The 72,089-nt window shown below is 38.1% G+C and overlaps 1 protein-coding gene and 2 non-coding genes across 3 annotated transcripts; 1 reads left to right on the plus strand and 2 right to left on the minus strand.

The window, feature by feature from the left end:
- Positions 1-3,659: 3,659 nt before the first annotated feature.
- On the minus strand, positions 3,660-3,763 carry LOC130978649 (small nucleolar RNA R71). Its single transcript, XR_009086269.1, has one exon. It is a non-coding gene; the product is annotated as a small nucleolar RNA R71 (small nucleolar RNA).
- A 12,349-nt stretch (positions 3,764-16,112) lies between these two features.
- LOC130978132 (small nucleolar RNA R71) lies at positions 16,113-16,220 on the plus strand. Its single transcript, XR_009085792.1, has one exon. It is a non-coding gene; the product is annotated as a small nucleolar RNA R71 (small nucleolar RNA).
- Positions 16,221-33,290: 17,070 nt separating this feature from the next.
- LOC130974243 (phenylalanine ammonia-lyase 1) lies at positions 33,291-38,653 on the minus strand. Its single transcript, XM_057899041.1, has 2 exons — positions 38,054-38,653; positions 33,291-35,303 (listed from the first exon to the last, which is right to left on the minus strand). The coding sequence occupies exons 1-2, from the start codon at positions 38,491-38,493 to the stop codon at positions 33,554-33,556; spliced, it is 2,190 nt and encodes a 729-aa protein (XP_057755024.1). The 5' UTR covers positions 38,494-38,653; the 3' UTR covers positions 33,291-33,553.
- Between the last annotated feature and the right edge of the window lie 33,436 nt (positions 38,654-72,089).

Below are 72,089 nucleotides of genomic sequence, written 5' to 3' on the forward strand. Positions count from 1 at the left end.
CGCCATCAATTCTAGCTTATACCACGAATATTCTGATTAAGGAATCTAAGAGATAAACATTCAAGCCTTGTTTGCTTGTAGAACGGAAGTGGTTGTCAGGCACGCGTTCATAAGTGAGAATGATGATGAGTGTCACATAATCATCACATTCATCATGTTCTTGGGTGCGAATGAATATCTTAGAACAAGAATAAGCTGAATTGAATAGAAGAACAATAGTAATTGCATTAATACTCGAGGTACAGCAGAGCTCCACACCTTAATCTATGGTGTGTAGAAACTCCACCGTTGAAAATACATAAGAACAAGGTCTAGGCATGGCCGAGAGGCCAGCCCCCCAATGATCTAAGAACTAGACGTCCAAAGATGATCAAAGGATCTAAAGTGATCCAGAGATGCCAAATACAATAGCAAAAGGTCCTAATTGTAGAGAACTAGTAGCTTAGGGTTTACAAAGATGAGTAAAAGACTTAAAAATCCACTTCCGGGCCCACTTGGTGTGTGCTTGGGCTGAGCATTGAAGCTTTCATGTGTAGAGACTTTTCTTGGAGTTAAACGCCAGCTTTTGTGCCAATTTGGGCGTTTAACTCCCATTCTTATGCCAGTTCCGGCGTTAAACGCCAAAATTCTTGAGCTGACTTGGAACGCCTGTTTGGGCCATCAAATCTCGGGCAAATGATGCCAAGGCATCTTAGGCTAGTTTCACTAGCATTTTTCTGTTAGTTTTAGTTGTTTTATGCATTTTCTTGAGCTTAAAGTAACCAAGAATGGTTAAATGAATAACAAAGCAATGAACCATCCAAACAGTATGATTTTGATGCAAATTCCATGAGTTTTTAGTTATATTACTTGAATGCTATGAATGAAAGATTTCTCATGAAATTTTGCAAGACTTTGATGCAGTTGTTTGGATGATTTCAGGGAAGAAGAGGCTAGGCAAGGAAGCAACAAAATCAATAAAGGAAGCTTGAATATCACATGTGGAGTTTAAGTTCCAGTTTAAGCTTAAACTGGAACTTAAACTGCCAAGCCATATAATGCTGGGAACTATTAGTGGCGTTTAAGCTCCAGTTTAAGCTTAAACTGGAACTTAAACGCCAAAATCATAAAAGCTGAGGAAAAGCTGAAAGTGGCGTTTAACCTCCAGTTTAACCTTAAACTGGAAGTTAAACGCCAGAAATGAGAAATGCACCAGGGAGCCATTTCCACGTTTAAGCTCCAGTTTAACCTTAAACTGGAGCTTAAACGTGTTCGACCAAAATTCTCCTCCAGGGTTGCTTTCTTCATTTCCACGTTTAAGCTTCAGTTTAACCTTAAACTGAAGCTTAAACGTGTTCGACCAAAATTCTCCTCCAAGGGTTGCTTTCTTCATTTCCACGTTTAAGCTTCAGTTTAACCTTAAACTGAAGCTTAAACGTGTTCGACCATACCACCTCCAGGAGTGTCCAACGTTTAAGTTTCAGTTTAAGCTTAAACTGGAACTTAAACGTGCTTCCACAAAAGGCATCACTGGAAGTGTCTGGCGTTTAAGTTGCAGTTTAAGCTTAAACTGCAACTTAAACGCCAATATTTGAAAAGGTTTCTGGGCCAAAGATATTGCAGTTTTAAGTTAGCATTTGAGCACAAACATTAACTTAAACGTACTCTGGTATGAAACCCAATTGAATATCATGGTTTATGGGATTGGGCCTGAAGAATTGATGAGTCTGGAATTTCAATTTGTTGAGTCATGTGTCATTACTTGATTATCACTAAGTTGGCTCAATGAATGTTACAGAATTGGATCAGCAGCCTCATCAGGATTATGGATCATAAACCCAAAGCAAAAGGAAATCAGGGAAAGGCCTCAAAGCCCAAGAAACACAACAGAAGCTCAATTTAGAAAGTGTATAAATAGGATAGAATTTAAGTTAGTTAGGGGACTTTTGGGGATCATTTTTCTAGTTTTCATACTTTTGTAATTGAATTCAGAGCTATGACTCACTAAACCCCCTTTCATTGGGTTAGGGAGCTCTATTGTAATTCAATGAATCAATAATAGTTTTTATCTTCTTCTTCAATCTTTTCTCTTGAATTTTTGTTAGAAAGCTTCTCGATCTAATTCCATTGGTTAGTTGTCTTGGGAAAGAAACTATCCATAATTGGAATCCTTCGGAACCTTGGGAAAGGAATGGAGGATTCATGCTAGAGAAGCTTTCTCACAGTGAATTGGATTGGGGTTTGGATGGATATTGTGACATGTAATCCTACCAAATTGTGGTTCATGAAACTGTGTGGTATAATCAGTGATCGAGCGTCATCTCTTCTTATGAACATTTAAACCAAGGGATTGGGAATTTGTTTATTTTTAGAGAGAATTGGTGAGCCAAGGGATTGGGATCCAATCATATAAGATTGCCAAGCAAAATTCAATGAACGCATTGGTTGAGGAAGGGATAAAAATGTTTTGATTCGGAGATCTCAATATCTCCTGAAACCCAATGAATTCCCCATTTCTGATCTACCACTTTCTCTTTACATTCTGCAATTAAATTCATGCAATCACCCCGATCCCTTTTTAATTTCAGCAATTTAGCTTCTCGCTCTTTAATTTATGCAATTTTACATTCCGCAATTCTCATCTAAATCTTGATTCCGCTCAACTAGAACACACTTCTAATCCAAATTGCTCACTCAACCAATCCTTGTGGGATTCGACCTCACTCTATTGTGAGTTTTTACTTGACGATAACCGGTGCACTTGCCGGAAGGAATTTTTGCCGATCGTGCAATTTCCTAAAATCGAAGCATCAAGTTTATGGCGCCGTTGCCGGGGATTGGTTTTCGATTGACAATTCTCAAATTGGAAGTTAACTAGATTGAGCATTTTTCTTGTTTTGTTAATTCAGTTCAAGTTACTTGTTGAATTTTAATTTATGCACTCTGTTACTTGCTTTCTTTCTTTATGCCTTTAAATTCAAGCAACTAACTCACTGACTCACTAACTATTTGAATTAATTCCTCAACTGCTCTAACCATACTCTTCCATTAACCAAGAGTATTTCACTTGTTTGTTGCCTGTGCTGTGTTCTTGTATGACAGGTAGGAGAGGAGAGACATCAACTCATCCATATACCGAACCAGAGAGGACCCTTCATAAACTTAGAAGGGAAGCAAGAGGGAAGAGAGTACTGGGAGAAGAAGAATCTGAAGGAGAATCTGAGGACAATTTTGAGGAAGCTCTAGATCTCAACATGGATAGAGAAGTTCACAACCATGAGAGAGCTGATGGAAACAATGCCATTCCTGAGAGGAGGGTTCTTGGTTCATACATAAACCCAACCTCTGGGAATTGTGGTAGCAGCATTCAGAAACCACCCATTCAGGCCAACAATTTTGAACTCAAACCACAGCTAATATCACTGGTGGAGAATCATTGTTCATTTGGTGGGAGTGCTAATGAAGATCCAAACCAACATCTCACAAAATTCCTGAGAATTTGCGACACTGTGAAGTCCAATGGAGTCCAGGAAGATGCCTATAAACTGCTCTTGTTCCCATTTTCACTTAGGGACAAGGCAGCTAAGTGGCTGGAATCATTCCCAAGGGGGAGCCTAACAACCTGGGATGAGGTGGAAAGCAAGTTTCTGGCACGTTTTTACCCCCCACAAAAGGTTAATAGGCTTCGATCTGAGGTTCAGACTTTTAGACAACAAGATGGTGAAACTCTCTACGAGGCATGGGAGAGGTTCAAGGATTTGACAAGGAAATGCCCACCAGACATGTTCCATGACTGGGTGCAATTGCATATTTTCTATGATGGACTTTCTTATGAATCAAGGAAGGCTGTAGACCATTCATCAGGAGGTTCATTGAACAGGAAAAAGACTGTGGAAGAAGCCATTGAAGTGATTGAGACAGTGGCTGAGAATGAGTACTACTATGCTTCAGAGAGACACAACACTAAGGGAGTCATGGAGCTGAATCATGTTGATACAATTCTAGCCCAAAACAAGGTGTTTGCCAAGCAACTAGCAGAGCTCACCAGGAAATTAGAAACAAATCAAGTGGCTGCAATACACACACAAGATCAAGAGGAGGTAAGCACTGAAGGAGGTGATTGGGAAGAGGCCAACTATGTGGGAAATCAACAAAGGCAACCATATGATCCACATCCCAACACTTACAACCCAGGCTGGAAAAACCACCCAAACTTTGGGTGGGGAAACCAGCAAACCCAACCACAAAACCACAAACCTTACAACCCCAACCAACATAACAATTCCACATACCAAAACTCCAACCAAAGATCATACCAAGCCACACAAAACACTTACTCCCAACCACCATATCATGGCCAAAATAATCAACCTGCCCAACCTAATCCGAACCAACAATTTCAAGATCAATTAAACAGGATAGAAGGAATGCTTGCAAACATGGGTCAGGACATAAGTGAGTTGAAAAGCTTTAGGGATGATGTGAGATCTACCTTAAGGAACCATGGTGAAAAACTCAAGAGGATGGAGTCTCGAGTAGGAGAGCTATCTCAACAGGCCCCCAAGTCAACTGCAGTGTTCCCTAGTGACACAGAAAAGAATCCTAAAGGGGAACAAAAGGGAGTGAGATGGGAAGAATGCAAGGCCATCACCATATTGAAGGAAGTCTCAGAAGAAGAAGGAATCAGACCCTCAGAACAGGAGCCAGAAATCTTGAAGGAAGGTGTGGAAGAAGCTAAGCAGGAAAGTGAAACTGAGCAAGCCAAGGAACTGCAAAATAAAGGCATGCTGGAAACATACCAACCAAAAGCACCATTTCCTCAGAGGTTAGGAGGAGGTGAAAAAGGGAAAATATATTCAAGGTTTTTAGAGACATTTAAGTCTCTTCATATCAATATTCCCTTTCTTGAGATTCTCCAGCAGATGCCTACACATATCAAGTATTTGAAGGAGTTATTGAGCAAGAAAAGAGTTTTGAAGGGAGGACAAACTGTAATAATGAACAAAGAATGCAGTGCCCTCATCAAGAAGGACATAGTCTCTAAGAAAACAGACCCAGGAAGTTTTCATATCCCCTGCATCATAGGGGAAACAAAAATTGACAGAGGATTCTGTGATCTAGGAGCTAGCATAAATGTGATGCCTCTGACTCTTATGAAGAGGCTACAACTGAATGAGGTGAGATCCACTGATGTAATCATACAACTGGCTGACAAAACTCAGAAGCAAGCTGAAGGGGTAGTTGAGAATGTGCTGGTGAAAGTGGGAAATTATTTCTTCCCCACAGACTTTGTCATTTTGGACATGGAGGAAAGCTACCTACACCCTATCATTCTGGGAAGGCCATTTCTAGCCACTGCTAGAGCGCTCATAGATGTAGAACAAGGAGAGCTAATTTTGAGAATACATGATGAACAGCTCATTTTCCATGTTTTCAAACCTGCATCTGAGCCTGAACCAGAACCTGAAAAGCCTAAGGATGATAGTAGCCATCTGTGCTTGGAGGAAAGCAACCCAGCAGCTGAAACTCTGAAACAGTCCTTGGAAGGCAAACAAGAATTGCAAGAGTTAAAGCCACAAGAATCAATAGAAACAGCTCAGAAGGATCCTCCTGGCATAAGGGTCAATGAAGAAATCCTCAACAGAGAGGGAAGAATTATAAAGAAATTGCCAAGAGGGTGGAGAAACAAGAAAATTCCCACTGAAGGTTTCTCTCCGGGAGATAAAGTGATATCAAGTCATTATCTGCCAATCCCACCTGGCCTCAAAACCATTCCTTCCCAGCTCCCTCAAGTGTTCACAATCAGGAAAGTTCTTTCTATGGAACATTTGGAAATCATGAAGGAATCAAATGGGGACGTTTTCATAGTGAGAGGAGAGGACATCAAGCACTACAATCCACCCTAACAAGGGACAACCGTCAAGCTAGTGATGTTAAAGAAGCGCTTGTTGGGAGGCAACCCAACCTGAGGTAATACTCCTTTGCTGTTTCTTTTATTTGTTTCAATAAAAAGGTGAAGTAGTTTCTGTGCATTGCAAAGAATTAAGTTTGGTGTTTCACACCAAACAATGAATTCGTGGATCAATAATTCAAAGGGGAATGTGTGACTCTAAGTTTGGTGTTCCACCATACAGATCAACTGAACACAACAACCTTTGAATTATATGAAAGGAACAACCATTCTAAGCAATCACAGAAATGCTTAAAATCCTTAGCAGCAACTTCATTCCAAGGAGAATTCAAGGATTTAAAGAGCAGAGGAGTAAGTAAGAGACTAAGTTTGGTGTTCACACACCAACTTAAGACTCAGACACTTGCCCATACATAGTTGAGCTAACCACTCAAGTGCTTGAGAAGCAAGCAACTTCATCACTCTTTGCAGGAAAGGAAACAAGGATCTTAGAAAGAACATGAAGCAACAACTAGGAGAAGAAGGAGAAATCAAATTGTTTCCTGGCAACAAAGAGAAAACAAGAAATTTCACAAGGTGGTGTTGTTCCTTGACCATTCTTTAAAAGGCAAACAAAAGCATGCTTGTTCTGGTTTAAACTGTAATTGTTGAATCTTTCTGGAATGTGAAGTTTTAGTATGAGTGTTGGTTTACTGCTTTGAATAAAGTGAATGCCTAGATGTTTGGATATAACTTCACCTTCTTAAACAAATGCTTGCCATGCTTGTTCTGTTTCCAAAAATAAAAGAAAAGTTTGAACAAAAGTAACTTGGCTCAATTAGTGACAAATCAAGTAGAATTAAGTGGTGGTATGCATGCTGATTGTTTAGTCAAATCACTGGAAATTGAGTGTAGAATTATCATTTTTGTGTAGAAGTTTGAATACTGTCTATGGATCTTGATGAATAAATGTCTTTGGCCATGAAAAAAGAAAGAAAAAGAAGAAGAAAAGCCACTGAAAAAGGGCAACCAAAAAGCAAAAAAAAAAATTGAGAAAATAAGCTAGGCACCAATGGTTTGAACTTCTGAGACAAATGCCTGTGGTGTTTATGTATTAAGGATATGCTTGGATGAATAGGTTCTGAGGAGTGTTTCAACACTTGGTAACTTGGGTTAACTAACCCGGGATTATCAACCAAAAGTCCATTATCAAGAGCAACCTAAATACAAAACATTTAGTCACACAAAGAGGTGCTGGGCACCAATGTCTCAAGAAGAAATGTGAACTAAAATGCCTGTAGTGGATATGTGTAGTGCACTGATAAGAAAAAGAAAATGCCAAAGGCTTGTGCAACACATGACACTGAGCAAACAAGGAGCAAAGGAACTCTAAGAAAAAGAAAAACAAAGAAGGGAAAAGTGCCAAGGACATAAGAATAACAAGAGGCCATAGCAGTGTTTGATGGATGCAATGAAAAAGTGATAATCTTACCTGATAAGAATGAAAAAGTGATGCTGCAACTTTCTGCATAAAACCCTTCTGATGAACTTCAAATGTTTGCTAATATAGCCAATATAATTGCTTTCTGTTTCATACTTTCTTCTCAAATAACTCAGGACTTGCTTAGGGACAAGCAAGTATTAAGTTTGGTGTTGTGATGCCAAGGCATCTTAGGCTAGTTTCACTAGCATTTTTCTGTTAGTTTTAGTTGTTTTATGCATTTTCTTGAGCTTAAAGTAACCAAGAATGGTTAAATGAATAACAAAGCAATGAACCATCCAAACAGTATGATTTTGATGCAAATTCCATGAGTTTTTAGTTATATTACTTGAATGCTATGAATGAAAGATTTCTCATGAAATTTTGCAAGACTTTGATGCAGTTGTTTGGATGATTTCAGGGAAGAAGAGGCTAGGCAAGGAAGCAACAAAATCAATAAAGGAAGCTTGAATATCACATGTGGAGTTTAAGTTCCAGTTTAAGCTTAAACTGGAACTTAAACTGCCAAGCCATATAATGCTGGGAACTATTAGTGGCATTTAAGCTCCAGTTTAAGCTTAAACTGGAACTTAAACGCCAAAATCATAAAAGCTGAGGAAAAGCTGAAAGTGGCGTTTAACCTCCAATTTAACCTTAAACTGGAAGTTAAACGCCAGAAATGAGAAATGCACCAGGGAGCCATTTCCACGTTTAAGCTCCAGTTTAACCTTAAACTGGAGCTTAAACGTGTTCGACCAAAATTCTCCTCCAGGGTTGCTTTCTTCATTTCCACGTTTAAGCTTCAGTTTAACCTTAAACTGAAGCTTAAACGTGTTCGACCAAAATTCTCCTCCAAGGGTTGCTTTCTTCATTTCCACATTTAAGCTTCAGTTTAACCTTAAACTGAAGCTTAAACGTGTTCGACCATACCACCTCCATGAGTGTCCAACGTTTAAGTTCCAGTTTAAGCTTAAACTAGAACTTAAACGTGCTTCCACAAAAGGCATCACTGGAAGTGTCTGGCGTTTAAGTTGCAGTTTAAGCTTAAACTGCAACTTAAACGCCACTATTTGAAAAGGTTTCTGGGCCAAAGATATTGCAGTTTTAAGTTAGCATTTGAGCACAAACATTAACTTAAACGTACTCTGGTATGAAACCCAATTGAATATCATGGTTTATGGGATTGGGCCTGAAGAATTGATGAGTGTGGAATTTCAATTTGTTGAGTCATGTGTCATTACTTGATTATCACTAAGTTGGCTCAATGAATGTTACAGAATTGGATCAGCAGCCTCATCAGGATTATGGATCATAAACCCAAAGCAAAAGGAAATCAGGGAAAGGCCTCAAAGCCCAAGAAACACAACAGAAGCTCAATTTAGAAAGTGTATAAATAGGATAGAATTTAAGTTAGTTAGGGGACTTTTGGGGATCATTTTTCTAGTTTTCATACTTTTTGTAATTGAATTCAGAGCTATGACTCACTAAACCCCCTTTCATTGGGTTAGGGAGCTCTATTGTAATTCAATGAATCAATAATAGTTTTTATCTTCTTCTTCAATCTTTTCTCCTGAATTTTTGTTAGAAAGCTTCTCGATCTAATTCCATTGGTTAGTTGTCTTAGGAAAGAAACTATCCATAATTGGAATCCTTCGGAACCTTGGGAAAGGAATGGAGGATTCATGCTAGAGAAGCTTTCTCACAGTGAATTGGATTGGGGTTTGGATGGATATTGTGACATGTAATCCTACCAAATTGTGGTTCATGAAACTGTGTGGTATAATCAGTGATCGAGCGTCATCTCTTCTTATGAACATTTAAACCAAGGGATTGGGAATTTGTTTGTTTTTAGAGAGAATTGGTGAGTGATGAGCGGATAATTTATACGCTTTTTGGCATTTTTTTTATATAGTTTTTAGTAAGTTTGAGCTACTTTTAGGGATGTTTTCATTAGTTTTTATGTTAAATTCACATTTCTGGACTTTACTATGAGTTTGTGTGTTTTTCTGTGATTTCAGGTAAATTCTGACTGAAATTGAGGGATTTGAGCAAAACTCTGAAAAAGGCTGACAAAAAGACTGCTGATGCTGTTGGATTCTGACCTCCCTGCACTCGAAATGGATTTTCTGGAGCACCAGAACTCCAAATGGCGCGCTCTCAACGGCGTTGGAAAGTAGACATCCAGGGCTTTCCAGCAATATATAATAGTCCATACTTTATTCGAAGAATGACGACGCAACTTGGCGTTGAACGCAAAGTACACGCTCCTTTCTGGAGTTAAACGCCAGAAAAACGTCATAATCCGGAGTTGAACGCCCAAAGCACATCATAACTCGAAATTCAACTCCAAGAGAAGCCTCAGCTCGTGGATAGATCAAGCTCAGCCCAAGCATACACCAAGTGGGCCCCAGAAGTGGATTTATGCATCAATTACTTACTCATGTAAACCCTAGGAGCTAGTTTATTATAAATAGAACATTTAACTATTGTATTAGATGTCTTTTGACCACGTGGTGCACGAAATTGTGATCAATACTTTTCACATCTCAAATAATCCCTAGTAATGGCTCCAAAGACTTGGTGCTCAATACCATGGCATAAACACAACTTCGCACAACTAACCAGCAAGTGCACTGGGTCGTCCAAGTAATAAACCTTACGCGAGTAAGGGTCGATCCCACGGAGATTGTTGCTATGAAGCAATCTATGGTCACCTTGTAAATCTTAGTCAGGCAGACTCAAATGTATATGATGATGAACGAAAATAACATAGAAGATAAAGATAGTGATACTTATGTATATCATTGGTGTAAGAGCTTCAGACAAGCGTATGAAGATGCCTTCCCTTCCGTCTCTGCTTTCCTACTGCCTTCTTCCAATCCTTTCTTACTCCTTTCCATGGCAAGCTCGTGTAAGGTTTCACTGTTGTCAGCAGCTACCTCCCATCCGCGCAGTGAAAGCTAATGCACACACTCTGTCACAGTGCTGCCAATCACCGGTTTGGTTCCCTCCCCTACCGGAATAGAATAACTCTTTTGCGTCTGTCACTAACGCCCAGTAGGTTACAGGTTTGAAGCACGTCACAGTCATTCAATCATTGAATCCTACTCAGAATACCACAGACAAGGTTAGACCTTCCGGATTCTCTTGAATGCTGCCATCAGTTCTTGCCTATACCACGAAGACTCTGATCTCACGGAATGGCTGGCTCGTTTGTCTGGCGATCAACCATGCATCGTGCAATCAGGAATCCAAGAGATATTCACTAAGCCTCAGATGCTTGTAGAACAAGAATGGTTGTCAGTCACCTTGTTCATGGGTGAGAATGGTGATGGGCGTCAATCATCACCTTCATCATGTTGAAGAACAAGTGATATCTTGGATAAAGAACAAGCGGAATTGAATGGAAGAACAATAGTAATTGCATTAATACTCGAGGTACAGCAGAGCTCCACACCTTAATCTATGGTGTGTAGAAACTCCACCGTTGAAAATACATAAGCATAAGGTCTAGGCATGGCCGAATGGCCAGCCTCCCAATGATCTAAGATAGCATAAAACTCAAAGATAGCTACCAAGATGTGTTTTTAATACAATAGTAAAAGGTCCTACTTATAGAAAACTAGTACATAGATGAGTAAATGACATAAAAATCCACTTCCGGGCCCACTTGGTGTGTGCTTGGGCTGAGCAATGAAGAAATTTCGTGTAGAGACTCTCCTTGGAGTTAAACGCCAGCTTTAGTGCCAGTTTGGGCGTTTAACTCCCAATTAGGTGCCAGTTCCGGCGTTTAACGCTGGAATTTCTTGAGGTGACTTTGAACGCCGGTTTGGGCCATCAAATCTTGGGCAAAGTATGGACTATTATATATTGCTGGAAAGCCCAGGATGTCTACTTTCCAACGCCGTTAAGAGCGCGCCAATTGGGCTTCTGTAGCTCCAGAAAATCCGCTTCGAGTGCAGGGAGGTCAGAATCCAACAGCATCTGCAGTCCTTTTGAGTCTCTGGATCAGATTTTTGCTCAGGTCCCTCAATTTCAGCCAGAAAATACCTGAAATCACAGAAAAACACACAAACTCATAGTAAAGTCCAGAAAAGTGAATTTAACTAAAAACTAATAAAAATATACTAAAAACTAACTAGATCATATCAAAAACATACTAAAAACAATGCCAAAAAGTATACAAATCATCCGCTCATCACAACACCAAACTTAAATGTTGCTTGTCCCCAAGCAACTGAAATCAAATAAGATAAAAGGAAGAGAATATGCAATGAATTCCAAAAACATCTGTGAAGATCAGTATTAATTAGATGAGCGGGGCTTTTAACTTCTTGCCTCTGAACAGTTTTGGCATCTCAATCTATCCTTTGAAATTCAGAATGGTTGGCTTCTTTAGGAACTTAGAATCCAGATAGTGTTAATGATTCTCCTAGTAAAGTATGATGATTCTTGAACATAGCTATTTATTGAGTCTTGGCTGTGACCCAAAGCACTCTGTCTTTCCAGTATTACCACCGGATACATACATGCCACAGACACATAATTGGGTGAACCTTTTCAGATTGTGACTTAGCTTTGCTAAAGTCCCCAATTAGAGGTGTCCAGGGTTCTTAAGCACACTCTTATTTGCCTTGGATCACAACTCTTATTATTTTTTTTTCGTTTTCTTTTTTTCTCTTTTTTTTCGGTTTTTTTTTTTTTTTTTTGAATAGCAATGCTTTTTCTTGCTTCAAGAATCATTTTATTGATTTTTCAGATCCTCAATAACATGTCTCCTTTTTCATCATTCTTTCAAGAGCCAACATTCATGAACCACAAATTCAAGATACATATGCACTGTTTAAGCATACATTCAGAGAACAAAAATATTGCCACCACATCAAAATAATTAAACTATTATAAAATTCAAAATTCATGCAATTCTTCCTTTTTCAATTAAGCACATTTTATTCAAGAAAGGTGATGGATTCATAGGACATTCATAACTTTAAGGCATAGACACTAAGACACTAATGATCATAAGACACAAGCATGGATAACATAAAGCACTAAAATTCGAAAAACAAAGGAATAAAGAACAAGGAAATCAAGGAATGGGTCCACCTCAGTGATGGCGGCTCTTCCTTGCTTTTGAAGGTCCTATGGAGTGCTTGAGCTCCTCAATGTCTCTTCCTTGCCTTTGTTGCTCCTCTCTCATGATTCTTTGTTCTTCTCTAATTTCATGGAGGAGAATGGAGTGTTCTTGGTGCTCCACCCTTAGTTGTCCCATATTGGAACTCAACTCTCCTAGGGAGGTGTTTAGTTGCCCCAATAGTCTTGTGGAGGAAAATTCATCCCTTGAGGAATCTCAGGGATCTCATGATGAGTGGGATCTCTTGTGTACTCCATCCTTTTCTTAGTGATGGGCTTGTCCTCATCAATGGTGATGTCTCCTCTATGTCAACTCCCACTGAATAACAGAGGTGACAAATGAGGTGAGGAAAGGCTAACCTTGCCAAGGTAGAGGTCTTGTCCGCCACCCTATAGAATTCTTGGGCTATAACCTCATGAACCTCTATTTCTTCTCAATCATGATGCTATGGATCATGATAGCCCGGTCTATGGTAACTTCGGACCGGTTGCTAGTGGGGATGATTGAGCGTTGTATGAACTCTAACCATCCTCTAGCCACGGGTTTGAGGTCATGCCTTCTCAATTGGACGGCTTCCTCTTGAATCTTGCTTCCATTGTGTGCCCTCTTCACATATGACTGTGAGGACTTGGTCCAACCTTTGATCAAAGTTGACCCTTCTAGTGTAAGGATGCTCATCTCCTTGCATCATAGGCAAGTTGAACGCCACCCTCACACTTTCCGGACTAAAATCCAAGTATTTCCCCCGAACCATAGTAAGATAATTCTTTGGATCCGGGTTCACACTTTGGTCATGGTTCTTGGTGATCCATGCATTGGCATAGAACTCTTGAACCATCAAGATTCCGACTTGTTGAATGGGTTGGTAAGTACTTCCCAACCTCTTCTTCGGATCTCATGGCGGATCTCGGATATTCACCCTTTTTGAGTGAAAAGGGGACTTCGGGGATCACCTTCTTCAAGGCCACAACTTCATAGAAGTGGTCTTGATGCACCCTTGAGAGGAATCTATCCATCTCCCATGACTCGGAGGTGGAAGCCTTTGCCTTCCCTTTCCTCTTTCTAGAGGTTTCTCCGGCCTTGGATGCCATAAATGGTTATGAAAAGCAACGCTTTTACCACACCAAACTTAAAATGTTTGCTCGTCCTCGAGCAAAAGAAGAAAGAAGAGAGTAGAAGAAGAAGAAATGAGGAAGAGGGAGATGGTAGTGTGTTCGGCCAAGAAGGGAAGAAAGGGTGTTTAGGTTGTGGAAAATGAAGGGGTAAAGAGGGGTTTATATAGGAAAGAGGGGGATGAGGGTTCGGCCATTTGAGGGTGGGTTTGGGAGGGAAAGTGGTTTGAATTTGAGGGTGAGGTTGGTGGGGATTTTATGAAGGATGGATGTGAGTGTGAAGAGAAAGATGGGATTTGATAGGTGAGGGGTTTTTGGGGAAGAGGTGTTGAGGTGATTGGTGAATGGGGGAAGAAGAGAGAGAGTGATGGTAGGGTCCTGTGGGGTCCACAGATCCTGTAGTGTCAAGGAAAAGGCATCCTTGCACCAAATGGCATCAAAATCCACGTTTTGAGCCTTTTCTGGCGTTAAACGCCGGGCTGGTGCCCATTCCTGGCGTTTAACGCCAGGTTTTTACCCTTTACTGGCGTTTAACGCCAGTCTGGTGCCCCTTTCTGGCGTTAAACGCCCAGAATGGTGCCAGACTGGGCGTTAACGCCCAACAGCTAGCATTACTGGCGTTTGAACGCCAACTTCTTCTTCTCCAGGGTGTGCTGTTTTTCTTCCTGTTTTTCATTTTGTTTTTGCTTTTTTCATTGTTTTGTGACTTCTTATGATCATCAACCTACAAAAAAGATAAAATAACAAAAGAAAATAATTAATTATAAAACATTGGGTTGCCTCCCAACAAGCGCTTCTTTACTGTCATTAGCTTGACAGAGGACTCTCATGGAGCCTCAGAGTTGTTCAGAACCGTGTTGGGACCTCCCAACACCAAACTTAGAGTTTGAATGTGGGGGTTCAACACCAAACTTAGAGTTTGGTTGTGGCCTCCCAACACCAAACTTAGAGTTTGACTGTGGGGGCTCTGCTGGCTCTGTTTTGAGAGAAGCTCTTCATGCTTCTCCATGGTGACAGAGGGATATCCTTGGGCCTTAAACACCAAGGATTCTTCATTCACTTGAATGATCAACTCTCCTCTATCAACATCAATCACAGCCTTTGCTGTGGCTAGAAAGGGTCTGCCAAGGATGATGGATTCATCCATGCACTTCCCAGTCTCTAGGACTATGAAATCAGTAGGAATGTAATGGTCTTCAACCTTAACCAGAACATCCTCTATAAGTCCATAGGCTTGTTTTCTTGAATTGTCTGCCATCTCTAGTGAGATTTTTGCAGCTTGCACCTCAAAGATCCCTAATTTCTCCATTACAGAGAGGGGCATGAGGTTTACACTTGACCCCAAGTCACACAAGGCCTTCTTGAAGGTCATGGTGCCTATGGTACAAGGTATAGAAAACTTCCCAGGATCTTGCCTCTTTTGAGGCAGTTTCTGCCTAGACAAGTCATTCAGTTCTTTGGTGAGCAAGGGTGGTTCATCCTCCCAAGTCTCATTTCCAAATAACTTGTCATTCAGTTTCATGATTGCTCCAAGGTATTTAGCAACTTGCTCTTCAGTGACATACTCATCCTCTTCAGAGGAAGAATACTCATCAGAGCTCATGAATGGCAGAAGTAAGTCCAATGGAATCTCTATGGTCTCATTTTGAGCCTCAGATTCCCATTGTTCCTCATTGAGGAACTCAGAGGAGATTGGTACACGCCCACTGAGGTCTTCCTCAGTGGCGTCCTCCTCCTTTCTTTCCTCTCCATATTCGGCCATGTCTATGGCTTTGCACTCTCCTTTTGGATTTTCTTCTGTATTACTTGGGAGAGTGCTAGGAGGGAGTTCAGTAACTTTCTTGCTCAGCTGACCCACTTGTCCTTCCAAATTTCTGATGGAGGACCTTGTTTCATTCATGAAACTTTGAGTGGTCTTTATTAGATCAGAGACCATTGTTGCTAAGTCAGAAGTATTCTGCTTAGAACTCTCTGTCTGTTGCTGAGAAGATGATGGAAAAGGTTTACCATTGTTAAACCTGTTTCTTCCACCATTATTATTGAAACCTTGTTGAGGTTTCTCTTGATTCTTCCATGAGAGATTTGGGTGATTTCTCCATGAAGAATTATAGGTGTTTCCATAGGGTTCTCCTAGGTAATTCACCTCTTCCATGGAAGGGTTCTCAGGATCATAAGCTTCTTCTTCAGATGAAGCATCCTTAGTACTGTTGGTGCATTTTGCATTCCAGACAGACTTTGAGAAATCAAATTGACTTGTTGAGTCAATATCTTGTTCTGAGCCAATATGGCATTCAGAGTGTCAATCTCAAGAACTCCTTTCTTCTGACTAGTCCCATTGTTCACAGGATTCCTTTCAGAAGTGTACATGAATTGGTTATTTGCAACCATTTCAATCAATTCTTGAGCTTCTGCAGGCGTCTTCTTCAGATGAAGAGATCCTCCAGCAGAGCTATCCAAAGACATCTTGGATAGTTCAGAGAGACCATCATAGAAGATACCTATGATGCTCCATTCAGAAAGCATGTCTGAGGGACATCTTCTGATTAATTGTTTGTATCTTTCCCAAGCTTCATAGAGGGATTCTCCATCCTTCTGTCTGAAGGTTTGGACTTCCACTCTAAGCTTACTCCATCTTTGTGGTGGAAAGAACTTTGCCAAGAAGGCATTGACTAGCTTTTCCCAAGAGTCCAGGCTTTCTTTAGGTTGAGAATCCAACCATATTCTAGCTCTGTCTCTTACAGCAAAAGGGAATAGCATCAGTCTGTAGACCTCAGGGTTAACCCCATTAGTCTTGACTGTGTCACAGATTTGCAAGAACTCAGCTAAAAACTGATGAGGATCTTCCATTGGAAGTCCATGAAACTTGCAATTCTGTTGCATTAGAGAAACTAATTGAGGCTTAAGCTCAAAGTTGTTTGCTCCAATGGCAGGGATAGAGATGCTTCTCCCATAGAAATCAGGAGTAGGTGTAGTAAAGTCACCAAGCACCTTCCTTGCATTGTTTGCATTGTTGTTGTTTTCGGCTGCCATGTGTTCTTCTTCCCTGAAGAATTCGGTCAGGTCCTCTAAAGAGAGTTGTGCCTTGGCTTCTCTTAGCTTTCGCTTCAAGGTCCTCTCAGGTTCAGGGTCAGCTTCAACAAGAATGCCTTTGTCTCTGCTCCTGCTCATATGAAAGAGAAGAGAAACAGAAAGTGTGGAATCCTCTATGTCACAGTATAGAGATTCCTTGAAATGTCAGAGGAAAAGAGAAATAGAAAGAAGAAGGAGAAGAAGAATTCGAACTTTACTTAGAAGGTTCGAATTGTGCATTTAGAAGGAGTGGTACTCCATAAATAGAAGGATGTGGGAAGGAGGGAAGAGAATTTTCGAAAATTCATTAAAATATTTTGAAAACATTTTTGAAAAACATTAATTGATTTTCGAAAATCAAAGTGGAAAAGAAATCAAGTGATTTTTGAAAAAGATTTTGAAATTAGAAATTAAAAAGATTGATTGAAAACTAATTTGAAAAAGATGTGGTTAAAAAGATTTAATTGAAAAGTTATGGTTTTAAAAAGATGTGATTGAGAAGATATGATTTGAAAACAATTTTAAAAGATATGATTTGAAAACACTTTGAAAAGATATGATTTTAAAAATTAATGACTTGCCTAACAAGAAAAGATATGATTCAAACATAAAACCTTCCTCAACAGAAAAGGCAACAATTTTTGAGATGTTCAATCAAATCATTAATTGTTAGTAAGTATCTTTTAAAAAGGAAAGAAATTGATTTTGAAAACATTTGATTGAAAAGATTTGATTTGAAAAAGATTTGATTTTGAAAAACTAAGAAAATTGATTTGAAAACAAAATCTTCCCCCTAGCACCATCCTGGCGTTAAACGCCCAGAATGGTATACATTCTGGCGTTTAACGCCCAAAATGCTACCTCTTTGGGCGTTAAACGCCCAACCAGGTGCCCTGGCTGGCGTTTAAACGCCAGTCTGCCTTCTTCACTGGGCATTTTTGAATGCTCAGCTTTTTCTGTGTAATTCCTCTGCAGTATGTTCTGAATCTTCAATTCTTTGTATCATTGACTTGAAAAGACACAAATTAAAAAATATTTTTTGGATTTTTAATAATCAAAATGCAAAATGAATCAAATAACAATGCATGCAAGACACCAAACTTAGCAGTTTGTATACTACTGACACTAACAATATGAAAATGCATATGAGACACACAAAATACTTCAAGTCAATAGAATTCAAAGATCAAAACAAAGAAATATATGCATGGATTCGAAAATTATAACAAAAACATGCATTTGACACCAAACTTAGGATGAGACACTAAACTTATGCAAGAAACATCAAATTTTTTTGGTCTTTTTATGATTTTGTAATTTTTTTGTGTTTTTCGAAAATTAAGTAGGAAAAGGTATCAAAATTCTTAATGAGAATTCCAGGAATCAGTGCAGTGCTAGTCTAAGACTCCGGTCCAGGAATTAGACATGGCTTCACAGCCAGCCAAGCTTTCAAAGAAAGCTTCGGTCCAAAACACTAGACATGACCAAAGGTCAGCCAAATCTTAGCAGATCACTGCTCCAAGAGCAAAATTGATGAGAATCAACAAGCTCTTGTGGTGATAAGTTGAAACCTCGGTCCAATCAGATTAGACATGGCTTCTCAGCCAGCCAGATTTCAACAAATCATCATGAAACTCTAGAATTCATCTTCAAGAATTTCGAAAAAAAATTAATACCTAATCTAAGCAACAAGATGAACCGTCAGTTGTCCAGCCTAAACAATCCCGGGCAATAACACCAAGAACTTGATGTTGTTGCTGGATCTTGGCACTGATGTTACCAAAAGCTTGCTCAAAACTTGAACAATCCCCGGCAACGGCGCCAAAAACTTGGTGCACGAAATTGTGATCAATACTTTTCACATCTCAAATAATCCCTAGTAATGGCTCCAAAGACTTGGTGCTCAATACCATGGCATAAACACAACTTCGCACAACTAACCAGCAAGTGCACTGGGTCGTCCAAGTAATAAACCTTACGCGAGTAAGGGTCGATCCCACGGAGATTGTTGCTATGAAGCAAGCTATGGTCACCTTGTAAATCTTAGTCAGGCAGACTCAAATGTATATGATGATGAACGAAAATAACATAGAAGATAAAGATAGTGATACTTATGTATATCATTGGTGTAAGAGCTTCAGACAAGCGTATGAAGATGCCTTCCCTTCCGTCTCTCTGCTTTCCTACTGCCTTCTTCCAATCCTTTCTTACTCCTTTCCATGGCAAGCTCGTGTAAGGTTTCACTGTTGTCAGCAGCTACCTCCCATCCGCGCAGTGAAAGCTAATGCACACACTCTGTCACAGTGCTGCCAATCACCGGTTTGGTTCCCTCCCCTACCGGAATAGAATAACTCTTTTGCGTCTGTCACTAACGCCCAGTAGGTTACAGGTTTGAAGCACGTCACAGTCATTCAATCATTGAATCCTACTCAGAATACCACAGACAAGGTTAGACCTTCCGGATTCTCTTGAATGCTGCCATCAGTTCTTGCCTATACCACGAAGACTCTGATCTCACGGAATGGCTGGCTCGTTTGTCAGGCGATCAACCATGCATCGTGCAATCAGGAATCCAAGAGATATTCACTAAGCCTCAGATGCTTGTAGAACAAGAATGGTTGTCAGTCACCTTGTTCATGGGTGAGAATGGTGATGGGCGTCAATCATCACCTTCATCATGTTGAAGAACAAGTGATATCTTGGATAAAGAACAAGCGGAATTGAATGGAAGAACAATAGTAATTGCATTAATACTCGAGGTACAGCAGAGCTCCACACCTTAATCTATGGTGTGTAGAAACTCCACCGTTGAAAATACATAAGCATAAGGTCTAGGCATGGCCGAATGGCCAGCCTCCCAATGATCTAAGATAGCATAAACTCAAAGATAGCTACCAAGATGTGTTTTAATACAATAGTAAAAGGTCCTACTTATAGAAAACTAGTACATAGATGAGTAAATGACATAAAAATCCACTTCCGGGCCCACTTGGTGTGTGCTTAGGCTGAGCAATGAAGAAATTTCGTGTAGAGACTCTCCTTGGAGTTAAACGCCAGCTTTAGTGCCAGTTTGGGCGTTTAACTCCCAATTAGGTGCCAGTTCCGGCGTTTAACGCTGGAATTTCTTGAGGTGACTTTGAACGCCGGTTTGGGCCATCAAATCTTGGGCAAAGTATGGACTATTATATATTGCTGGAAAGCCCAGGATGTCTACTTTTCAACGCCGTTGAGAGCGCGCCAATTGGGCTTCTGTAGCTCCAGAAAAACCGCTTCGAGTGCAGGGAGGTCAGAATCCAACAGCATCTGCAGTCCTTTTGAGTCTCTGGATCAGATTTTTGCTCAGGTCCCTCAATTTCAGCCAGAAAATACCTGAAATCACAGAAAAACACACAAACTCATAGTAAAGTCCAGAAAAGTGAATTTTAACTAAAAACTAATAAAAATATACTAAAAACTAACTAGATCATATCAAAAACATACTAAAAACAATGCCAAAAAGTATACAAATCATCCGCTCATCACCACGTTACATCTTTGGTCTCAGTTTTGTTTTATTCTTCATCTTAGGAGATCATTGATCACGTTTAGGGGGGCTGGCCATTCGGCCATGCCTGGACCTCTTTCACTTATGTATTTTCAACGGTGGAGTTTCTGCACACCATAGATTAAGGGTGTGGAGCTCTGCTGTACCTCAAAGATTAATGAAGTTCTATTTTCTTTTATTCAATTCTCTATCTTATTCTTATTCCAAGATATTCATTCGTACTCAAGAACATGATGAATGATGATGAGTTAGATAACCCTCATTATTATTCTCGCTGATGAACGCGCGTGATTGACAACCACTTACGTTCTACATGCACCACAAGCTTGAATGTGTATCTCTTAGATTCCCCAACAGAATCTTCGTGGTATAAGCTAGATAGATGGCGGCATTTATCTGGATCCGGAAAGTCCAACCTTGTCTGTAGTGTTCCGAGTAGGATCCTGGGAATCCGGAAAGTCTCACCTTGTCTGTGGTATTCCGAGTAGGATTCCGTTCATGAATGACTGTGACGTGCTTCAAACCTGTAACCTGCTGGGCGTTAGTGACAAACGCAAAAGAGGGATTCTATTCCAGTAGGGGAGGGAACCAACCGGTGATTGGCCGTACTGTGACAGAGTGCGTGAGCATTAGCTTTCACTGCGAGGATGGGATGTAGCTATCAACCATGGGTGATGCCTCCAGACTGGTTAGCTGTGCGAGTGACAGCCGCATAGGATATTTCCCCGTGAGGATTGAAAGTAGCCACAGCTGATGATGAACCCCTATACAAAGCTTGCCATGGAAAGGAGTAAGAAGGATTGAGTAGAAGCAATGGGATAGCAGGCGTCCGAGAGCTCTACAGCATCTCCATTCCGCTTATCTGAAATTCCTACCAATGAATCTACATAAGTATCTCTATCCCTTTTTATTAACTTCTTTCTATTTTATTTAAACCCATAATCCTATTTTAATCTCCCTAACTGAGATTTGCAAGGTGACCATAGCTTGCTTCATACCAACAATCTCTGTGGATTCGACCCTTACTCACGTAAGGTTATTACTTGGACGACCCAGTACACTTGCTGGTTAGTTGAACGGAGTTGTGAAAATAAGCAGTGCCCTAAGAGTAAAAAGATACAAGACCAAAAAGTCAAATCAAATAATAGTGATCACAATTTCGTCCACCAAGTTTTTGGCGCCGTTGCCGGGGATTGTTCGAGTATGGACAACTGACGGTTCATCTTGTTGCTCAGATTAGGTAATTTTCTTTTCAAAAATCTTTTTCAAAATTTTTCTTTTTATTTCTCGTTTTTCTTCACATTATTTTCGAAAATAATTAATAAAAATCCAAAAAAAAATTAGAAAATCATAAAAATCAAAAATATTTTGTGTTTCTTGTTTGAGTCTTGAGTCAATTCTTAAGTTTGGTGTCAATTGCATGCTTTTAAAATTTTTCTTGCATTTTTTCGAAAATCTCATGCATTCATAGTGTTCTTCATGATCTTCAAGTTGTTCTTGATAAGTCTTCTTGTTTGATCTTGATGATTTCTTGTTTTGTGTCTTTTCTTGTTTTTCTTGTGCATTTTTGCATTCATATTTTTCATGCATCAAAAATTTCTAAGTTTGGTGTCTTGCATGTTTTCTTTGCATCAAAAATTTTTCAAAATTATGTTCTTGATGTTCATCATGATCTTCAAAGTGTTCTTGGTGTTCATCTTGACATTCATAGCATTCTTGCATGCATCTTGTGTCTTGATCCAAAATTTTCATGTTTTGGGTCATTTTTGTGTTTTTCTTTAAAAATTCAAAAATCAAAAATATCTTTTCCTTATTTCCCTCCAAAATTTCGAAATTTTGGGATTGACTTGGTCAAAAATTTTCAAAAATTAGTTGTTTCTTACAAGTCAAGTCAAAATTTCAATTTTAAAAACCTTATCTTTTCAAAATCTTTTTCAAAAATTATATCTTTTTCATTTTTTATTTTTTTCGAAAATTTCAAAACTATTTTTTTCAAATTATTTTCAAAATCTTTTTCCTATCTTTATATGTAAATTTTCGAAAATTCACTAATAATTAATGTGATTGGTTCAAAAATTTGAAGTTTGTTACTTTCTTGTTAAGAAAGGTTCAATCTTTAAATTCTAGAATCTTATCTTGTAGTTTCTTGTTAGTGAAGTAAATAATTTCAAAAGTTTTGAATTAAATCTTTTTATCTTTTATTTTATCTTTTTCAAAAATTTTATATTTTTTCAAAATTTGATTTCAAAATATCTTATCTAACTTACTATCTTCTTATCTTTTTCAAATTTGATTTCAAATCTTTTTCAATCAACTAACTAACTTTTTGTTTGTTTCTTATCTTTTTCAAAACCACCTAACTACTTTTCTCTTTCCTATTTTCGAAAATATCTCTCTTTTTCAAAATTCTTTTTAATTAATTAATTGTTTCATGTTTTAATTTTAATTACATTTTATCTCTAATTTTCGAAAATCACTAACCCCTTTTCAAAAATTATTTTCAAATTCCTTCTTCTCTTTTCTTCTTCTATTTAATTATTTAATTACTAACACTTCTCTTCACCTCTCTTCATCCATAAATCCGAATCCATTCTTCATTCTTCTACCCCCTTCTTTTTCTACTAACATAAAGGAATCTCTATACTGTGACATAGAGGATTCCTTTTTCTTTTCTTGTTTTCTTCTCTTTCATATGAGCAGGAACAAGGATAAAGGCACTCTTGTTGAAATTGATCCAGAACCTGAAAGGACTCTGAAGAGAAAATTAAGAGAAGCTAAATTACAACAATCCAGAAACAACCTTTCAGAAACATTAGCACAAGAGGTGATGGCCGAAAATAATAATAATAATGCAAGGAGAGTGCTTGGTGACTTCACTAAGCCAACATCCAAATTTGATGGAAGAAGCATCTCCATTCCTGCCATTGGAGCCAATAACTTTGAGCTTAAGCCTCAACTAGTTGCTTTAATGCAACAAAACTGCAAGTTTTATGGACTTCCATCTGAAGATCCTTACCAGTTTTTAACTGAGTTCTTGCAGATCTGTGACACTGTAAAGACAAATGGAGTTAATCCTGAAGTCTACAGACTCTTGCTTTTCCTTTTGCTGTAAGAGACAGAGCTAGAGTATGGTGGATTCTCAACCCAAGGATAGCCTGGACTCATGGGATAAGCTTGTCACTGCATTTTTAGATAAGTTCTTTCCTCCTCAAAAGCTGAGCAAGCTGAGAGTGGATGTTCAAACCTTCAAACAAAAAGATGGTGAATCCCTCTATGAAGCTTGGGAAAGATACAAGCAGCTGACTAAAAGATGTCCATCTGACATGTTTTCAGAATGGACCATATTAGATATATTCTATTATGGTCTCTCTGAATTTTCGAAAATGTCATTGGACCATTCTGCAGGTGGATCTATTCACCTGAAGAAAACGCCTGAAGAGGCTCAAGAACTCATTGACATGGTTGCAAACAACCAGTTTATGTACACCTCTGAGAGGAATTCCGTGAACAATGGGGTACCTCAGAAGAAAGGAGTTCTTGAAATTGATGCTCTGAATGCCATATTAGCTCAGAACAAAGTGTTGACTCAACAGGTCAACATGATCTCTCAAAATCTGAATGGATTACAACATGCATCCAACAGTAATAGAGAGGAAGCTTCTGAAGAAGCTTATGATCCTGAAAACCCTGCCATGGCAGAGGTTAATTACTTAGGTGAACCTTATGGAAACACCTATAACTCATCATGGAGAAATCATCCAAATTTCTCCTGGAAGGATCAACAAAAACCTCAACAAGGTTTTAACAATGGTGGACGTGCAAGGCTGAATAATAGTAAGCCATATCCATCATCTTCTCAGCAACAGACAGAGAATTCTGGACAAAACAATTCTAATTTAGCCAACATAGTCTCTGATCTGTCAAAGGCCACTTTCAGTTTCATGAATGAAACAAGATCCTCCATTAGAAATTTGGAGGCACAAGTGGGCCAGCTGAGTAAGAAAGTTATTGAAACCCCTCCCAGTACTCTCCCAAGCAATACTGAAGAAAATCCAAAAGGAGAGTGCAAGGCCATTGATTTAATCAAAGTGGCCGAATGCACTAGGGAGGAGGAGGACGAAAATCCTAAGGAGGAAGACCTCCTGGGACGTCCCTCAAGCAAGAAGGAGCTTCCTATTAAGGATCCAGAGGAATCTGAGGCTCATCTAGAGACCATAGAGATTCCATTAAATCTCCTTCTGCCATTCATGAGCTCTGAAGAATATCCATCCTCTGAAGAGGATGAAGATGTGATTAGAGAGCAAGCTGCTCTATATTTAGGAGCTATCATGAAGCTGAATGCCAAGCTGTTTGGTAATGAGACTTGGGAAAGTAAACCTCCCTTGCTCATTAGTGAACTAGATACTTGGATTCAGAGAACTCTACCTCAAAAGAGACAAGATCCTGGCAAGTTCTTAATACCTTGCACCATTGGCACCATGAGCTTTGAAAAAGCTCTATGTGATCTTGGGTCAGGGATAAATCTTATGCCACTCTCTGTAATGGAGAAGCTGGGAATCATTGAGGTACAACCTGCCTTGTTCTCATTACAACTGGCAGACAAGTCAGTGAGACAAGCATATGGCATAGTAGAGGACGTGTTAGTAAAGGTTGAAGGCCTTTACATCCCTACTGATTTCATAATCCTAGACACTAGGAAAGAAGATGATGAATGCATCATCCTAGGAAGACCTTTCCTAGCCACAGCAGGAGCTGTGATAGATGTCAACAGAGGTGAGTTAGTCCTTCAACTGAATGGGGACTACCTTGTGTTTAAGGCACATGGCCATCCCTCTGTGACAAAAGAGAGTAAGCATGAAGAGCTTCTCTCAGTTCAAGGTCAAGAAGAGCCCACACAGTCAAACTCTAAGTTTGGTGTTGTGAGGCCACAACCAAACTCTAAGTTTGGTGTTCAAACCCCATATCCAAACTCTAAGTTTGGTGTTGGGAATACTACACACTAAATTGACCTGATCACCATGTGGCTCCATGAGAGCCACTGTCAAGCTATTGACATTAAAGAAGCGCTTGTTGGGAGGCAACCCAATTTTATTTATCTAATTCTATTTTATTTTGTTTCTTTGTTATTTTTGTGTTTAATTAGGTACATGATCATGAGGAGTCACGAAAAAATCAAAAAAAATTAAAAACAGAGTCAAAGACAGAAGAAAAAAAAATTTTTCACCCAGGGGACGCACGGGCTGGAGTTCAACGCCCAGAAGGAGCATCTTTCTGGCGTTCAACGCCAGAACAGAGCATCTTTCTGGCGTTGAACGCCCAAAACAAGCAACAACCTGGCGTTTAACGCCAGGATGCGCACACAGAGGACAATCTGGCGCTGAACGCCAGAAACAAGCATGAAACTGGCGTTCAACGCCAGAAACATGCATAACATGGGCGTTTAACGCCCAGAACGTGCATCAATGGGCGTTTGAACGCCAGAATGATGCATGAAGGCATGTTACATGCCTATATGGTGAAGGAATGGTATTTGTTTTCACCTCAGGATCTGTGGACCCCACAGGATCCCCACCTACCACATTTCTTTTAATCCTAATCACACTCTTCTAATCCAAATCTCATTCTCAATATCACACTTCCCAACACCCTTCATCAATCACCTCAATTCCTCTTCCCAATTACCCCATTCACCATTCACATCATCCCCTCTTCCCCATACACCCCACCTACCCCCACTACTTTCAAATTCAATTTCCCACCCTTTCCCACCCAATATGGCCGAACCTATACCCTCCCCTCTCCCTATAAATACCCTTCTTTTCTTTTACATTTCCACACAACTCAAACCCACATTCTCCCACATAGCCGAACCCTCTCTTCTCCCTCTCTACCATATTTTCTTCTTCTTCTTCTACTCTTCTTTTCTTTTTGCTTGGGGACAAGCAAATTTTTAAGTTTGGTGTGGTAAAAAGCCTAAGCTTTTTGTTTTTTATTCACCATCAATGGCACCCAAGACCGGAGTCTCCTCAAGAAAAGGAAAAGGGAAGGCAAAAGCTTCCACTTCCGAGTCATGGGAGAAGGAGAGATTCATCTCCAAGAGCCACCAAGACCACTTCTATGATGTTGTGGCAAAGAAGAAAGTGATCCATGAGGTCCCTTTCAAACTCAAGAAGAATGAGTATCCGGAAATCCGACTTGAAATTCAAAGAAGAGGTTGGGAAGTCATAGCCAACCCCATACAACAAGTTGGAATTTTAATGGTTCAAGAGTTCTATGCCAATGCATGGATCACTAGAAACCATGACCAAGGTATGAACCCAAGTCCGAAAAACTATATCACCATGGTTAGGGGGAAATACTTGGATTTTAGTCCGGAAAATGTGAGGTTGGCGTTTCATTTGCCTATGATGCAAGGTGATGAACACCCCTACACTAGAAGGGTCAACTTTGATCAAAGGTTGGACCAAGTCCTTAGGGACATTTGTGTGGAAGGCGCCCAATGGAGAATGGACTCCAAAGGTAATCCAGTCCAACTAAGAAGGCTAGACCTCAAGCCTGTAGCTAGAGGATGGTTGGAGTTCATCCAAAGATCCATCATCCCTACAAGCAACCGATCTGAAGTTACTGTGGATCGGGCCATCATGATTCACAGCATCATGATTGGAGAGGAGGTAGAGGTTCATGAAGTCATATCCAATGAACTCTACAAAATAGCTGACAAGCCTTCATACATGGCACGGCTAGCCTTCCCTCACCTCATATGCCATCTATGTTATTCAGCCGGAGTTATCATAGATGGAGATGTCTCCATTGAAGAAGACAAGTCCATCACCAAGAAAAGGATGGAGCAAACAAGGGAAGTTCCTCACGGCCCTCAAGGAGAACAAGAGGAGGTTCACCATCAACAAATGCCTCAAATGCACTTTCCTCCCAACAACTATTGGGAGCAACTTAATACCTCCTTGGAAGATTTGAGCCATAATGTGGAACAACTAAGGGTGGAACACCATGAACACGCCCTCACTCTCCAAGAAATAAGAGAAGATCAAAGAGCAATGAGGGAGGAGCAACAAAGGCAAGGAAGGGACATAGAAGAGTTGAAGAACATCATCGGTCCTTCAAGAAGAAGACGCCACTAGAGGTGGATTCATTCCTTGTTCTTTATTTCTTTCTGTTTTCGGTTTTTAATTATTGTGTTTATCTATGTTTTGTGTCTTTATTTCATGATCATTAGTATGTAACCATGCCTTAAAGTTGTGAATAAAATCCATTAGTCCTTCACCTCTCTTAAAAAGAAAAAAATGTTTTAATTCAAAAGAACAAGAAGTACATAATTTTCGAAATTATTATTGAATTTAGTTTAATTATTTTGATGTGGTGACAATGCTTTTGTTTTCTGAATGAATGAATGAACAGTGCATATGTCTTTGGATCTTGTTGTTTATGAGTGTTTAAAATTGTTGGTTCTTGAAAGAATGATGAACAAAGAGAAATGTTATTGATGATCTGAAAAACATCATGAAAATTGATTCTTGAAGCAAGAAAAAGCAGTGAAAAAAAAAAAGTGGTGAAAATTTTAAAGCAAGGATCCAAGGCTTTGAGCATCAATGGATAGGAGGGCCCAAGGAATTAAAATCCAGGCCTAAGCGGCTAAATCAAGCTGTCCCTAACCATGTGCTTGTGTCATGAAGGTCCAAGTGAAAAGCTTGAGACTAAATGGTTAAAGTCGTGATCTAAAGCTAAAGAGTGTGCTTAAGAGCTCTGGACACCACTAATTGGGGACTTTAGCAAAGCTAAGTCACAATCTGAAAAGGTTCACCCAGTTATGTGTCTGTGGCATTTGTGTATCCGGTGGTAATACTGGAAGACAAAGTGCTTAGGGCCACAGCCAAGACTCATAAGTAGCTGTGTTCAAGAATCAACATGCCTAACCAGGAAAGTCAATAACACTATCCCAAATTCTAAGTTCCCCCAGAGACGCCAATACCTCTAAACTACAAAGGAAAAAGTGAGGTGCCAAAGCTGTTCAGAAGCAAAAAGCTATAAGTCCCGCTCATGTAATTAAATTAATATTCATTGATATTTTGGACTTTATAGTATATTCTCTTCTTTTTATCCTATTTGATTTTCAGTTGCTTGGGGACAAGCAACAATTTAAGTTTGGTGTTGTGATGAGCGGATAATTTATACGCTTTTTGGCATTGTTTTTATATAGTTTTTAGTAAGTTTGAGCTACTTTTAGGGATGTTTTTATTAGTTTTTATGTTAAATTCACATTTCTGGACTTTACTATGAGTTTGTGTGTTTTTCTGTGATTTCAGGTAAATTCTGACTGAAATTGAGGGATTTGAGCAAAACTCTGAAAAAGGCTGACAAAAGGACTGCTGATGCTGTTGGATTCTGACCTCCCTGCACTCGAAATGGATTTTCTGGAGCTACAGAACTCCAAATGGCGCGCTCTCAACGGCGTTGGAAAGTAGACATCCAGGGCTTTCCAGCAATATATAATAGTCCATACTTTATTCGAAGAATGACGACGCAACTTGGCGTTGAACGCCAAGTACACGCTCCTTTCTGGAGTTAAACGCCAGAAAAACGTCATAATCCGGAGTTGAACGCCCAAAGCACATCATAACTCGAAATTCAACTCCAAGAGAAGCCTCAGCTCGTGGATAGATCAATCTCAGCCCAAGCATACACCAAGTGGGCCCCGGAAGTGGATTTATGCATCAATTACTTACTCATGTAAACCCTAGGAGCTAGTTTATTATAAATAGAACATTTAACTATTGTATTAGATGTCTTTTGACCACGTTACATCTTTGGTCTCAGTTTTGTTTTATTCTTCATCTTAGGAGATCATTGATCACGTTTAGGGGGGCTGGCCATTCGGCCATGCCTGGACCTCTTTCACTTATGTATTTTCAACGGTGGAGTTTCTGCACACCATAGATTAAGGGTGTGGAGCTCTGCTGTACCTCAAAGATTAATGAAGTTCTATTTTCTTTTATTCAATTCTCTATCTTATTCTTATTCCAAGATATTCATTCGTACTCAAGAACATGATGAATGATGATGAGTTAGATAACCCTCATTATTATTCTCGCTGATGAACGCGCGTGATTGACAACCACTTACGTTCTACATGCACCACAAGCTTGAATGTGTATCTCTTAGATTCCCCAACAGAATCTTCGTGGTATAAGCTAGATAGATGGCGGCATTTATCTGGATCCGGAAAGTCCAACCTTGTCTGTAGTGTTCCGAGTAGGATCCTGGGAATCCGGAAAGTCTCACCTTGTCTGTGGTATTCCGAGTAGGATTCTGTTCATGAATGACTGTGACGTGCTTCAAACCTGTAACCTGCTGGGCGTTAGTGACAAACGCAAAAGAGGGATTCTATTCCAGTAGGGGAGGGAACCAACCGGTGATTGGCCGTACTGTGACAGAGTGCGTGAGCATTAGCTTTCACTGCGAGGATGGGATGTAGCTATCAACCATGGGTGATGCCTCCAGACTGGTTAGCTGTGCGAGTGACAGCCGCATAGGATATTTCCCCGTGAGGATTGAAAGTAGCCACAGCTGATGGTGAACCCCTATACAAAGCTTGCCATGGAAAGGAGTAAGAAGGATTGAGTAGAAGCAATGGGATAGCAGGCGTCCGAGAGCTCTACAGCATCTCCATTCCGCTTATCTGAAATTCCTACCAATGAATCTACATAAGTATCTCTATCCCTTTTTATTAACTTCTTTCTATTTTATTTAAACCCATAATCCTATTTTAATCTCCCTAACTGAGATTTGCAAGGTGACCATAGCTTGCTTCATACCAACAATCTCTGTGGATTCGACCCTTACTCACGTAAGGTTATTACTTGGACGACCCAGTACACTTGCTGGTTAGTTGAACGGAGTTGTGAAAATAAGCAGTGCCCTAAGAGTAAAAAGATACAAGACCAAAAAGTCAAATCAAATAATAGTGATCACAATTTCGTCCACCAGTGAGCCAAGGGATTGGGATCCAATCATATAAGATTGCCAAGCAAAATTCAATGAACGCATTGGTTGAGGAAGGGATAAAAATATTTTGATTCGGAGATCTCAATATCTCCTGAAACCCAATGAATTCCTCATTTCTGATCTACCACTTTCTCTTTACATTCTGCAATTAAATTCATGCAATCACCCCGATCCCTTTTTAATTTCAGCAATTAGGAGCTCCTGAATCCCCAGAGCACCCCAAGCAGCGTTTTTTTTTAAGGAGCAAGGCGCTGGTACAAGGCCGTGAAATCGGTACCTCGAGGATTAATCTTTGGATTATTCCTGAAAGATTTTTGATTAATGAAGAAAGAGATATCAAGAGCTTGGTTGATCAATAAATCTTCCCCCTGAGCACTAGGGAAGAAAGGTAGTTTCTTGTTCGCCCTGTCTAGGGATTCGACAGGCCCAAGGAAACAATGGGTATATTCACCTACCGTAAAAGGGATCAGGATTCTGGTATCATTAATTTGAAGCTGTGGGTCGTCAATAACTTCATCATTGACTTGATTTAGCACATGAAGGGCTGGTGGAGCTGGTGGTGCTACCACGGGACCCTTACCCTTGTCTTGGACAGCAGCATGAGATGAAGAGATGGCCATTGTAGAACAAAGAAGAAGGAAGTTTGAAAGGTTAAGGGTGGTGCAAGAAAGGTTGATGCGAGAGGAATTCAGGAAGCAAAGGTTCGAGAAAAATTGAACGGAGGCAAAAGTGTCGAATCTAAAAGAAGTGTTACTGTAGCCATTATTGAAAAAGGAATTCAAAGAGAAAAGAAGTAACTTCGCGAAGAAGGTGAAGTGGTAGAGAGAGAAAGCACAAGTCACAGGAAATGTGTCGAGCGGGTCAGTATTAATGGGAAGTTAAATGATAATTATTACTGACTCAGGAGAATGGAATTTGAAATTGAATTTGGATTAAGTGTTTCGTTTTTAAAGTGATTTCGAAAACAAACACATTAATCCAAGGAGGCAATTTGTTGGTCGAAAAATATTTCGATTGGAGTGAATTAGATCGAAAGGTTGAAAAGTGCACGTGCAGGTATAAGTTGAGAGTTACTCGACACAAGCTCGATTTCGGACACATCATTAAATCGAGTGGTCATAGTTGAATGGATATTCGAAGGAGAAACTGAACGGATTATCAGAATGAATGAATCGAACGGTTACATCAGTAGAGAAGTTGAGGGCTTTCATCATGTGAGGAATTAATGGGTAACGTTTCATTGGCAAAAGAGTGGGAACGGTTACCAGGGAGTGCGTGCACAACACAGCATTGTGTAATTAATGATCGGTTACAAAAAGAAAGCTATAAATATTAGAAAGTTTTAGGAAATAAGAGTTGGAACTTTAACTCAGAAAACACTCAAGCACACTCACATCCCCTACGAGTTCCTAAGTCTGTGATCGAGTTTCTTTTCTATAGGGTTCCTTCCATGTTTTATCTTTTCAGTTGATCTTTTTGTAAACTTTACTTTTCAAGTAAATTTATCTTTCAAACATTCTTTAATTTCACTGTCCAATTTATATTTCAGCATCTTTAAGTTTCATGCCAAAATCCTTTGACTCAGTCGAAGGAATTTTATTGCTTTTCTTAAATTTCAATACAATCTTTCCGATTTTCAGTCAATTCACTCTTCAAAAACTTTCTTTTTAATTTTTTTTTGTTTCTTTACAAATAGTAATTCATTTGCTATTTTGATAGTCGTCTAATTCGAGGCGCTTTGATGCACTTTTAAAAAAACTGGTATCTGTACAGAGAAGTAAGTGTCGCTCCCAGATCATTAGATATCGAACCATCATCGATTTGCTAAAAATCGACAAAACAGTGTAAAATAACTATAACTATATTTTATATAGTTAGCATTAAAATATCCTAATTTAGATGTCTATCACTATTTCACTACTACCACTATGATATTCTAATAAGATGTGAGTGATTTAGAGCAAGATACAAAGTAAATGCTGTGTAGTGTGTATACGTCACCAATGTATATATATATTTGTTTTGTAATTAATTTACCCATGCATGCCTGTATTATATGTGTTCCCTCCATTCAATGTGCAATGCTTTAACAAATAGATTGCACTGATATATGGTTAGGTGTTCTGGCTGCAGTGGCGGGACCTATCTCCTCAAGAAGCACTCATAGTGAAGCTAGGCAACATTCACTCATACAGCTAAATAGTGTAACACCAAAATGGCAATGGGAACCTCCTTCGTTCAATTTCAATAATATCAATCATACTTTTCAGGGAAAACCAAAACCAACCAGTTAGGTGAAACAGAGTAGGATTCCCTCCTTTCATTAATTTGGGATCAAATTATCAACTGTGTTGTTCATATGCACTTTTTTGTTTTTGCACAAAATTATGTGTTAGGTTCATTCATATAACCATATGTGGTGAATTCAGTGGACATTAGTAAGATAGTGACAAATGAGGCATCTCTAATTACTATGTCTACATGGAAACTCTTAATTACAATTAGGGTATACTACCAAAACTATCTTTGATTTTTGAATTAAATGACAGAAATATCACCTATTTTTTGCAATTTTTTTTTGTTAATAATCAAAAATAGTTTTAACTTTTAAAAAATAAAAAAATACTAGAGATTGAATTTTGATCCAATTTTATTATATATTTATTAAATAATTATCTAAATATTTCTACAAAATTTTGGATCATATAAATAAACGCTTTGCTAAACAAACACAATTTCTGATAACAAATTAAAAAAAATATATCAATGACGATTTTGGTAGTTTACTCTTCCAATTAAATAAGTTTTTTTCCCTTGCCCTGAAGCTGGTTTTGTTTCTCTCTAGCTTTTGTTGCCGCATCCTAAGCAGATTTATAAGCCAAGTTGCAATGCAATGCTATGTTAGAATACTTTTATTCTGTTAAATCAAGTGTGAGGCAATAGGTGATACATCAATATTAAACATTATTACTTTCATAATGAATCATGAATGGTTGAAAATGCATTCATTGTTTTTTCCCCCTTTGTTAAATCAAGATTTTAGTTCATACAGGACAAGAACATTCTGGAGAAAAAGTCAATAGCATCATGTATTTCATTGGCACCCAAAGACTAGCATTTTGACAAACAAATTGGATTCTCTTAACAGCAGCACTAAATTACAAGGTTTGTCTTAACATAAGGAAAACTAGAATGAAGCTCTTCCACCTTGATTTGCCAAACACTTTGACAAATCGAAAGGGTTTGATTAAAACTACTGAACTACTGCACATACAAAGTAATACAAAAAAACAAATTAATAACCTTTAACAAAAACGAAAGTTAACTAACAAATAGGAAGAGGAGCACCGTTCCACTCTCCAAGGCATTCAAGTAGAGGATCAATGATCTTCCCCTGGCACATGGCTGTGAAAACCTTGTCAAATTCTTCGCCCGGTGACCTAACCTTTTCCCCGGTGAGCATACCGGTTCCCAATTCCTCCCTGACAAACCTGTAAAGTGGGTAGGACCTGCATTCCTTGATCTTGTTTGGGATCGTTGAGTTTCCACTCTCATAAGCGATTCTAGCTCCCTCAACCTCCTTTGGCAGCACGGCCTTCAACTCGTCCTCGAAGATCGCAATCTTCTGGAAGATGGAGGTGTTTGCGTTCTTCTCACTCTCTGCATTGGCCAAAGCGTGGTCCACAAGCACTTGCCTCAGTTTCTGCATCAGCGGGTAAACAGCGCTGCAAGGATCGTCAATGTAGGTGAAAACATGCTCCCTATCAACCACTTTGAGTAAATCCTTTTCGCAAAATCTTGAAGGATGAAGCTCCCCGTTAACACCGGTGGTAAGCGATCTCTTGGCGACTAAGCTGACAGTGTTCTTGACAGCGTTCTTCAAATTCTCCTCTAGATGCCTCAAGTCAATGGCTTGGCAAAGCGCCATCAAGAAAGTGGAAGACATGAGTTTGAGAATCTCAATAGCTTCATTGGTCTTTCTAGAAGAAATCAAACCCAACGAGTTCACATCCTGGTTGTGCTGCTCAGCACTCTGCACATGGCTGGTTACCGGATTCGCAAGGTATTGAAGCTCAGAGCAGTAAGAAGCCATTGCAATTTCGGCACCTTTGAATCCGTAATCCAAGCTTGGATTCCTAGCAGCAGAGAGATTCGAAGGCAAGCCGTTGTTATAGAAATCATTGACAAGTTCCGAAAATTGCGCGAACATGAGTTTTCCTATGGAAGCCAAAGCCAAACGCGTGTTATCCATGGAGACTCCAATTGGAGTTCCTTGGAAGTTACCACCATGCAAGGCCTTGTTCCTTGACACATCAATCAAAGGATTGTCATTAACAGAGTTAATCTCTCTCTCGATCGACTTGGTTGAAAACCTAATCACTTCCACAAGAGGACCTAGCCATTGCGGCGAAGTTCTAAGGGCGTAGCGATCTTGCTTCGGCTTCTGCAATGGATCCGTTTCATGTAACTTCTTAGCGGCTTTCATGTATGAGCTTCCATCCAAAATGTGTTCCATTATAGCAGCTGCTTCAATTTGGCCAGGGTGGTGTTTTAGCTTGTGAGTCAAGTGATCAGTGAACTCTGGCTTACCCTGCATCACTTCGGCGAAAATAGCCGAAAGAACTTCCGACAAAACCGCAAGCACGTTCGCCTCGAACAAAACTATAGAGGCCAGGCCGGAACCCACTGCGGTGCCGTTGACAAGTGCAAGGCCTTCTTTAGGCTGCAATTCAAAGAAGTCGGCGTTGATTCCGGCCAACTCGAATGCCTCCTTGGCATTGAGCAGCTCCCCGGATGGCCCCACTGCTTTCGAGTTGGGCCTTCCGGTGAGCAGTCCCGCTATGTATGAGAGTGGGACGAGGTCCCCGGACGCTGTGATTGTGCCGCGGAGTGGCAAGCATGGTGTGATGTTGGTGTTCAAGAGCTTGGTTATGGCTTCCAAGATTTCAAACCTGATGCCAGAGTAGCCTTGGAGAAGAGTGTTGATCCTCACTAACATTGCTGCTCTCGTTGCCGTGTGTGGCAATGTGTGGCTTGATTCTGTGCCATTGCCAAATATTCCAGCATTCAAGAACCTGAAGAATCAGAATCAAAATCATCATCAACATATCTCCTTTATCACAGCCAATAATACATACAGTATTATTTAATGTTAGTATATCGTTTTAAAATTAACAAAATGTATGTGTCTGTCAAAAATCGATCGCTAAATTAATTATCATGTATTTGTATATAAATTAATTTATTTTTAATATATAATTTATATTTTATCGTGTATCTGATTTTAAGTTGTAAAATTAATCAAGTATTCTCTTTTCTAAAATAACTGTTGCTTCTATTTTTATTTTTTGGTTTCATAAAGAATTTGAGTTTGTTATTGGTGTTGTTATTGGTGTTAGGTAAGGAATTATAGTTGTAAACTTGTAATACTCGGAAGTAGTCAACAAGCATACCCGCATTAAGCGAAGAAAGGTGGGTCAAACATTGTGTGAACATAGACATATGGTAGGAGGAGTGGGAGTAGGAGTAGGAATAATAATGCAATGAAACGTGACCACATTCACCCACCTACCCCACGTCACGTGCAAAACCACTATTTGGGGTGGCTCCCAAAAATTAGCCAGCTGAGTTCACTCGAACGTTTCAACTCAGTTAACCTGACATTTTGGTAGGTGTGGAGCGTGGACAATATTTATTTTCAGCTACTTGTTATTACTACAACCCTATATATATATATATATATATATATATATATATATATATATATATATATATATATATATATATATATATATATATATATATATATGTCTTTTTCTGTTGGCACTTTCCTAAATCATGCTTTTTCATTTAACCGCTAAATAAAAAATTAAGCCTAGATCTCACACTTCACATTAAATATGACCATTGTCTATCAATTATTACTGGCAATATAAAAAAGAATAATGTGAATTGTTAAATATATAAAAAGAATTTCAAAAACTATATATTTTATGGCTATAGCACATGTTTTCTTATTGGTAATATATAATCATTTTCTAAACTAACATTTAACAATGTTTTTAATTTAAGTAACTTAATTAAATTCTTTTTTCCAAAAACAACACTTTTTTGACAAAGACCGAAGCCAACCCATGTATTTATCTTCAAAATTCTTTTACATTTTCTGAATTAAAAAAAAACATATTGTCTAATGATACTACTTATTAGTTAAGTACTAATTAAAAAATTTTAGTTGACAATTATTCACCAATTAATATTGTAATATACCACTCCTCTTAGTTTAACTATATGTCATGTTACTCATATGTAAATTAATTAAGGAATCTAAATGAATAGTTAATGATAAAATAAGTTATATTAAAATACTCTTATTTAACAGTAACAATTTATAATAAGTCACCATAAACAAACAAAAACACAGTCATTTATAATATAAATATTTTTTAATATTCACTGTATTTAGACTTCATACTTTGTATTACCAATAAATAATGTTCCAAAAGAGAAAATGAGTGTTACTGTTAATTATGAAACTAGTATCTGATTGACTATAAATAAATGTGCGAACCACGAATGTAGCATTGTAGAAGCCCACTGAAAATGTATTGGTCGTAAAAATTTAGTGCAATATATGGAAAAACGAATAAATAAGTTACTCAAAATAAGTTAAGGGTCAAAATTTGGTAGAGTTTATCAAAAGTTATAAGGGGTTTTATTTGTTCCTTTCTTTCTTTTTTATCGCTAAAATATAGAATAAGCACAAATATAGTTTTAAGTTATGAATTTTGGTTGAAAAAGTTTGTAAAACGATAAAAAGAGGGTTAATCGTTATTGATTTTATCAGTCTCATCAAATGTGTGTTCATTAACTTTTTTATTTTAAAATATCTTAATTTTTAAGTTATTGTAATATATTAAATAAAGTATAAAATATAAATACTTTCAATTAAGAAGACGTTAGGAAATATATATACATATATATATATATATATATATATATATATATACTACTTGTTTTTTGGCGCGACTCACATGTTGATGTAAAGACGACGATGATGCAACGCACTAATAATAAACTCGGACGATATTATGGATTCAACATTAATCAACCGGTGAAAGACTTATTAATACTAAATAATAAAATGATTCATATATTTATAAATTTACCAATGAATCTTTGACCAGTTAATTACTGTTGAATTTACGTAAGCATGTGTTTTATTATTATTAAAATTCCATCATCGTCTTTTCATAACGGATGATTTGAATATCAGCATCTCAATCGCGCTCTTTTTGTTTTCAAAGTCGTCAAAAAAATAAAAACACCATTTTATGGTAATTATTATTAAATAGTTAATTAAAATCTAATAGTTTATATTTAACACGAGTATATATATTAATTTATATAATGTGGTGATAGATGAATGGCAAAGTACAGAAAAAACTCATATATATATATATATATATATATATATATATATATTGTCTAATTAAAAATTATCTTAATAATAATTTAGTTAAATATATTAACTGTTTAATAATTTTTAATTATTAATTGTATATTAAGTGTACGTAAATTTCTATCCATTACACATATGGATATACACATATATAGTTTAATTATATTATTTATATAAAAAATTATTCATATATATAAAATATATATTAAAAAATAATATATATATATTAAAAATTAATTAAATAATATGTATATTTATAATAATACATGATAGTTAATTTAGCGGCAGAGTTTTGACATGCATATATATAGTATTTTTTTATATAATTGTATTCGTTGAGATGATTAAAATGTAATTAATTACCTGATGAGCTCTTTCTGGAGAGCACCACCTTGTTTGGTTCGGCGGTGTGACGTGGCACCGAAGCCGGTAGTGACGCCGTAACTGTCAGTGCCGTTGTTCATGCTGTCCATAACCCAATCGCTGCTGGCCTTAACGCCCGCCCTCGCCGATTCCGACAGCTCAACGGTCACACCTTGGTCGTGCGCCGCGATCGCCGCCACCTGAGATATCGTCAGCGTCTCTCCGCCCAGCTTCACCACCGGCTTCCGGTACTCCGCCACCATGCGCTTCACCTCATCCAGGTGGCTCCCCTTCAGTGCCGCTGCGGCCACTCCCCAATTCAACGGGTCACTACCGTTATTATTGGTGGTTGTGGCGGTTTTCAAGCAGAATGAGTCATTGTGGTTCTGGTGGTGGAGGTGGCCGTTACCCTTGCCGTTGGTAATGGTGATTTGTTCCATTTAATTTGTGATGAATGTGATTAGATGAGAAAATTAAATGCAGTGAATGAGCAGAGAGAATAATGAAGAAGCTCTTCTAAATGCTAATTAAGTTTGAGCGAGAGCGAGAGAGAGAGAGATGATAAAATTGGTTGAGGAAGCTTATGGATTTCCTGAGAGGAGGAGGAAGAGTGAAGGGGGCATTATATAGAACTTTCTTTCTGACTATTCTACTTGAAAATCATGTGCTGCTATATGGTACCGATCATTATTGATATCTACTTTATCAAAAATGTTATTATATTATAATCACCCTAAAAACGTTTTGTTATTAGAATTTATTTTAATGAAATGTTATTCTTACAAAAAATTTTATACAAATATTATTATATTTTTATAACATACCTTTTAAATAATGAAACCTTTTATTTTATATTATTTTGTGATTTAGTCTTGAATCGTGCATTGGTGTTTGGTAGGTGAGCATACGGATCGATACAAGGGTGGCAGCGAGCCACACGCAGCACAAGGGGTTGGTTGAAAATTAATTACGACCGTGAGATTGTGAATCTTCTTCCACGGCCATGATGCTGTAACGTGTAATAATCTTAACAGGGTTAGGTGTGGCAGAATGGACGGACCAAATGAAAGAAAGTGCAGTGGTTGGGGATGACTCTCAAGTCTCAATTTGGCCGACGACTTTGGTTTAGCACAGAATTAGATAGTGTGCGTTTGAATTAGAGTTAGTTAAAAGTAGAGTTCGAAGGAAAGTGATTTTGTAAAATTGATTTTAGATAAAAATGAGTTTGTGTTAATAAGATTTATGTTTAGTAATTCTATGTTAAAATTAATTTTGATAAAATAAAATTGTTTAAATAATATTAGTTAAAATTACTTTTAAATAGATAATTAATTAATTATTAAAAAAATATAATATTAAAAAATAAAATAAATATGCTGTTATATGAATGTTCATTTAGTAATGTATAATTTTTTTTACAATTTTACTATGTTATCAACAGTATTTCTGTCAATTTCTCTCAATTCTTATTTATAAATGTGTTTAATGGATGTGTCTTTGTGAATGTGTGTAATAAAAATATCTTTTTTATGACTGTGTTTAATAAAAATATTTTTATAGATATATTTTTTGGATGTGTCTTTATATATGTGTTTAAAATATGATAATAAATTATTGTTGGTAATAAGTTGACAAATAATATGTTGGTACCCTATACTTTTTCTTTTTTTATAATATAGACGGTTCAATTTTTTAAAGATGGGAGATTCAGGTTATCCAAAAAAATTGAATTTAATAATGGTTAAAAAAATAATTTTTTTATGTGTATAAATAGAAGGGGTAAGTTTTAAAACAACACACAATACGAATATAAAACACTTTTTTTTTTATATATATATTATGAAAGATTAAATTATCAAGAAATATATGAATGACTTTAGTTATATTGAAATATTAATATTAGAGAGTATTAATATTAGAGTTTTTTATTTATATTTTTTTATTTTATATTTATTTTTTCTTCTTTATTTATTTATTTATTTTACAATGCGTTATTAGCATAAAGTTTTGATCAAAATTTAAGAAGATTCAGGTAATAAATTTTTATTATGTCAAAGTTCTCTCATCTTAAATTTAATATTCTTGATATATGTGGAAACAACTACTTATCATGAATATTGGATACTGAAATTCATCTTGATTCAATAGATCATGCAGATACTATTAAGATTGAAAATAAAGCATTCCAGAAGGATAAAGTCAAAGTCATGATCTTCTTTCGTCATCATCTTGACGAAAGATTAAAAAATGAATATCTCACACTAAAAGATCCTGCAGATCTGTGGAAGAACCTTAAAAAAATGTATAATCATCAAAAGACAGTAATGTTTTCTCAAGCCCGATACGAAGGAATGCATTTGCGTCTACAAAATTTTAAATCCATAAATGAGTACAATTCACCAATGTTTCGAATTACCTCACGAATGAAATTATGTGAGAAAAAGATAACTGATAATGACATATTAGAGAAAACTTTCTCGACCTTTCATGCCTCGAATGTGCTCCTGCAGCTGGAGTATCGAGAAAAAGAATTTAAAAAATATTATGAGTTAATTTCTTGCCTTCTTGTTGCTAAACGAAACAATGAATTGCTTTCAAGAAATCATGAAGCGCATCCAACTAGCGCCGCCCCATTTTCTGAATCAAATGCGGCAAATCTTAACGCTAAAAGAGGTAAATGACAAGGCTTTGATAATAAAAAAAATTATGGAAGAAAGAAAAATTATTTTCACAAGAAATGATCTCACCATAAGTGGGATAAAAAAATAAATAATGGGTAAAATAAGTCAACAAAGGATAAATATTTCCGTTGTGGTTAAAAGGGTTGTTGGTCACGTACCTGTCATTTCCCCAAGGCATCTAGTTGATCTTTATCAAATATTCTTGAAAAAAGATGACAAAGGAAAGGAGACAAATTTCTTTCAAAGGATGTTGTTACACCACTCATTACAAAACATCTGGTTTCTTTGAGGATTTTGAAAGAAATATTGGTCATTTGATCAATAATGAAAAAGCTTAATATTTAGGTTTGTTAAGTTTTTATGTAAATAAATAATGTAAAAAATTTTTTGTTAAATTTTATTTCTTATGTATTTGAATTCTAAGTATGATGTATATAAATAATATTTAATAAAATATTAATATTTAGGTTTAAGAATTTCAAAATCCCTAAATGTATTAAATTCTAAAACAAAAATAAATAATAATAATAATAATAATAATAATAATAATAATAATAATAATAATAAAATTTTTAAATATATGATATTATCTTTTTGTATAGTGCTACTTAAACAAACAGAATATAATTTTACTGTGCATACCGTTTACTTATTTTATGATCATATTATTATTATTTGTTTTTAAAAAAATAGCAAGGACATATAATAAAAATATTTGTCTTGCAGATAGTGCAAGTTCGTATACCATTTTCAAAAGTAATATATACTTTACTCATCGTGTACCAAGAGAAGAATATGTTAATACCAAAATTTTGTTGTCTAGAATAACAAAATTCATAATAAATAATGTATTATTATCCATTAAGTTTCTAAAAAATTTGTTAGGTTTTAAAGATATTTGTCGAAATGGATATCATATTAAAACAATAAATGAGAAAAATCATGAGTACTTATATATCACTATTCATGATTCAAACAAAATGGTTATATTAGAAAAGTTATCCTCACTTTCTTCTGAATTATATTACACTAAAATTAGCGCAATTTAATCGCATGCTATTGTAAAGCACAAGTTTACTAGCCCAAATGAATTCAAAATTTGGCATACGATTGAGTCATTTTAGAACAACTATGATATAGAGAATTATTAAAAACTCCTATAGACATTCACTAAAGAATCAAAAAGTTCTTCAATCTAGTAAATTTTGTTGTGCTGCATGTTCTCAAGAAAAGTTAATTATAAGGCCATCACCAGTAAAAATTATATTAAGTCTCCCTGAATTTCTAGAAAGAATTCAAGGAGATATATGTAAATCAATTCATCCACCATATGGATCCTTTAGATACTTTATGATCCTAATAAACGCATCCTCGAGATGGTCACATGTGTGCTTATTGTCATCTCGCAACCTGACGTTTGCGAGATTACTTGCTCAAATTGTTCGATTAAAAGCACATTTTTAAAAAATCCAATCAAAGCAGTTCGCCTTGGTAACGCTGGTGAATTCACTTCCCAAACTTTTGATGTTTATTATATGGCTAATGGAATAAGTGTTGAACATCCAGTAGCTCATATTCACACACAAAATGGATTAGCAGAATCACTTATTAAACGCCTCCAATTAATTGCTAGACCCTTACTTTTGAGAACAAATCTTCCTATTTCTGTTTGGGAGCATGCGATCTTACATGCCGTAGTACTTATTCCTTTAAAGCCAACAAGTTATCATCAATTCTCTCCCATATAATTAGCTTTTGGTTAGCATTCAACTATTTTCTATTTGAGAATATTTGGGTGTGTAATATATGTCCTAATTCTCCCACATTCTCGTAGTAAAATAGGACCCCAAAGAAAATTAGGAATTTATGTGGGATATGATTCTCCCTCTATAGTGAGGTATCTTCTACAAAAAGGATTTGTGTTTAAAGCTCAATTTGTGGATTGTCATTTTGATGAATCAATATTTCCAACATTGGGGGGAAGGGGGAGAGAGTAAGCCACTTGAAAAAGAACTTAACTGAAACACCTCATCATTAATGAATCTAGACCCACGATCAGAACAATATGAACTAGAAGTTCAAAAGATTATACATTTGTAAGAATAGCAAATGAATTGCCTGATGCATTTTTTTGATACAAAGAGTATAACCAAATCCTGCATACTATCTGAAAATACTCCAATTTAAATCGATGTTCTAGTTAGACAAATGGCTAATGAAATGAGTACACACCAGAAGTGTTGTAGACTAATTGGTTCCTAAAATAAAAATTTTTGGAAAAAGAAGAGAGGCATTTGATATTACCAAGATAAATGGTACTCCTGTTGAAAAGGATAAAGACATAGAAAGAATACCAGCAAGTTGGTGCGGAATTTTACAACCACAACTAACCGGCAAGTGCACCGAGTCGTACCAAGTAGTACCTCAAGTGAATGAGGGTTGATCCCACGAGGATTGATGGACTAAGCAACAATGGTTGATTAATTTACTTAGTTAGACAAGTAGAAAATGGTGTTTTCAGAGTTCAAAAGTATTAACAGTAATTTCAGAATATCAGAAAGCAAGCAGTAAACATGTTGGGAAAACAATATGGAGAAGGCAGTTAAGGCTTTAGTGTTATCTATTTTCTGGATTGACTTTTCTTATTAATTTATTTTAATCATGCAAGATTTAATTCCTGGAAAACTATATGTGACTAGACCCTAATTCCTTAGACCTTTCTAGTCTCCTCTAACTTTCATCAACCGCCAATTCCTTGGTCAATTAATTTCAATTAGAGGGTGAAGTTTAATTCTGGTTATTATGCCACAAAAATCCTAATTACCCAAATATAAGGGAATTATATGTCACGTATCCCGTTAAATCCAGATAAATTAGAAATTTAGGAGAATATGTTTTCAATCTGTTGTTCAAGTAAAGAGCTTTTTCAAGTTATACAAAAACTCAATTAGAAAGAGGGTCATACTTCCGTTCCATCCAATTTCATAAAATAAAGAACGAAAACAATTCTTGAAATATAAATCAGTACATGAATTAAAATAGAAAAAACAATAGAATCAATCCATACAAATAGACAGAGCTCCTAACCTTAACAGTGGAGGTTTAGTTGCTCATGGTTTAGAGAGAAAAACTAGAATTCAGGTAAATTGTAATTTACATTATGAAAAAATGGAACTCAATAATCCTAATAAATGTAAATTATAATTTCTAAAACTAAATAATATCTTTTTCCTATTTTAAAATTTAAGTTTAAATTTAAATCAGACTTAATTAAACAATCCCCGCCTTGCAACGTGGGGACCACTTGGCTTCACTAGATCCACGCCTAACTTGGCAAAGAGCTGCGCCTTACTTGAGTGCCAAAATGGAGCCCAAAAATCGCCCCCAATGTTTTCTGCATTTTTCTGCACGTGGCGCATGTCACGCGTACGCGTCGAGGGTATTCTTCGCGTGTCACGCGTACGCGTAAGGTACGCGCACGCGTCGCTGTACAACTCTCCAAATCACGCGTATGCATTAGTTATGCGCACGCGTTGCTCCTCGCTGGTCATCTCCATCAAATCCAGCCAAATGCTACCTAAAATAAACAAAATTGCACAAGACTCAAAGTAGCATCCATAGTTGCTAAAAGATAATTAATTCTTTATTAAACTCAACAATTTAAATACAAATTCACTAGGAAAAGATAAGAAAGATGCTCATGCATCACAACACCAAACTTGAATTGTTGCTTGTCCTCAAGCAACCAAAATAAGTGCATGATTAAGATATGGATTTGCATGAGAAGTGAGAGTTTAGTCATGCTTAAGTCTATTCTTAAAATGGGGTTAATTCATTATAATTTTGAACAGTTTTGGCATCTCACTCTCCTTTGAATCAGAGAAACATCAATGTCATTCGGAATTAGAATCCAGATAATATTATGAATTCTTTGATCTTTATACTCCAGTTTTATCCTTGAACATAGCAAAATTTACTTAAATTTATTTTTCTTTGGTGCTTTGCACATTGAGCCTAGCCGTGACCTTAAATGTTTTGTCTCAAGGGTTACTTGACACAAAAACACCACAAGCACTTAACTGGAGAACTCTCTTTAAGTTCTGATTTTTTTTTTCAGTTACTCCTAGACAGTGGTGCTAAAAGCCTTTGTCATACTCTGTTAAATGCATTTGATCTCGACTCTTAGTGTTTCGTCTCAAGGATTACTTGACACAATCGCACCACAAGCATATGACCAGGGAAACAACTCTTTGAGCTTTTAATCATGTCTGACCTCCCTAGTCATTGATGCTCAGAGCCTTGGACCTTGCTTTTATAGTTTTTTTCTTTTGCTGTTTCTTTTGCTTCAAGGATTAAATTTTTGTTTATTTCAGAGAAGTTATAATAATTCTCTAAATTCCTGTTCCTTATACATCAATATCCTTTGATTCAAATTCAAATATGAAATGTTCATATCATGCATTCAAAATCACAAATAATACCACCACATTTAAGTAAATAAGACTACTCTTAAATATAAACTCAATTTCTCATGCAATACATCACTTCTTTTTCTTTTGAATTCAAGCTCAGTGAGCAATACATGAGGCAAATCTTTTTTCTATAAATTTTAAGAACTGAAAGTACTAAAGATCATGCAAGCAATCAAAGCAACAGAAAACAAAAGACAACAAAATAAGAACGGAAGAGAAATAGAATGAAAGGAACTCAACCACCTCAGTTATGCTGATGGCCGTCTCATTCTTTAGGTTGTGCTCCTCCGTGAAAATGATTCGCCTCCCTTCGATGCCATTAAAATAAACAAAAAATCTACAAGCGAAGCGACAACACCAAACTTAAAGGTTTGCTTGTCCTCAAGCAAATAAGAACTAAAAATAGAGAGGGACATAAAAACAATTAGTATGATAAAATAAGTATAAAAAGATAAAAGAACAAGAGAGAATTAGGATTTGGGAGGGAGAGAGAATGAAAACAGGGCGGCGCGCTGGGTAAGTGATGCGCGTACAAGTAGGACGCATAAACTTCAAGCGACGCGTGAGCGTTTGGGACGCGTTCGCGTTCTCTCAGTTTGTGCGAATCGCGCGAAGCCAGCCCTGCACATGCATAACTCTCAGGTTGATGCTTATTAGAGCTAGATAGACAGACGACGCGTGCATGGGGACAAAGTGGAAAAAACGCGTACGCATCCCTGACGCGTATGCGTGATGAATATTGTGCATCTAGCACAATTCCAGCCTCAAGCCATCACAACTCACTGGCCAAACACCTATTTACCCCGATTTCCAGGGTCATGCGTACGCGTCAGGGACGCTTATGCGTGGTCTGGCAAATGCGCAAGCGACGTGCATGTGTCTTGGACGCGTACGCGTGGTCTTCCTTGTGCGCAAGGCACTCTTCCAGCACCACTCCGGCCCAACTCTCGGTTCAATTCCTTGGTGGTGCGAACTCACACATGACGCGCACGCGTCAGGGACGCTTGCACGTCGGACACCCTTTTTTTCGAAGTGTCCGGTTCCTGTTCTAAAATTGCTGCATGATCAGAACATACGTAAGACGAAAGAAAAACAGTAAAAACTCAATAAAAATCAAATAAATAAGAAACCACTACTACGTAAAGGATACGAAATTATCAGGTTGCCTCCCGATAAGCGCTTCTTTAACATCACTAGCTTGACAGTCAGTTCTCTTCCTGTATTTCCACATGACCATATGGTGAAGCTCTGGTAACCACAAATGGTCCTGACCACCGAGATTTCAACTTCCCGGGAAAGAGTTTGAGCCTTGAATTATACAGAAGCACTCTCTATCCTGGCTCAAAGATTCTGATGGCAATCTTCTTGTCATGCAATAACCTTGTTCTCTCCTTATAGAGCTTGGCATTCTCATAGGCCAAATATCTGAATTCATCAAGCTCATTAAATTGAAGCATTTGCTTAATTCCTATAGCTTCTGAATCAAGATTAAGATACCTGATTGCCTAGTAAGCTTTATGTTCTAGCTCAAGTGGCAAGTGACAGGCTTTGCCATAGACCAACTGATAAGGAGACATGCCAATGGGAGTCTTGTACGCTGTCGGGTATGCCCAGAGAGCATCATCGAGCTTCCTAGACCAGTCCTTTCTTGAAACACTAACGGTCTTCTCTAGAATCCGCTTGAGTTTCCTGTTGGAAACTTCAACCTGTCCACTTGTCTGAGGGTGATAAGGGGTTGCCACTTTATGACGGACTCCATATATATGTAGAAGTGAGTCCAACTGTCTATTACAGAAGTGGCTTCCTCCATCAATAATGAATGTCCTTGGGACACCAAACCGGCTGAAGATATCTCTAAAGAAAGCTCATTACCACCTTGGCATTATTGGTAGGTAGAGCCATAGCTTCCACCCACTTGGACACATAATCGACTGCCACTAGGATATAGTTGTTTGAATGTGAGGGTGGGAAAGGTCCCATGAAATCAATACCCCACACATCAAACAACTCAACCTCAAGAATTCCCTACTGTGGCATTTCATGGTTGGCAGGGAGATTCATGGCTTTTTCGCATCTGTCACAGTGCTTCACAAATTTTCTTAAATCTCTGAAGAGAGTCGGCCAGTAAAACCCGCACTGAAGGACCTTTGTAGCTGTCTTTTTACCACCAAAGTGGCCTCCATAATCCGAACCATGACAGTGCCAAAGAATCTGCTGTGTTTCTTCATTTGGGAAACATCTCTGAATTATACCATCTAAAAACCTTTTAAAAAGGTATGGTTCTTCCCAAATGTAGTACTTTGCATTAGTAAATAGCTTCTTTACTTGTTTCCTACTGTACTCCTTTGGAATAAAATTCATGGCCTTGTAATTTGCAATGTCTGCAAACTATAGAGCCTGTTGAATGAGGAATAATTGCTCATCAGGAAATGTCTCAGTCACAGCTGTAGGTGGTTGTACTCCTGCTTCCAGCTCAATTATGGAGAGATGGTCAGCTACTTAATTTTCTGACCTTTTTCTATCCTTTATTTCAATAACAAACTCCTGAAGGAGTAACACCCATCTGATTAATCTTGGTTTAGAGTCCTACTTGGTTAGAAGGTACTTCAAAGCAGCATGATCAGTATAAATAATAACCTTAGAACCAATTCAGTAGGACCTAAACTTATCAATAGCATACACAATAGCTAATAATTCTTTTTCTGTAGTTGTGTAATTTTTTTGGGCATCATTTAACACACAACTGGCATAGTAAATGACATGTATAAGCTTACCATGTCTCTATCCTAAAACAGCTCCTATAGCAAAGTCACTAGCATCACACATCAACTCAAATGGTAAATCCTAGTCAAGGGGAGCTATAATGGAAGCAAAGGTAAGGTTTGCTTTCAAAGTTTCAAAAGCATGCAGGCAATCAAAATCAAAGGTAAAAGGAACATCAACAACCAACAGGTTGCTCAATGGTTTAGCAATTTTAGAAAAGTCCTTTATAAATCTCCTATAAAATCCTGCATGACCCAAGAAACTCCTAACTGCCTTAACATAAGCTGGTGGTGGTAATTTTTCAATTACCTCCACCTTTGCTCTGCCAACCTCAATCCCCTTACTTGAAATCCAGTGTCCAAGAACAATGCCTTCTGTAACCATAAAATGGCATTTTTTCCAATTTAAAACAAGGTTTAATTCTTGATACCGTTTCAAAACAAGAGATAAATGCTTAAGGTAGGATTCAAAAGAATTACCAAAAATAGAAAAATCATCCATAAATACCTCAATGAACTTTTAAACCATATCAGAAAAAATTAAAAGCATACACCTCTGAAAAGTTACTGGAGCATTGATGAGCGGATATTTTGTACGCTTTTTGGGGGTAATTTCATGTAGATTTTAGCATGTTTCAGTTAGTTTTTAGTAAAATAATATTAGTTTTTAGGCAAAAATCATATTTCTGGACTTTACTATGAGTGTGTGTATTTTTTTGTGATTTCAGGTATTTTCTGGCTGAAATTGAGGGAGTTGAGCAAAAATCTGACTTAGGCTGAAAAAGGACTGCTGATGCTGTTGGATCCTGACCTCCCTGCACTCGAAATGGATTTTCTGGAGCTACAGGAGTCCAATTGGCGCGCTCTCAACGGCGTTGGAAAGTAGACATCCAGGGCTTTCCAGCAATATATAATAGTCCATACTTTGCGCAAGGATAGACGACGTAACTTGGCGTTGAACGCCAAGTACATGCTGCTGTCTGGAGTTAAACACCAGAAAAACGTCATGATCCGGAGTTGAACGCCCAAAACACGTCAAAACCTGGAGTTTGACGCCAAGAAAGGCCTTTACACGTGGAAAGCTTTAGTCTCAGCCCCAGCACACACCAAGTGGGCCCCAGAAGTGGATTTCTGCACCAATTATCTTAGTTTACTCATTTTTCTGTAAACCTAGGTCACTAGTTTACTATTTAAACAACTTTTACAGACTTATCTTGTACCTCATGATATTTTCAGATCTGAATTACATACTTTGTGACGGCATGAGTCTCTAAACTCCATTGTTGGGGGTGAGGAGCTCTGCAGCGTCTCGATGATTTAATACAATTCCTTTGTTTTCCATTCAAACACGCTTGTTCTTATCTAAGATGTTTATTCGCGCCTAACTGTGGAGAAGGTGATGATCCGTGACACTCATCACCTTCCTCAACCCATGAACGTGTGCCTGACAACCACCTCCGTTCTACATCAGATTGAATGAATATCTCTTAGGTTCCCCAACAGAATCTTCGTGGTATAAGCCGGATTGATGGCGGCATTCATGAGAATCCGGAAAGTCTAAACCTTGTCTGTGGTATTCCGAGTAGGATTCCGGGATTGAATGACTGTGACGTGCTTCAAACTTTAACCTGCTGGGCGTTAGTGACAGACGCAAAAGAGGGATTCTATTCCAGTAGGAGCGGGAACCAACCGGTGATTGGCCGTACTGTGACAGAGTGCGTGCATAGCTTTCACTGCGAGGATGGGAAGTAGCCACTGACAACGGTGACACCCTACATAGAGCTTGCCATGGAAGGAACCTGCGTGTGAGAAGAGGATTCCAAGGAAGAGTTGAAGTCAAAGGACAAAGCATCTCTAAAACTCCAACATATTCCCCAGTACTGCAATTCAAAGTAACATTGTTCCCTCTTTTATTTTTATAATGAAATCTAGTAATTTCACTTTTAATCCAAATAATCCTTGTTGACATCCTAACTAAGATTAATAAAATAACATTGATTGCTTCAAACCAATAATCTCTGTGGATTCGACCCTTACTCACGTAAGGTATTACTTGGACGACCCAGTACACTTGCTGGTCAGTTGAACGAAGTTGATCTTGGACCATATTCTATTATCATATTCTATAAAGAGATACAATTTCGTCCACCAAGTTTTTGGCGCCGTTGCCGGGGATTATTGAGTTTGGACAATTGAAGGCTTATTTTATTTCTTAGATTAGGAATAATTTATTTTTATTTTTATTTTTTTTATTGTTATAGAGTCATCAAATCTTGATAGGATAGTTTATTTTCAAAAAAATTTCTTTTCAAAATTTATTATTTTTCTCTTAATTAATTGCCAATTTTCGTGAGTTTTAGTGTCTTGTTCTAAGTTTGGTGTCAATTGCATATCTCATATTTCTCTTTAAAATTTTCGACTTGTGATTTTTTGTTCTTCATTAATCTTCAAGTTGTTCTTGCTTATTTTTCTTGTTTGATCTTGAATTTTTCTTGTTTTGTGTCTTTTTCTTGTTTTCTTGTGCTTTTTCAAAACATTAACTTTTAAAAATTATACTTTTATCCATAAAAATAACACATCTTTAAAATAGTTACATTTTTAAATCAGTTGGCTAGAGCGTTGGCTTATGTTCTTGGCAATTGGGCATCTTCTTTTTAAAATCTTTTTCAAAAATAATTTTTCTTGATTTAATTTTGTGCCAAACTTTAAGTTTGGTGTTTTCTTGTTAATTTTAATATAATTTTCGAAAATTTTATTGAAGTTGTCTAAAAATTTTAAGTTTGGTGTTCTTTCTTGTGTTCTTGGTGTTCTTGTGAATCTTCAAAGTGTTCTTGAGTTTTTCTTGTGTCTTGATCTTAAAATTTTTAAGTTTGGTGTTCCTTGGTGTTTTCCCTCCAAAAATTTTCGAAAAATAAGGAGCATTAGATCTAAAAATTTTAAGTCTTGTGTCTTTTGTGTGTTTTTCTCTTTCATCATAAAATTCAAAATTCAAAAAAATTTATTTTCTAACCAATTTTAAAACTACTTTTTCGAAATTTTTTTTTTATAAAATTCAAATTTCAATTTCAAATTTTTCGAAAAATTTTTCACAAAATATTTTCAAAATATTTTTTTATATATTCCATTTTTATTTATTCCACTACTAGAAAATAAATAATATCAACATATAAATTATCTCTTGTATTCCATTATGGAAGTAAGTATGAATGGACAAGACAATATGAATGAACAGTCCAAGAGGACTTTGGGGTCATATGCTAACCCCACTACTGCTTCATATGGGAGTAGTATTTGTATACCTTCCATTGGAGTTAGTAGCTTTGAGCTGAATCCTCAGCTCATTATCATGGTGCAGCAAAACTGCCAGTATTCCGGTCTTCCACATGAAGAACCTACAGAGTTTCTGGCACAATTTCTGCAAATTGCTGATACAGTACATGATAAGAAAGTAGATCAGGATGTCTACAGACTGTTACTGTTTCCATTTGCTGTAAAAGATCAAGCTAAGAGGTGGTTAAATAACCAGCCTAAGAACAGCATAAAAACATGGAAACAGCTGTCAGAAAAATTTCTGAATCACTATTTCCCTCCCAAACGGATGACACAGCTAAGGCTAAGCATCCAAGGCTTCAAACAAGGAGATAATGAATCTCTTTATGATGCCTGGGAGAGATACAGAGAGTTGCTAAGAAAATGCCCCTCTGAAATGTTTTCAGAATGGGTGCAATTAGACATCTTCTACTATGGGCTTACAGAAAAAGCTCAGATTTCTCTAGACCACTCAGCTGGTGGATCTATACATATGAGAAAAACAATTGAAGAGGCTCAAGAGCTTATTGATACAGTTGCCAGAAATCAACATCTATACTTAAGCAATGAATCTTTCATGAAAGAAGAAACTAAAACAGTAACTGCAGAACTCAGTCCAGTGGATCAGGCTAATGAATTCAATCAGCAATTGGACTTTCTAACTCAACAGCTAGCCGAATTCAAGGAAATATTACAGGAAACAAGAATGGCTAACAGGAACATGGAAGTACAATTAAAGCAGAGAGAAAAACAACTGTCAAGACAAATAACAGAAGAATGTAAAGCAGTTCAATTAAGAAGTGGGAAAACATTAAATACCTCACTTCAAAGCAGCAGGAAACCAAGAAATGAACAAGTGGATACTCAGAATCCTCCTAAAGACAGTCCGAGCCCAGAAAGGGACAAAGCTGGCGTTCAAACGCCAGTAACAAACAAGGAGGGGGCGTCTAACGCCACTCCAGCTCCCACCACTGGCATTCAAATACCAGTGGGGAATCAGTCACATACAAGTGCTGATAACAACCCTTCTAAAAAGGCTTCCCAACCCACTTCTGTAGGTAATAAACCTGCAGCAACTAAGGTTGAGGAATACAAAGCCAAAATGCCTTATCCTCAAAAACTCCGCCAAGCGGAACAGGATAAGCAATTTGCCCGCTTTGCAGACTACCTCAGGACTCTTGAAATAAAGATTCCGTTTGCAGAAGCACTTGAGCAAATACCCTCTTATGCTAAGTTCATGAAAGAGATCTTAAGTCATAAGAAGGATTGGAGGGAAACTGAAAAAGTTTACCTCACTGAAGAATGCAGTGCAGTCATTCTGAAAAGCTTACCTGAGAAGCTTAAAGATCCTGGGAGCTTTATGATACCATGCACATTAGAGGGCACTTGCACCAAGCAAGCTTTATGTGATCTTGGAGCAAGTATCAACCTAATGCCTGCATCTACTATTAGAAAGCTTGGTTTAACTGAAGAAATCAGACCAACCAGGATATGTCTTCAACTTGCTGATGGCTCCATTAAATACCCATCAGGCGTGATTGAGGACATGATAGTCAAGGTTGGGCCATTTGCCTTTCCTACTGACTTTGTGGTGCTGGAAATGGAGAAGCACAAGAATGCAACTCTCATTCTAGGAAGACCTTTCCTAGCAACTGGCCGAACCCTCATTGATGTCCAAAAAGGGGAAGTAACCTTGAGAGTTAATGAGGAAGAGTTCAAGCTGAATGTTGTTAAAGCCATGCAACATCCAGACACCCCAAATGACTGCATGAATGTTGATATAATTGACTCTCTGGTAAGAGAGGTCAATATGGCTGAGAGTCTCGAATCAGAGCTAGAGGAAATTAGACTCAATGCTTTCGAAAATGCAAAGATTTACAAAGAGAAAGCGAAAAGATGGCATGATAAGAAATTGTCATCCAGAGTCTTTGATCCGGGGCAAAAGTTCCGCTATTCAATTCTAGGCTCAAATTATTCCCTGGGGAATTAAAATCCCGGTGGAGAGGTCCATATGTCATTACAAACGGGTCACCATATGGATACATAGAGCTTCAGGATAATGACTCTAACAAAAAGTTCATTGTTAATGGACAAAGAGTCAAACATTATCTTGAAGGCAATTTTGAGCAAGAATGCTCAAAACTGAGACTTGATTAAAACTCAGTCCAGCTAAAAGACATTAAAGAAGCGCTTGCTGGGAGGCAACCCAGCCAATCACAAAATTTAATTTTATTCGTATTGATTTTCTTTACAGGTTTGAGTCCAAGTATCTTCAAAAGGTGAAATAGCAATTGGTTGAAGTCACAGAGTTACAGGGAAATTTGGAAGCTCACTGGCATGAAAAGCCAGTAAGAAATACTTTGGGCGTTAAACACCCAAAGAAGCACCCACTGGGCGTTCAACGCCAGTAAGGGTAGCCTTCTGGGCGTTAAACGCCAAGAAGAAGCATCTTCTGGGCGTTAAACGCCAGAAAGATGCACCTTCTGGGCGTTTAACGCCAATCTGCTAGCATTCTGGGCGTTTAGAAAAACGCCCAGTAAAGAAGGACCTCCTGGCGTTCAACGCCAGGAAGAAGCATCACATGGGCGTTGAACGCCCAGGAGAAGCAACATGTGGGCGTTAAACGCCCAAACCATGCACCATGTGGGCGTTTAACGCCAGGATGGTGGGAGGAGGTACAATTTCGTTTTTCTTTGCAATTTTTCAAAATTTTTATGTTTCAATTCATGATTTCTTGCATAAACATATTTTAAATTATCACTTTCAATTCCAAAAAGTTTATCCTAATTTCTAAAATCCAATGATTGCAAATTTTTTTTTAGATTTATCTTAACCCAAAAGAACAAATGGCTTTCCAATTCAATCCATCATCTTTTCAAATTTGTTTCCAACACATCTTTAACTCCTTTTAAAAATCCTTTTCAAAATTAAAATTCAATTCTATCTTTTAAATTTTGATTCATATCTTTTCTTTTTTTTTAAATTATATCTTTTCTAATCCAATTCTTTTCAAATATTTTTAATTTCTTCTCATATCTTTTAACTCATCTTATCTTTATGTGAAAATGCCTTTCCTTCTTCTCCTCTCCTTTCCTTTCTTTTGCTTGAGGACAAGCAACCCTCTAAGTTTGGTGTGATTTGCCATGATCACTGAGCTAAAACTCATTAAGATCATGGCACCTAAGGAAGAAGAGCAAGGATGTGAACTTAAGGGAGCTAAAGCGCCAAAGGATTAATCCATGAAAAAGCACCACATATTTAAAAGGAGCACCTACTCCTCAAAACAACAGGTTGCTAAGTTCCAATTTTCTTTCCCTTTAATTTTCCTGCTTTAATTTAGTGATAGCATTTTTTTTTAAATTCACCTTAGGAGATATTTAGTAGTAATTGGTTTATCTATTTTGATTTTATTTTCAATTAAGCTATAATTTATTTTTCTCATCATCATCAGGCATGAATAAAGTAGTAGATTTTTTAGAATAAAGAAGTAATCTATATTTATGAGTTCTTAGTAATAAAGACTATAATTATATGTGGTGGCAATACTTTCTGTTCTCTGAATGAATGCTTGAACAGTGCATAAATTGTACTTTGAATTTGATGAATATTGGCTCCTGAAAGGATGAGGAACACGAAAAATATTATTGATGATCTGAAAAATCATGAAATTGATTCTTGAAGCAAGAAAAAGCAGTCAAAAAAAAAAAAAAAAAAAGCCATGAGCACTAGCTAAAAAAAAAAAAAAAAAAAAAAGGGATCCAAGGCTTTGAGCATCAATGGATAGGAGGGCCCAAGGAAATAAAATCCAGGCCTAAGCGGCTAAATCAAGCTGTCCTTAACCATGTGCTTGTGTCATGAAGGTCCAAGTGAAAAGCTTGAGACTGAGTGGTTAAAGTCGTGATCCAAAGCAAAAGAGTGTGCTTAAGAGCTCTGGACACCACTGACTGGGGACTCTAGCAAAGCTGAGTCACAATCTGAAAAGGTTCACCCAGTTATGTGTCTGTGGCATTTATGTATCCCGTGGTAATACTGGAAGACAAAGTGCTTAGGGCCACGGCCAAGACTCATAAGTAGCTGTGTTCAAGAATCAACATACTATACTAGGAGAGTCAATAATACTATCTGAATTCTGAGTTCCTAAGGATGCCAATTATTCTGAAATTCTAAAGATACAGGGAGATGCCAAAACTGTTCAGAGACAAAAGCTACAAGCCCCGCTCATCTAATAAGAATCTGAGCTTCATTTAAAACTCTAAAATATATATTACTTCTTAATTTCTGTTAGAACCTATTTTATTCATCTAGTTGCTTGAGGACAAGCAACAGTTTAAGTTTGGTGTTGTGATGAGCGGATATTTTGTACGCTTTTTGGGGGTAATTTCATGTAGATTTTAGCATGTTTCAGTTAGTTTTTAGTAAAATAATATTAGTTTTTAGGCAAAATCATATTTCTGGACTTTACTATGAGTGTGTGTATTTTTCTGTGATTTCAGGTATTTTCTGGCTGAAATTGAGGGAGTTGAGCAAAAATCTGACTTAGGCTGAAAAAGGACTGCTGATGCTGTTGGATCCTGACCTCCCTGCACTCGAAATGGATTTTCTGGAGCTACAGGAGTCCAATTGGCGCGCTCTCAACGGCGTTGGAAAGTAGACATCCAGGGCTTTCCAGCAATATATAATAGTCCATACTTTGCGCGAAGATTGACGACGTAACTTGGCGTTGAACGCCAAGTACACGCTGCTGTCTGGAGTTAAACGCCAGAAAAACGTCATGATCCGGAGTTGAACGCCCAAAACACGTCAAAACCTGGAGTTTGACGCCAAGAAAGGCCTTTACACGTGGAAAGCTTTAGTCTCAGCCCCAGCACACACCAAGTGGGCCCCAGAAGTGGATTTCTGCACCAATTATCTTAGTTTATTCATTTTTCTGTAAACCTAGGTCACTAGTTTACTATTTAAACAACTTTTAAGACTTATCTTGTACCTCATGCTATTTTCAGATCTGAATTACATACTTTGTGACGGCATGAGTCTCTAAACTCCATTGTTGGGGTGAGGAGCTCTGCAGCGTCTCGATGATTTAATACAATTCCTTTGTTTTCCATTCAAACACGCTTGTTCTTATCTAAGATGTTTATTCGCGCCTAACTGTGGAGAAGGTGATGATCCGTGACACTCATCACCTTCCTCAACCCATGAACGTGTGCCTGACAACCACCTCCGTTCTACATCAGATGAATGAATATCTCTTAGGTTCCCCAACAGAATCTTCGTGGTATAGGCCGGATTGATGGCGGCATTCATGAGAATCCGGAAAGTCTAAACCTTGTCTGTGGTATTCCGAGTAGGATTCCGGGATTGAATGACTGTGACGTGCTTCAAACTTTAACCTGCTGGGCGTTAGTGACAGACGCAAAAGAGGGATTCTATTCCAGTAGGAGCGGGAACCAACCGGTGATTGGCCGTACTGTGACAGAGTGCGTGCATAGCTTTCACTGCGAGGATGGGAAGTAGCCACTGACAACGGTGACACCCTACATAGAGCTTGCCATGGAAGGAACCTGCGTGTGAGAAGAGGATTCCAAGGAAGAGTTGAAGTCAAAGGACAAAGCATCTCCAAAACTCCAACATATTCCCCAGTACTGCAATTCAAAGTAACATTGTTCCCTCTTTTATTTTTATAATGAAATCTAGTAATTTCACTTTTAATCCAAATAATCCTTGTTGACATCCTAACTAAGATTAATAAAATAACATTGATTGCTTCAAACCAATAATCTCTGTGGATTCGACCCTTACTCACGTAAGGTATTACTTGGACGACCCAGTACACTTGCTGGTCAGTTGAACGAAGTTGATCTTGGACCATATTCTATTATCATATTCTATAAAGAGATACAATTTCGTCCACCACCCAGCCTATTACGTCCACCATTGTTAAAACCTTGTTGAGGTTTTTGTTGATCCTTCCATGAGAAATTTGGATGATTTTTCCATGATGAGTTATAGGTGTTTCCATAAGGTTCACCTATGTAATTAACCTCTGCCATGGCAGGGTTCTCAGGATCATAAGCTTCTTCAGAAGCTGCCTCTCTAGTACTGTTGGATGCATGTTGCAATCCATTCAGATTTTGAGAGATCATGTTGACCTGTTGAGTCAACACTTTGTTCTGAGCCAATATGGCTTTCAGAGCATCAATTTCAAGAACTCCTTTCTTCTGAGGTACCCCATTATTCACGGAATTCCTCTCAGATGTGTACATGAACTGGTTGTTTGCAACCATGTCAATGAGTTCTTGAGCCTCTTCAGGCGTTTTCTTCAGGTGAATAGATCCACCTGCAGAATGGTCCAGTGACATTTTCGAAAATTCAGAGAGGCCATAATAGAATATATCTAATATGGTCCATTCTGAAAACATGTCAGATGGACATCTTTTGGTCAGCTGCTTATATCTTTCCCAAGCTTCATAGAGAGATTCACCATCTTTTTGTTTGAAGGTTTGAACATCCACTCTCAGCTTGCTCAGCTTTTGAGGAGGAAAGAATTTATCCAAGAAGGCAGTGACCGGCTTATCCCATGAGTCCAGGCTATCCTTGGGTTGAGAATCCAACCATATTCTAGCTCTGTCTCTTACAGCAAAAGGAAAAAGCATGAGTCTGTAGACTTCAGGATCAACTCCATTTGTCTTTACAGTCTCACAGATCTGCAAGAACTCAGTTAAAAACTGATAAGGATCTTCAGATGGAAGTCCATAAAACTTGCAGTTTTGTTGCATTAAAGCAACTAGTTGAGGCTTAAGCTCAAAGTTATTGGCTCCAATGGCAGGAATGGAGATGCTTCTTCCATCAAATTTGGACGTTGGTTTAGTGAAGTCACCAAGCATTCTCCTTGCATTATTATTATTATTTTCGGCTGCCATGTCCTTCTCTTGTTCGAAAATTTCTAGAAGGTCTCTTCTGGATTGTTGTAATTTAGCTTCTCTTAATTTTCTCTTCAGAGTCCTTTCAGGTTCTGGATCAACTTCAACAAGAGTGCCCTTTTCCCTGTTCCTGCTCATATGAAAGAGAAGAGAACAAGAAAAGAAAGAGGAATCCTCTATGTCACAGTATAGAGGTCCCTTTATGTTAGTAGAAAAAGAAAGGGGTAGAAGAATGAAGAAGAGGGTTCGGATTTTTGGATGAGGAGAGGTGAAGAGAAGTGTTAGTAATTAATTAATTAAATAGAAGAAGAGAAGAGAGGGAGAAGAATTCGAAAATAATTTTAAAAAAGAGTTAGTAATTTTCGAAAATTAAAGATAAATGTAATTAAAATTAAAATTTGAAACAATTAGTTAATTAAAAAGAATTTTTGAAAAAGAGTGAGATATTTTCGAAAATTAGAGAGGGAAAAGTAGTTAGGTGGTTTTGAAAAAAGATAAGAAACAAACAAAAAGTTAGTTAGTTGATTGAAAAAGATTTGAAATCAAAATTTAAAAAGATAAGAAGTTAGATAAGATATTTTGAAATCAAATTTTGAAAAAGATAAAGTTTTTGAAAAAGATAAGATAAAAAGATAAAAAGATTTTTAAGAAAAAAGATATTTTGAAAAAGATTTAATTTTTAAAATTACTTAGCTAACAAGAAACTACAAGATAAGATTTTAGAACTTAAAGATTGAACCTTTCTTAACAAGAAAGTAACAAACTTCAAATTTTTAAACCAATCACATTAATTGTTAGTTAATTTTCGAAAATTAGATGTAAAGATAAGAAAAAGATTTTGAAAATATTTTGAAAAAGATTTTTGAAATTTTCGAAAAATAATAAAAAATGAAAAAGATATGATTTTTGAAAAAGATTTTGAAAAGATAAGATTTTTAAAATTTGAAATTTTGACTTGACTTGTAAGAAACAACTAATTTTGAAAATTTTTGACCAAGTCAACCCAAAATTTCAAAAATTTGGAGAAAAATAAGGAAAAGATATTTTTTTGATTTTTGAATTTTTAATTATGAGAGAGAAAAACAACAAAAATACTCAATGCATGAAATTTTTAGATCAAAACAATGAATGCATGCAAGAATGCTATGAATGTCAAGATGAACACCAAGAACACTTTGAAGATCATAATGAACATCAAGAACATAATTTTGAAAAATTTTTGATGCAAAGAAAACATGCAAGACACCAAACTTAGAAATTTTTAATGCTTGGAAAATATGAATGCAAAGATGCACATGAAAAACAAGAAAAGACACAAAACAAGAAAACATCAAGATCAAACAAGAAGACTTATCAAGAACAACTTGAAGATCATGAAGAACACTATGAATGCATGGGATTTTCGAAAAAATGCAAAAAAATTTTAAAGCATGCAATTGACACCAAACTTAAAAATTGACTCAAGACTCAAACAAGAAACACAAAATATTTTTGATTTTTATGATTTTATGATATTTTTTGTATTTTTATTATTTTTTTTTCGAAAATATTTTTGGAAAAACGAAAAATAAAAGAAAAATTTTTGAAAAAGATTTTTGAAAAGAAAATTACCTAATCTGAGCAACAAGATGAACCGTCAGTTGTCCATACTCGAACAATCCCCGGCAACGGCGCCAAAAACTTAGTGGACGAAATTGTGATCACTGTTCTAATTATTTTGAGATGAAGGCTTCTAAGGGGCACCAGTTGAATTCACAACTCCGTTCAACTAACCAGCAAGTGTACTGGGTCGTCCAAGTAATAAACCTTACGTGAGTAAGGGTCGATCCCACAGAGATTGTTGGTATGAAGCAAGCTATGGTCACCTTGCATATCTCAATTAGGCAGATTAAAAAGTTATGGGTTCGAAAATTAATAATAAAAAGAAATAATAAAAAGGATAGAACACTTATGTAGATTCATTGGTAGGAACTTCAGATAAGCATATAGTGATGCTGTATGGCTCAAGGACGCCTGCTTTCCCACTGCCTCTACTCAATCCTTCTTACTCCTTTCCATGGCAAGCTGTGTATAGGGGTTCACCATCAGCGGTGGCTACTTTCAATCCTCTCGGGAAAATGATCCTATGCGGTTGTCAGTCGCACGGCTAATCGTCTGGAGGCATCACCCATGGTTGATGGCTACATCCCATCCTCGCAGTGAAAACTAATGCTCATGCACTCTGTCACAGTACGGCTAATCACTGGTTGGTTCCCGCGCCTACTGGAATAGAATCCCTTGATTCTTTTGCGTCTGTCACTAACGCCCAGCACTTGCAAGTTTGAAGCACGTCACAGTCATTCATTACCGGAATCCTACTCGGAATACCACAGACAAGGTGAGACTTTCCGGATTCCCAGGATCCTACTCGGAATACCACAGACAAGGTGAGACTTTCCGGATCCTCATAAATGCCGCCATCTATCTAGCTTATACCACGAAGATTCTGTTGGGGAATCTAAGAGATATACATTCAAGCTCGGTTGCATGTAGAACGGAAGTGGTTGTCAATCACGCGCGTTCATAAGTGAGAATGATAATGAGGGTTATCTAACTCATCACCTTCATCATGTTCTTGGGTACGAATGAATATCTTGGAATAAGAATAAGAGAGATTTGAATAAAAGAAAATAGAACTTCATTAATACTTGAGGTACAGCAGAGCTCCACACCCTTGATCTATGGTGTGCAGAAACTCCACCGTTGAAAATACATAAGTAAAAGAGGTTCAGGCATGGCCGAATGGCCAGACCTCTCCATGATCAAGTGACCGAATGAATAAATAGTTAAAGTGGTCAAAAGATGTCTAATACAATAGATAAATGTCCTATATATACTAGACTAGCTACTAGGGTTTACATGAGTAAGTAATTGATGCATAAATCCACTTTCGGGGCCCACTTGGTGTATGTTTGGGCTGAGCTTGATCAATCCACGAGCTGAGGCTTCTCTTGGAGTTGAACTCCGAGTTATGACGTGTTTTGGGCGTTCAACTCCGGATCATGACGTTTTTCTGGCGTTTAACTCTAGACAGCAGCATGTACTTGGCGTTCAACGCCAAGTTACGTCGTCAATTTCCGAATAAAGTATGGACTATTATATATTGCTGGAAAGCCCTGGATGTCTACTTTCCAACGCCGTTGAGAGCGCGCCATTTGGAGTTCTGTAGCTCCAGAAAATCCATTTTGAGTGCAGGGAGGTCAGAATCCAACAGCATCAGCAGTCCTTTTGTCAGCCTTTTTCAGAGTTTTGCTCAAGTCCCTCAATTTCAGCCAGAATTTACCTGAAATCACAGAAAAACACACAAACTCATAGTAAAGTCCAGAAATGTGAATTTAACATAAAAACTAATGAAAACATCCCTAAAAGTAGCTTAAACTTACTAAAAATTACCTAAAAACAATGCCAAAAAGCGTATAAATTATCCGCTCATCAAATGCCAACAATGCAAGGAAGGTGCTGGGTGACTTTACTGCACCTACTCCCGACTTCTATGGGAGAAGCATCTCTATCCCTGCCATTGGAGCAAACAACTTTGAGCTTAAGCCTCAACTAGTTTCTCTAATGCAACAGAATTGCAAGTTCCATGGACTTCCATTGGAAGATCCTCATCAGTTTTTAGCTGAATTCTTGCAAATCTGTGACACTGTTAAGACTAATAGGGTTGACCCTGAGGTCTGCAGACTTATGCTATTCCCTTTTGCTGTAAGAGACAGAGCTAGAATATGGTTGGACTTACAACCTAAAGACAGCCTGAACTCTTGGGAAAAGCTAGTCAATGCCTTCTTGGCAAAGTTCTTTCCACCTCAAAAATTGAGTAAGCTTAGAGTGGAAGTCCAAACCTTCAGACAGAAGGAAGGAGAATCCCTCTATGAAGCTTGGGAAAGATACAAACAATTAATCAGAAAGTGTCCCTCTGACATGCTTTCTGAATGGAGCATCATAGGTATTTTCTATGATGGTCTCTCTGAACTGTCCAAGATGTCATTGGATAGCTCTGCTGGAGGATCTCTTCATCTGAAGAAGACGCCTGCAGAAGCTCAAGAACTAATTGAAATGGTTGCAAATAACCAATTCATGTACACTTCTGAAAGGAATCCTGTGAACAATGGGACAAATCAGAAGAAAGGAGTTCTTGAGATTGATACTCTGAATGCCATACTGGCTCAGAACAAGATATTGACTTAGCAAGTCAATTTGATTTCTCAAAGTCTGTCTGGAATGCAAAATGCACCAGGCAGTATTAAGGATGCTTCATCTGAAGAAGAAGCTTATGATCCTGAGAACCCTTCAATGGAAGAGGTAAATTACATGGGAGAACCCTATGGAAACACCTATAATTCTTCATGGAGAAATCATCCAAATTTCTCATGGAAGGATCAACAGAGACCTCAACAAGGTTTCAACAACAATAATGGTGGAAGAAACAGGTTTAGCAATGTCAAGCCTTTTCTATCATCTTCTCAGCAACAGACAGAGAATTCTAAGCAGAACCACTTTGACTTAGCAACCATGGTCTCTGATCTAATCAAAACCACTCAAAGTTTCATGACTGAAACAAGGTCCTCCATTAGAAACTTGGAGGCACAAGTGGGACAGTTGAGCAAGAAAATTACTGAACTCCCTCTTAGTACTCTTCCAAGCAATACAGAAGAAAATCCAAAAGGAGAATGCAAGGCCATTAACATGACCTACATGGCCGAATTTGGAGAGGAGGAAGAGGCAGTGAACGCCACTGAGGAAGACCTCAATGGACGTCCACTGGCCTCCAATGAGTTCCCTAATGAAGAACCATGGGAATCTGAGGCTCACACTGAGACCATAAAGATTCCATTGGATTTACTTCTGCCATTCATGAGCTCTGATGAGTATTCTTCCTCTGAAGAGGATGAGTATGTCACTGAAGAGCAAGTTGCTAAATACCTTGGAGCAATCATGAAGCTAAATGACAAGTTATTTGGTAATAAGACTTGGGAGAATGAACCTCATTTGCTCACCAAAGAACTGGATGACTTGTCTAGGCAGAAATTACCTCAAAAGAGACAGGATCCTGGAAAGTTTTCAATACCTTGTACCATAGGCACCATGACCTTTAAGAAGGCCCTGTGTGACTTAGGGTCAAGTGTAAACCTCATGCCTCTCTCTGTAATGGAGAAGCTAGGGATCTTTAAGGTACAAGCTGCAAGAATCTCACTAGAGATGGCAGACAATTCAAGAAAACAAGCTTATGGACTTGTAGAGGATGTTTTGGTGAAGATTGAAGACCATTACATCCCTGCTGATTTCATAGTCCTAGAGACTGGGAAGTGCATGGATGAATCCATCATCCTTGGCAGACCCTTCCTAGCCACAGCAAAGGCTGTGATTGATGTGGACAGAGGAGAATTGATCATTCAAGTAAATGAAGAATCCTTTGTGTTTAAGGCTCAAGGATATCCCTCTGTCACCATGGAGAGGAAGCATGAAGAGCTTCTCTCAAAACAGAGTCAAACAGAGCCCCCACAGTCAAACTCTAAGTTTGGTATTGGGAGGCCATAACCAAATTCTAAGTTTGGTGTTGAACCCCCACATTCAAACTCTAATTTTGGTGTTGGGAGGTTCCAACATTGCTCTAAGCATCTGTGAGGCTCCATGAGAGCCCTCTGTCAAGCTACTGACATTAAAGAAGCGCTTGTTGGGAGGCAACCCAATGTTATATTTTATCTATTTTCCTTTGTTATTTTATGGTTTCTGTAGGTTGATGATCATGAGAAGTCACAAAATCAATTGAAGAAGCAAAAACAGAAAGAAAAATAGCACACCCTGGAGGAGAATTTGCTGGCGTTTAAACGCCAGTGAAGTTAGCAAATGGGCGTTTAACGCCCAGTCTGGCACCATTCTGGGCGTTTAACGCCAGAAAGGGGCACCAGACTGGCGTTAAACGCCAGAAAAGGGCAAGCACCTGGCGTTAAATGCCAGAAATGGGCACCAGCCCGGCGTTTAACGCCAAAATTGGCAAAAGGGTGCATTTTTGCACGCCACTTGGTGCAGGGTTGAATTTTCCTTGACACCTCAGGATCTGTGGACCCCACAGGATCCCCACCTACCCCATCACCCTCTCTCTTCTTCACCCATTCACCAATCACCTCAACCACTCTTCCCCAAAAACCCCTCACCTATCAAATCCCATCTTTCTCTTTACCACTCACATCCATCCTTCATAAAACCCCACCTACCTCACCATTCCAAATTCAAACCACTTTCCCTCCCAAACCCACCCATAATGGCCGAACCCTACCCCTCTCTTCACCCCTATATAAACCCATCTTCACTCCTTCATTTTCACACAACCTAAACACTACTTCTCCCCCTTTGGCCGAACCACAAAGCCATCTGCATCTCCTCCATTTCTTCTTCTTCTACTCTCTTATTTCTTCTTTTGCTCGAGGACGAGCAAACCTTTTAAGTTTGGTGTGGTAAAAGCATTGCTTTTTGTTTTTCCATAACCATTTATGGCATCCAAGGCTGGAGAAACCTTTAGAAAGAGGAAAGGGAAGGCAAAAGCTTCCACCTCCGAGTCATGGGAGATGGAGAGATTCATCTCAAGGGTGCATCAAGACCACTTCTATGAAGTTGTGGCCTTGAAGAAGGTGATCCCCGAGGTCCCTTTCAAACTCAAAAAGAGTGAATATCCGGAGATCCGACATGAGATTCGAAGAAGAGGTTGGGAAGTTCTTCCCAACCCCATTCAACAAGTCAGAATCTTAATGGTTCAAGAGTTCTATGCCAATGCATGGATCACCAAGAACCATGATCAAAGTGTGAACCCGGACCCAAAGAATTGGCTTACAATGGTTCGGGGGAAATACTTAGATTTTAGTCCGGAAAATGTAAGGTTGGCATTCAACTTGCCCATGATGCAAGGAGATGAACATCCTTACACTAGAAGGGTCAACTTTGATCAAAGGTTGGACCAAGTCCTCATAAACATCTGTGAAGAGGGCACTCAATGGAAGAGAAACTCAAGAGGAAAGCCGGTTCAACTGAGAAGGCATGACCTCAAGCCCATCACTAAGAAAAGGATGGAGCAAGCATGAGGAAATTCCTCCTCATGAAATTTCTGAGATACCTCAGGAGATGCACTTTCCTCCATAAAACTATTGGGAGCAAATCAACACCTCCCTAGGAGAATTGAGTTCCAACATGGGACAACTAAGGGTGGAGCACCACGAACATTCCATCCTCCTCCATGAAATTAGAGAAGATCAAAGAATCATGAGAGAGGAGCAACAAAGGCAAGGAAGAGACATTGAGGAGCTCAAGCACTCCATAAGATCTTCAAAAGGAAGAACAAGCCGCCATCACTAAGGTGGATCCGTTCTTTAATCTCCTTGTTCTTTATTTCCCTGTTTTTCGAAAATTATGCTTTTGTTTATCTATGTTTGTGTCTTATGATCATTAGTGTCTTAGTGTCTATGCCTTAAAGTTATGAATGTGCTATGAATCCATCACCTTTCTTAAATGAAAAATGTTTTTATTACAAAAGAACAAGAAGTACATGATTTCGAATTCATCCTTAAAACTAGCTTAATTATTTTGATGTGGTGGCAACACTTTTGTTTTCTGAATGTATGCTTAAACAGTGCATATGTCTTTTGAATTTGTGGTTCATGAATGTTGGCTCTTGAAAGAATGATGAAAAAGGAGACATGTTACTGAGGATTTGAAAAATCATAAAAATGATTCTTGAAGCAAGAAAAAGCAGTGAATACAAAAAAAAAAGAAAAGAAAAAAAAATTGAAAAAAAAAACGAAAAAAAAGAGAAAAAGAAAGAAAAAGAAAGAAATAAAGTTGTGATCCAAGGCAAAAGGAGTGTGCTTAAGAACCCTGGACACCTCTAATTGGGGACTCTAGCAAAGCTGAGTCACAATCTGAAAAGGTTCACCCAATTATGTGTCTGTGGCATGTATGTATCCGGTGGTAATACTGGAAGACAGAGTGCTTTGGGCCACAGCCAAGACATAAAGTAGCTGTATTCAAGAATCATCATACTTAACTAGGAGAATCAATAACACTATCTGGATTCTGAGTTCCTATAGAAGCCAATCATTCTGAATTTCAAAGGATAGAGTGAGATGCCAAAACTGTTCAGAAGCAAAAAGCTAAAAGTCCCGCTCATCTAATTGGAGCTAAGTTTCATTGATAATTTGGAGTCTATAGTATATTCGCTTCTTTTTATCTTATTTGATTTTCAGTTGCTTGGGGACAAGCAACAATTTAAGTTTGGTGTTGTGATGAGCGGATAATTTATACGCTTTTTGGCATTGTTTCTAGTATGTTTTTAGTATGTTTTAGTTAGTTTTTAGCATATTTTTTATTAGTTTTTAGTTAAAATTCACTTTTCTGGACATTACTATGATTTTGTGTGTTTTTCTGTGATTTCAGGTATTTTCTGGCTGAAATTGAGGGACTTGAGCAAAAATCTGATTCAGAGACTGAAAAGGACTGCAGATGCTGTTGGATTCTGACCTCCCTGCACTCGAAGTAAATTTTCTGGAGCTACAGAGACCGAATTGGCGCGCTCTTAACGGCGTTGGAAAGTAGACATCCTGAGCTTTCCAGCAATATATGATAGTCCATACTTTGCCCAAGATTTGATGGCCCAAACCGGCGTTCCAAATCAGCTCAAGAATGCCCGGCGTTAAACGCCGGAACTGGCACAAGAATGGGAGTTAAACGCCCAAACTGGTACAAAAGCTGGCGTTTAACTCCAAGAAGAGTCTCTACACGAAAATGCTTCAATGATCAGCCCAAGCACACACCAAGTGGGCCCGGAAGTGGATTTTTATGTCATTTACTCACCTTTGTAATTCTTAAGCTACTAGTTCTCTATATATAGGACCTTTTGCTATTGTATTTTCATCTTGGTAGCTACCTTTAGTCTTATGCTATCTTAGATCATGGGGCTGGCCTCACGGCCATGCCTAGACCTTGTTCTTATGTATTTTCAACGGTGGAGTTTCTACACACCATAGATTAAGGTGTGGAGCTCTGCTGTACCTCGAGTATTAATGCAATTACTATTGTTCTTCTATTCAATTCAGCTTGTTCTTATTCCAAGATATTCATTCGCACTCAAGAACTTGATGAATGTGATGATTATGTGACGCTCATCATCATTCTCACTCATGAACGCGTGCCTGACAACCACTCCCGTTCTACAAGCAAACAAGGCTTGAATGTTTATCTCTTGGGTTCTTTAACCGGAATCTTCGTGGTATAAGCTAGAATTGATGGCGGCATTCAAGAGAATCCGGAAGGTCTAAACCTTGTCTGTGGTATTCTGAGTAGGATTCAATGATTGAATGACTGTGACGAGCTTCAAACTCGCGATTGTGGGGCGTTAGTGACAGACGCAAAAGAATCACTGGATTCTATTCCGACATGATCGAGAACCGACAGCTGGATAGCCGTGCCGTGACAGGGTGCGTTGAACATTTCCACTGAGAGGATGGGAGGTAGCCACTGACAACGGTGAAACCCTTGCATACAGCTTGCCATGGAAAGGAGAAGAAGGATTGGATGAAGACAGTAGAAAAGCAGAGAGACGGAAGGGACAAAGCATCTCCATTCGCTTATCTGAAGTTCACACCAATGAATTGCATAAGTATCTCTATCTTTATCTTTATGTTTTATTCATATATCACCCATACCCATTTGAGTCTGCCTGACTACGATTTACAAGGTGACCACAGCTTGCTTCATACCAACAATCTCCGTGGGATCGACCCTTACTCGCGTAAGGTTTATTACTTGGACGACCCAGTGCACTTGCTGGTTAGTTGTGCAAAGTTGTGTTTATGCCATGGTATTGAGCACCAAGTCTTTGGGGCCATTACTAGGGATTATTTGAGTTGCGAAAAGTAGTGATCACAATTTCGTGCACCAGTTAACGTGGAGAAAAAGGGAGCTCCAGCGTTAGTAGTAACGGCGAATACCACTAACGCTACAAGTTGGCAATTAGCCACATTAAGAGCCACGTTAACATAGTTAACGTGAACTCTAACATGGAAGGGAAAGACAATGCCAACGTTAGTGACACTCACCTTTGTCACTAACATTGGATCAAGCCAACATTGCCCAAGTTAGTGGTCACGTTAAAACCACTAACGTGAAAGTTAACGTGGAGCTAAGCATGATGAGCCAACGTTAGTGACACTCACCTTTGTCACTAACGTTGGAGATGGCATTCACTACCACATTAGTGGCCACGTTAACCTAGTTAACGTGAACTCTAACGTGGAGAGGAGGGGGCACAACGCAACATTATTGGAAAAGGTGATTCCCAATAACGTTTGCGAAGGATCATGAGGCAACGTTAGTGGTCACGTTAGTGCCACTAACGTTGAAGTTAACGTGGACCATTTTGGGGTTGGAACGTTAGTGAGAAAGGTGATTGCCACTAACGTTCTCGAACCCACATTTTCACTTAGCGTTAACTCCACTAACGTCCTAACTAACGCCCATGCCTAACTCACACTTTTTTGCAAGCTGAGCCCACTGAAGATTGCACTTGCTTCAACTCAAGATCTAAGGCCCACATCCAAGACTTGAAGACCTCACTAGAAGATCAAGAAGAGAAGTATATATAGGAGTAGTTTTGAACTATAGAGAAGCTTGGCACTTTGGAGAACTACCCTCTGTATATTTACTTTCTGCATTTTCTAGTTGAACATGTATTCTTTTCTGCCATTTTCCATTCCCAGAGCTATGAACAACTAAACCCCTTTCATTGGGTTAGGGAGCTCTGTTGTAATTTGATGGATCAATTATAGTTTTCATTCTTCTTGCTTTTTATTTTCTCTTGATATTCTAGAAAGCTTTCAATCTTAATTCAATTGGTTAGTTGTCTTGAAAAAAAAAACTCTCCATAATTGAATCTCCTCTGAGCATTGGAAAAGGGATGAGGAGATCATGCTAGAAATGCTTTCTCATGTTGGACCAAATTGGGGTCTGGGCGGATATAGTGATATGTAATCCTCCCAATACTTTGATTTGGAAATACATGTGGTATAATCAGTGACCACACTTCATCTCTTCCCATGAGCAATTAAATCAAGGAATTGGGCAATTGTTCAAGCTTAGAGAGATTGGATTGCCAAGGAATTGGGATCCAATCACTTAAAATTGCCAAGGAGATCAATGAATGCATTGATTGAGGAAGGGATGAAAATGAAACTGATCCAGAGAATTCAACATCTCCTAAGCCCAATGAATCCCCCATTTCTGATATTACCCATTCTCTTTACTTTCTGCCATTTATTTCCATGTTCATCTCCCCCAATCTCCATTTAAGATTCTACACTTTATTTTCTGCCATTTACTTTCTTGCCATTTAATTTCCTGCAATATCAATCACCTTCTGTTTAGCTCAACTAGCATACTCTTCCAATTAAAATTGCTTGACCAATCAATCCCCGTGGGATTCGACCTCACTTTATTGTGAGTTTTTACTTGACGACAATTCGGTATACTTGCCGAAGGGAAATTTGTTGAGAGACAAGTTTTCGTGCATCAAGTTTATGGCGCCGTTGCTGGGGATTGATTTTGTATCAACAATGATTAAGTTGGAAGTTCACTAGATTGAGCATTTTTCTTTTGTTTATTTATTTTATCTAGTCATTTACCTTCAGTTTATTTAGTTTCTTCCTCACCCCTATCCCCTCATTATTTTCTTTTTCTTTGAATTTACTTACAATTCTGCTCACTAACCCACTAACTGTTTGATAAATTGCACCACTCACACTAACAATCACTCTAACAAGAATAATCACTTCATTTTATCTCTTGTTGTGTGCTCTGTTAGTTGTATGACAGGGAGAAGAGGCAGAGCTTCAACTTCCTTTGATTCAGAACCTGAGAGGACCCTCCATAGATCAAGGAGGGAAGCAAAAGGGAAAAGAGTTGTTGGTGCTGAGGAAGAGGAAGAGTACTTTGAAACAAACATGGAGGAGAACTTGGAAAACAACCATGAAGAAGAAGTCACAACCATGCCAGAGAAGGCCCTGTAAATCATGTTGGGCAAGAGAGGATAGTTCTAGGCTCTTACATCAATCCAAACCCAGGAAATTACGGAAGTAGTATCCAAAAGCCCACCATACATGCCAAAAACTTTGAATTAAAACCCCAGCTCATCACCCTTGTTAAGAACAACTGCTCATTTGGAGGAAGTGCCCAAGAAGACCCAATCAACATCTAACCACCTTCCTGAGAATATGTGACACAGTAAAGTCTAATGGAGTCCATCCGGATGTCTATAGGCTACTTTTGTTCCATTTTTCACTCAGGGACAAAGCATCCAAGTGGCTAGAGTCCTTTCCGAAGGAGAGCTTAACGAATTGGGAAGATGTGGTGAATAAATTTTTCGCAAGATTCTACCCTCCTCAGAGAATTAACAGGCTGAGAGCTAAGGTGCAAACTTTCAGGCAACAAGATGGTGAGACTCTCTATGAGGCCTGGGAGAGGTTCAAGGACTTAACAAGAAGATGCCCACCGGACATGTTCAATAAATGGGTTCAACTTCACATTTTCTATGAAGGTCTTTCTTATGAGTCAAAGAAGGCTGTAGACCATTCATCAGGAGGCTCTCTAAACAAGAAGAAAGCCATTGAAGAAGCCATAGATGTCATTGAAACGATAGCTGAGAATGACTACTTCTATGCTTCTGAAAGAAGCAACACTCGAGGAGTAATGGAGCTGAACCACATGGATGCATTGTTGGCTCAAAATAAGATGATCACCAAGCAGTTAGCAGATCTCACCAAGAAGGTAGAAGAAAACCAAGTTGCAGCAGTCATCACTTCATCACCAGCTCAAGAAGGAGTGAATATAGGAGAAGAAGGTGACTGGAAATAAGCCAATTATGTTGGGAACTCACCCAGACAAATCCATGATTCATACTCCAAAACTTACAATTCTGGATGGAGAAATCACCCTAACTTTGGGTGGGGAAATTAGCAAGACCAAGGCCAAGACCAGAGACGCCATAACCACAATCCCAACAACAATGCAATTCACTAACATACCTCACAGAGATCCTATCAACACCCACCTAATCACCCTTCTCAACCACCTAACCTCAACCCACCATCACTAACCGAGGATAGACTTTCCAAAATTGAGATTCTACTTGAAGACATATGTAGAGAAGTCCAGGTCAACAATGTGTTTAAGAATGAAGTGCAAGCCAATATCAAAAATCAAGGAAAACCATCAAGAGGCTGGAGTCCCAAGTAGGGTATCTATCTCAACAATTTTCCAAATCCACTGATGGTTTTCCAAGTGACACAGAGAAGAACCCAAGAGGAGAAACAAAGAAAGTAAGGTGGGAAGAATGCAAGATGATCACCACAAGTGATGAGATGAGTGTGGAGGAAGTGGACACACAAACAGAATACCTCCAAGATAGTCCAAAGGAAAATCATGAAGATAGAAACCATGCACCCCAACCCACACATAGGGAGGAGCTAAAGAAAGAGGAGATCCTGAATCCATATGCACCCTTTCCCCAAAGGCTCAAAGGTGGTGTAGCAAGGAGAATGTATTCAAGATTCCTAGATATGTTTGCATCTCTTGAGGTAAATATACCATTCATTAAGGCCCTCCAGCAAATGCCCTCTTACATCAAATATATAAAGGAGCTGCTGGCCAAAAAAGTTCATTAAAGGGTGGACAAACAATAAAGATGAACAGGGAGTGCAGTGCTCTCATTCAAACAGAGCCACCTACAAAGAAGAAGGATCCAGGGAGTTTCCATATTCCTTGTGCTATAGGAGAGACAATGTTTGATAAAGGGCTCTGTGACCTGGGAGCAA

The sequence above is a fragment of the Arachis stenosperma genome, chromosome 4, assembly GCF_014773155.1.
Source record: "Arachis stenosperma cultivar V10309 chromosome 4, arast.V10309.gnm1.PFL2, whole genome shotgun sequence".
NCBI lineage: Eukaryota > Viridiplantae > Streptophyta > Magnoliopsida > Fabales > Fabaceae > Arachis > Arachis stenosperma.

Bases quoted from the DNA above. Each gene is read 5' to 3' on its own strand.
- LOC130974243 (XM_057899041.1), bottom strand. From the start codon at position 38,493: ATGGAACAAATCACCATTACCAACGGCAAGGGTAACGGCCACCTCCAC. The intron at 35,304-38,053 runs GTAATTAATTAC...CTGATTCTTCAG, and splicing joins CTCCAGAAAGAGCTCATCAG to GTTCTTGAATGCTGGAATAT.